Source organism: Excalfactoria chinensis, chromosome 1 (genome assembly GCF_039878825.1).
Source record: "Excalfactoria chinensis isolate bCotChi1 chromosome 1, bCotChi1.hap2, whole genome shotgun sequence".
NCBI classification, from domain to species: Eukaryota; Metazoa; Chordata; class Aves; order Galliformes; family Phasianidae; genus Excalfactoria; species Excalfactoria chinensis.
In genome coordinates, this window is record NC_092825.1 from 170,853,969 (window position 1) to 170,925,520 (window position 71,552).

Genomic DNA, 71,552 nt, shown 5'->3' on the forward strand with positions numbered 1-71,552 from the left:
CAGCTGAAGTAGAAAAAAATGAGTTTATTAGGAGCAGTTGTATATAATAAAACTAGGATGAAAAATCTCCACTAATGAACAGAAGTACAGGAGACGAACAAGTACCAGACAAAACTGTGCTCTTCAACTCAATAGTTACTTCAGGCTTATTTTCAATAGTCTCAAAATACTGTCATCCAGAAATAAAGTCTTTCACTTTTCAGACAATATTCTTTGATTTCACTGACTTTTAATAGCAAACCTATTTCTTTTGTTTCCATGTGGCAAAGGTAGAAACCCCAGTGATTCCTACAACAAAATTCCCCAAACTGTTTTAAAAAGTAAAATAACACAAACCCAACAGGCAAATTAGAAAAGCCAGAGGGTAGAGCACAATGCCCTAGAGTTATTCAGAATATATCCCATTTCTGTAACGCTAATTTACTGAACCTCATTAACAACACAAGCAATTATTCTTTGGGAATATCCAAATGAACATGCAAAGCTCTGTTAAATTTTCTGTTTGTGTACGAACCCCAATCACTTCCTTGCTTTTTTCCAGTTGTTATCTAGCTAACACTGGCTCATATAATGATACAAAGGGCTTTTGTCATTCACTGCTAAGTTATTGCTCCTCAAACCTCAGAACATCGCCTGTGAATTTATCTTCCAGATCTCTTCAAGTGGAAAAAAAGCAGCATCCTGAAAGATGCAATGAAAATCCTTCTTTCACGCTTGAATACATCCAAGATCTTCATAGTCTATCCTGCTTATTTGGCACTAGCTGGGGAGAGTTTAGAAGCACTATGAGGGAGGAAGAGGTGGGAGAGAAGGTATCTACAGTTCCTTCAATAAATTTAAGAGGTGAAATCATAGGATATATATATCTAGTTTCTTTAAGCTTCCTTTGACTTAAGAGCCATTGTTTATACAGTTAATGGCAACTGTTTGTATGAGTACTTTATGTGTGCTTCCACTTCTTTCCACAAGTGAAAACTGCCAAACAAAACTGGCATGACACCTCTGAGTGGAATTTCAGCTGCATAAAAATAAGAAGTGGCAAAATTCCCAGCTAAAATTTTGACAGATCTACTGAAATCCTGGCACTTGGGCTAGCCCTCATAAGATGATGTGAATTATGCTGTCAGAGAACAAGCAGTGGTGGTTCTGTGGTGGCAAATGCTCAGTCCCGCTGCAGTGGTCTTCCTGGGAAAGTACCCACACAAGTCCCTTAATTCAGTGATTAAGGCACACGCTGGTGATAGGGGACGTATGAGTCTGAGAGCAGATGGGGTGAGGGAAGAAATGAACAGTGTTGCTGAATTCATCCTGGATGCTTTGCTGCTGTGTAAGCATCACCACTGTGTGATCTCTAGGGCAATCAGTGGGCAACAGCCACCCCCAGGCTCAACAAGGGAAGCTGCCTCTGAGGGCAGAGGGCAAGATCCGTGACTTGTTGGGTTTTACCTGTAGGTCCAGCGCATGAAAATGCTCTTGTCAAGAATGAAGTACTTCTGGGGTCACAAGAACCCATGCAGGGCAGAAAGCACTACGGGAAGTCATTTCTTCAGATCATCCCATGTAAACTGCAGATGTGCCTTGTTGATGGATCTCCCCCATGTTCACTGGCCGTATGATTGTCAAGCATACTAAAGCTTTGATTAGAGCCAGAAAACAGTTCCTGCTTACATTCTGTGGTACCTAAAGAGCACTCCTTCATTTGACCCCTAAAAGCTACAAAGGTCTTTGCGGCCAGCAGAAAGAAGGCAAGTCCTTTCCTGGATATGCATGCAGGGGAAAAGCAAAGGCTTGCTCACACGCCTCAGTCATGCAGGATGCCTCACTGTGAATTTTCCCCACTTGTGCTGCCAAACGCACTGAGAAGGCAGCAGCCAGCCCTTCCCCAGCACTCAGCTGCCATTCCGTAAGTGTCAGCACAGGCATGGAAACAGCACAACAGGAGGAGCTGTAGCAAATCAACCTATCGGCAGCCCTGCAAAAGTCAGCAAGAAATAAAAGTTTGCTGAATATTAGAGCGGGTTTGCTAAAAGGTTTATCGTCTGGGTTTGTTACATCTAACTGCTTCATCTCAGATCTCTCGGGTGCAGCAAGCAGAAAGTTGACAAAAGATGTAGATGAAATCAAAGAGGATAACTTCCATATGCTAACTGCTGCTGCTAGGTACAAAGAGATACAAACACTGTAATTAAAATGTTCATGCTTCACATCTGAATTTCTTTTCAGAAATACAAACACCACACGCTACAAATGCAGTTTGTATGACAAACAGGCAAATGTTTACCTTGTTGCTGCCAAAAGGAGAGGGCCCAGTATCCCATCTTCATGCCTGGCTGACCCCTGTTCCCATCTGTGCTGTCCCACCCCTCCTTTGTACTGGTGCTCTGCTCATGCCATAAGGGAACCAGAAGAAAACAATTACAGTTCATTTTTGTGGGGTGCATTTCTGTGGCTTCAGCCCTTTGAACCAGATGCCCTGAGGGTTCACTTGATATTAGTGGGCACGGGGAAAGAGCAGGAATGCTGGCCAGGATGGGAAGAGCAGGAGCACGCCTTTACAACAGTGGTGAGCTCTTGGCAGAGCCACCCTCATCCCACTGCAGCCTCAGACAGAAACATTGGTACCTTGGCTCAGTGGTTCAGGACCTGGGCTATGACCAGGTCAGGCACACAGTGCAACCTTCTCTAGCCCAGCAGTTCAGCTCCAGTTGCCTTTGGAAGGAGGCCATGCCCTTTCCCCGGGCCACCTTGCAGACTGCAGAGCTCAGCTGCTGTGGTGCCAGGGTTGTTTTTTGAAGCTTCCAATAAGTTTGCTTTTTCTGGAAAAGTGTTTTTGTTTTTTTTTTTTTTACCTTCTTTTTCTTATGATCAAAACCAAGCTGATTATTTTTAGGTCAGTTTTCTCCTTTTGAACTTACATTTGGGCACTAAGTCAACACATGGGACTTCTGCTTCAAAAGACAGTGAGAAAGAAGTTGTTGTGTGATGGCTGTTCTGCAGCAGCTGTATAAAGTGTAATGCACCATGTTCAGAAAAGGAATTGGCGGGGGGGTAAGGGAGGGAGAGGGGAAGTAGAACTTCCAGCAAATCTAAGAACTTGAAATCTACAACTAAAATCATTGTCATCTTCCACCTAATTTTGGAGATGCATTAATATTTTTTTGGAACACTCCATACCCCCAGGTAGTCTCTAGGGCAATTTCTAACTTCTTTAGCAGTGAAAATACCCTTGTCTGATGTTCTGTGTAGACCCAGATACGATCTGGGCTGCTTTACTGAGACCTTTACATTGTGGTGTGTGGGTTTCGAGGGGTGAATATGGGAGAAAAAGAAGACATAGCCATAAATCTGTGATTCTATGGGAGAGGCAGCAGCACAGGTGATGGTTCTGTTACTGTTCTTGGGTTCTAGGGCTGCTCAAGAGGTGAAAATAAATGGATCATTTGTTTTATGGTCTATATCACCGAAACTATCAGACTGAAGGAAGGAATTCATTCCCAAGGTGCTGAGGTATGGCACAGGTCCCACACTGTGAAAGGCGAAGTCTGTTTTCTGTAGGTCTCCTGCCAGGTGCCCCAAGGAATCATAGACTGGTGTCCCTCACAAAGACCAGGTCCCTTCAGCACCTCTGACAAACGAGGCAACTTTTATCCAGGTGATCAGTTATAGAGTTAGATACCTGCAGGCTTAAAATACTGGTCCAGCTTAGGAATGACGGGGCACAAAGAGTTCTGTCCGGTAATGCGATTGCAAAATCATGGGTTTTCAGGGAAGGTAAACGGTCATGTGTTAGCCTGCTTCTAAAATGAAATTTGTTTTCTGTGTTTCTGTGGGAAATCAGAGGATGTTATTAACTGAGTCATGCAGCTGTTGACTTTAGCAAGCAGGCAACTGGTATAAATAGAGAAGCACCAGTGAGCCTTGGACAGAAGAAGTGGTTGAGAGGTCTTCTTGAGAGGGCTCTGTCCAAGGACAGAGAGGCAGAGATGGAACTGAAGATGCTTGCTTTCCTGGGGTTACTGTGCGTTTCATGCTCGCATGCTTTGCCAGTGGCTCCAGAAACTGATAATGAAGATATCCAATTTGCTCAGGTAAATTCTATAGACAAAACATAGAAAATGATTTACTGAGAAAAAATGAATATAATGATGCTGTGCTAATGATGTGGAATATTTCACTAACAACTCTTTGCCTTTGAAAAGAAATATGTATGTTCTAAACTGTTTCATTTTCTTCCCAACAGAAATATCTGAAAAACTTTTATGATTTTAAGGAAGATAAAAGCTCTCTATTTAAATCAACGAATCTCAACCACATGGCTGACAAAATCCGAGAAATGCAGTCGTTCTTCGGGCTGGAGGTGACCGGGCAGCTGAACCGTAAGACTATGGACATGATGAAGCAGCCCAGATGTGGAATCCCAGACGTCCGCTCATACACCACCTTCCCACAGAACCCTAGGTGGAATAAGGAAGATGTGACATATAGGTAACATACATTAAAGCTTGTTTCCCTGTACATCAGTTTTGTGTCTGTCAGGCAATTCCAACAGGTTCTTTGCTACTGCATTCTTGCAAGAGCCTTGTTCAGGGTGACAGTGCCAAGAACATGGGGAGCATTTGTGGCTTTTGCATTACACTTCCAAATACTGATAAAAGAGACCAGAATAGGAGCCTAAACTGGTTTATTAAGAGCTTACTAAATAATTTAATCAGTGGATAGAAGGGTTGCAACTGAGAGAAAATGTTGGGATTTCTGAAAGGTCTGAAAGAAAACTTTGAAATCTTTCCCTACTACATAAGCAGATAACCAGAAAATAAACAACCCAACATACAAATAATAACAATCAATGCTTAAAATATTTGACCTCGGTACTGTGTGCCCTAGACATAGTTCTGGTTGCTTTTAATTCCTTCTGTCTTGTTTTACAGGATTTTGAATTACACTCCTGACATGCTGCAAGCTGATGTGGACGAAGCGATCGCAAGAGCCTTCCAGCTCTGGAGCAGCGTCACCCCTTTGAGGTTCACCAGGCTCTACAGTGGTGAAGCAGATATAATGATCTCCTTTGCTTCTGGATGTAAGGGACCCCCTTGCTGGGGAATGATAATTAATTATCACTTTTTCTTGCCGAGCTGATGGAAAGTTTCACTTATTTTTACTTTTTTTATCTTAGTTCATCGTGACTTCTATCCCTTCGATGGCCCAGGAGGAACGCTGGCTCACGCCTACCCCCCCAACAGTGGGATAGGAGGAGATGCCCACTTTGATGAAGATGAAAACTGGACCAAGTTTACCACTCAAAGTGGTAAGTTGCCTTAAAAATTGCATTGCTTGTCTTTTATTAGATAGTGTTTGTCTTGAAAACACTGTGAAGTAAAAGGTACTATGGCAGAAATTCCCACATTTGCTGAGATGTGAAATGTCAGTGTAACTTAGTAAAATGATTGTGCGTATTCTGACCTGTGCTGCAGTCATGACAGTTCTCTGAAGTTAATTCATAAACTATAACTGCAGCACCTGTGAATAAAATGAGATTAACATGCAACAGCAATTGGATAATCATGACATTGCAGGGCAGGGAATTTTGGCTATCAGGAATGACCTTAAAATTTGTAATAGTGAGCTCTCAATTAAAATAAATAAATAAATAAATAAATAATCGAATTATTTAAACCTTTAAATTCTGCAAAGAAATAAACGGGCCACGAATTTGTTGCTAAGCATAATTTTGAGATTTTCTGGTGTCCAGCAATGTTCAGGGGTGATATCAGAGCTCACATACTACTGGCCTTCCTGCAGTAGTCACCAACTGAATTCCATGCACTTTACGATACCTAAAATAGGACCAGATTATTAAAACATTCTCATCCAGTTTTCATTCTTCGTTAACATTAGAGTCTTTGATTCTTTGCTGGCAGGAACGTTTCTGCAGCATGAGCAAGCAATGTTCCCCAACTGGCTCCCCTGTGAGCAACAAACATTCGTAATTGGAAACTCATTTCTTTTCCAAGATTTTAGAGAATCTCTTAACTGGACAGTTAAAATGTCCTGTTTTATTAACACCACGAATGAGAAGTTAGAATGTGTATCCCACTGTCATGAAGAAATTTTGTTTAGTGTTTGTTCTCTGTGCTGGATTTTTTTTTTTAGGGTACAATTTATTCCTTGTTGCTGCTCATGAGTTGGGCCACTCACTGGGTCTTGGTCATTCCAATGTCTTTGGTGCCTTGATGTATCCCATATATATGGCCAGGGATACAAGAAACTACAGGCTTCATCAGGATGATATCAGCGGCATTCAGGCCCTCTATGGTAAGCAAGAGGCGTAGTTTTTGTTAGCCAATGGATAAGTGTTTACAATGAATTTCTCTCAACAGCTAAAAAGTATTTATTTCTACTGCAGGAAGGATACTGAGGTTTTCATTTCCTGATTACATTTTGTGCAAATCTCTCAGACTCTTTGTGGCTAAAAGTCAATATTTGCAACATGAAATCTGTGGGACTGTGTCCATGCCAGTAAAACAAAATGTTTAATCTTTCTTTAAAGCTACCAGAGGAAATAATTACAGCCTATAAGTGCAGTGTTAACTCTCTTGACATCCATAAAGGGATGTTCATATGCACAACTGCTACTTGATATTGGTTTTGCTCTACATTAATCCCTGAGCAAATGCAGTTTGAGCTAGCAATAACTTGTCAAAGCAAAACCATGCAAGAGACAGTTACCAACACAGATAGCCAACTTAAGTTGCACAGTTTCCACTGGCATTCGCTTACTAGCTGAGTTATAAACTCAACTGTACATTAGGCTCAGTAGGGTACACTCCGAAGCTCTGCAATGCATAACTCTATTTCACCATCCAATTTCACATTTATCTGTTTCCCCAAGGACACCCAAGGGAATCTCTTCCATTTCCAACAAAAGCATTTCCCCCACAAGAACCAACGGAAATGGCACCTACAGAAGCACCAACTCAAATTTCACCCCGGGAAGAACCAACAGAAATAGCACCCACAAAAAGACCAGAGGACTGTGACCCTCATTTGACTTTTGATGCTATCACTACTCTCCGTGGGGAAATTCTGTTCTTCAAAGGCAGGTAAGTGATTTCATTTCTACCAGCACCTGCTTCTGGGGCTCACAAAGGTAGAACATAATGTTCATTTCAAGGAATTTATCTTCCTTTGGTTACAAGGGAAAATATTTCTTTCTGCAAGCAGTAAGGCAGCTTTGCAAATTTTTACTAGTCCAGCAAGAGCTGGGTGAGTAACATGGTTTACTGACAGGTGAGTAAACTCTTGCAAGCCATCATCCATCATCACTGTTACAGTTGTGCAAGGCTGAATAATCCCAGCATCACTCCTCAGCCTGCAGCTAGTTCATACACAGCACTTTCCTCATCACACCAGTCCAGGTGTGGGTCATGGAGCTGTGGGAAGTGCCGCTGGTGTCTTTTGGCAGCACTCTGACCAAAGGGTGCACAGTGAACTAGAGCCCAGACCTGCTCATAGAGAGACCCTGCCATTAGATGGCCCTGCTTTTTCTGTATGTTGTGACACTGAGCACTGTAACAGGGGGTTGGCAGTGTGCTTCCACTCTGGAGAAAGGGGACAGCATGTCAGGCCTAGAGTTTCGTTCACTTCTTGGGTTGGTGACTGTGTTTCAATTGAATAAACTTCCCTTGATGAAGTGGGCCTGATTCATCTTCTAAAGAATGTGATGAAGAATTGTAACTTAAAAACATAGGGATGGAAAGGAAGGAGGAATTCCTCCTTACTTTGAGTTTTAATATATTTTTCCAAGGATGTTTAGTGAATCTTTGTAACCAAATTGAAATTAAGAACACAGCTGTGCCAGCCCATGTGGTACACAGGGAAGACATTCATCAGATAGTCATCAGCATTAGCACAGGCATCACATGTTGATGGGCAAGCCACCAGAGTCTTGATGGAGTACTCCATAAGGCAAGTATCTCTAAGTGGCACTGCTTGAGCAAAGGTGTTGTGCAAGATCACCTGCAGAGATTCCTTCAATATCAACCATTCTGTGATACCAGAGTAACCAATAATAAAGGGGAAATGTCTGCAAGACAGCAGGGCGAAGTGAAGCACTCCATACCAGAAGGGGTGATGGCTTTGTCCAGTATTGAGAACTGGCTTCAGCATCCAAACAGTAGCATTTTAAGTGTATTTCTGTCCCACTGATCTCATAGTCAAATATGAACACTAAAAAACTGCTGATTTTGTTTCTATCAGCTACGTCTGGCGCAAAAGTCCCTACTTCTCAGAAATTGAGCATGACACCATCTCTACATTCTGGCCATCACTGGCAGCTGGCTTTGACGCTGCTTATGAGATTGACAAGAAGGATCGAGTGATCTTTTTTAAAGGTATTTGTCTTACATTTGCATCTGTGCTTTTTATGAATTAATAAAGCCGTGGTAGAACTACTAGCCTGTATATGTTGTGTACGTTATCTGATAATAATGGAAGGAACATAATAACAACAACATATATTTGTGTGCCTCTGGTGGCGCAGTGGTGTAAGGTGCTGCTTGCAACACCAGAGGCCCAGGGTTCGAATCCCCCCTGTGGCGCAAGTGGCAGAAATGCTGCTCTGCTACACAGATGGGCTCGAATCCCGGGAGTTGGACTCGATGATCTCTAAGGTCCCTTCCAACTCACACGATACTGTGATACTGTGATATTCTTAATATTTAAACCCATTTTTACTTTCAAAATGCTATTAATGTCATTAATTAATGCTGATCCCAGCAGTCTTTTACAATATGATGTTACTCTTGCTGGAGAGAGCGATCAGAACTGAGACAAAACTCATTAAAGGTTCCAAATATGCCTAAAAAGCATGCTGAACTTCAGCCATTGGGTGTTGTAATATCACAATGAGTGTTAAAACTGAAAAATGCAACATCCAATATTTGAATATATCAAAGCTGTGTGTGTTCTAAAGGGACATCTTCTCATCCAGATATATGCTCTACTTAAGGATCTTTACCACACAGAAAGCTTTGATGGAAAGTTCTGGGGCTTTGATAAAAAGTTCAGCCTCTTCAGGGATCCCTACTAATATTTTCTGTTTTTCTTGACAGACAACCAGTACTGGGCTGTCAGCGGCTACAGAATAGAGCCAGGTTTCCCCAAGCCTATTCAGAACCTGGGCTTTCCCAGAAGCGTTAGGAAAATAGATGCTGCTGTTCATGATCACAATACCAAGAAAACCTATATCTTTGTAGGCAACAAGTACTGGAGGTAAGGCTAATTCCTCTCTTGTGCAGCAGATAATCAAGACAGTTGTCTTTTAAAAATCAAGATACATAAGAATTTGTATAGTAAGTTTGTAGCCTCTTGTCAGTCTTTTTAGCCAATAGAATGATAAAATCAAAGGCAATTATTCATACCTTTTATAGCAAAAAGTTTGTAAAAAAAAAAAAAAGTAGACATCAGTTGTCTGTTATCAATCTGCAATTAAGATACACAAGCAAATGAGCATGTTTATCTGTCAAAAAGCATTACTACATGAAATCAGTACAAAATTTAGTACAAAAAGCCGATGTGAGTAGTTTGTCATCATTTCTTGCATTCAGGATCTCTTAAGGGGCAGAGACACTCTCTGAAATTTGTAAGTGAAGGACCTATCAAGAAAGCTATGAAAGGAGATCAAAATATTGAGATTTTAAAGAAACAGTTCAATGAAGCAGTAATATTTACCCTAATAATATAACTGTGAAAATCTTATCCTGTTACACCAAAATTGACATCCAATCATGAAGTCAGTTCTTAGGTTGGATACTGTCAAAGTGAATTAATCAATTTGAATAAAGAGTTAAACTCATTACTAAGCACAAACACTGACCAGCCTTGTTATCAAGCTTAGGGAATAGAGCTGATGCTCTGAAAACAGCCTTGCTCATGACAGTAAAGATAACAATTTTACACAGGATTTATACAGTTCAGTGAGTTCCCTGTACAGATGTGTCTGATTAATTCCCCATCAGAGTAGGCTTATTTAGTAAAAAAATCACCTAGTTTTACCATTAAATATTACACTCTTTCTTCTTTTCATTGATTTCTTTATGCAGTTTTGATGAAAATACCCAATCAATGGAAAGAGGATATCCAAGGAAAATAGCAGCTGACTTCCACGGAATTGGCCACACCGTTGATGCTGCCCTTCAAAACAACGGTAAGTAAATAAAAATGGAAGTGAAAGCAAAATAGAAGACCATAAACTGATGAAAACAATAAAAAAAGTGCATGTATGTTTCAAATATGAAACATTTTTTTTTAATCACCCAGGAAAATAGAAAATGTGGATCAATAAGTAAGCAAAAATTATATACTAATTTGCTATTGCTTTGTCCTTCTAATTCCAGGATATTTCTACTTTTTCCATGGATCAAATCAGTATGAGGTTGACATCAAGAACAAGAAATTTGTCCGTAAAATGAAGAGCAACAGCTGGTTTGATTGCTAGAAATCTCCAACAATAATGGAAGTTTGCATTTGCTCCAGAAATGTTCTTTTTGTGTTCCTCGGCTATAACCAGCATCATTCAAATGTTATTGTCTGCAATTACGGTCTATGAAGAATCTAATTTAAAATTTTAATAATGTAAAACTTAATGTACAGTTTTAATTTATTTTTCCAAGTATTTATTAATCAAACTTGTTTTGAGTAATAAAAGTATTTTGCTGGAGAATAGCAATGCTTGTGAGTTCTGGTTCACTTCTCTAGTGACAGTGCTCCCAGGATAACTGCAGACAAGCCTGAATGGAGCCAGCATCCCATTGCCATTTTCAGAAGTGCTCAGGGAAGTTAAAGAGAATCTGAAGCTGCTGGGCTGTTTTGAGGCACAATGAGAAATGACATGAGGGACAGACTGGGGAAAGGACTGCACTTAGGAAAGTTGTGAGAGGACAGAAGAAGTAGAAACAGATCCTACAGAAGGAGAATTTGAACAGCAGCATAGATAAGGGTTCTGGTAGCTATGTCCTCACCTACCTTGCCCTCATGGCATGAAGGAAGAAGGGTGAGGGCAGGAATGGAGATGGATGTCTACTGGTGAAGGGGAAACATGACAGTGGGTTAAGAGGACACATGGTTTTGTGCCACTTTGGGGTGGACAGAGTTGGGAGATTGGTATGGCAGGATTAAAGTGACTGTAGAGAAGAGCTGAGTAACTCATTAGGGGATAGAGACAGCCTGCAGACAGTTTGAGATGCGATGGAAGCATGGTCACAGGGTAATCGCCTGAGAGCAAGGGGATTATTCCAACTGAGTTCCAACCATGAGCCATGCTCCCAGTGCTGAACAGGAACCACTGCAAGAACCACTTCCCTTAGCAAAAAAGCTGAAGTTATAAGACAAAAAACAGGATTTTCATGTAACCACTGGAGATGACTCCTCTGGAAGAAGAGCAGTAAGGCAATAACAAAAGCACACACACTTCCTCTTCTTGTCTTGTTTGGGCTGCAGCATGAACCTCCTTGTAGTCTCATCCACTATGCAGTCCATCATGTCGTGACATGCATTCCCTTGGCAAATACACTTACACCCATGAGCATGTGCTGTGATCAATTTGCAGTGTATGTACAAGTAAAACAGTCAAAAGTCAGACTGCAATGCTACAGAGTGAGCAGAGTCATAACCCACCCTCTGCTAGTTCAAACTAGCAAGGTGCTGGGCTGTTCAATCAGCCTGCCAGAAGCCAGTGCAGTTACAGCATTTTCCCTCCTTGTCCTGAGTCTGCACTATGTGAAGAGCTATCAGGTCAGCCTGATTCCACTGCATCATTGATTAAGAGCTGTGAAAATCCAGCTTGCTGAAGATGGATGTCCCTGGCACACAGTAAGCCTCAGCAAATTAGCAGAGCCATGCTAAAGGCCTCAGTTATATAACTCTCCTTATATATATAATCTCTGAGCTCCGCTGTTTCAAAGCATACGCATTGCTACTGAGTGATACCTCAGTGGCTAGAATACCTGTTCGACTGTAAGCTTGGCTGATATTCATCTTCCTCTTGAACGGATTTGATCTCATCTCCTATAACACTGATCTGATAGTGTGATTGTGTGAGGAAGTCAACTCTTCTGAACCATTTCTTTTTCTCTGCAAAGGCAGCAGGAGTGGATGGGAATGGCTGATGATGTCAGTAATCCAGTTGCTGCTGTTCAAAATCTCTTATCTGCCATGTTCTGCTCCTGTGTGAGCAATGTGTGATGCTAAGTGATCAGCACTGAAACAGGATGATAAACTGAGCTAGGGGAGAATCTGAGCTGTTAATCTCAGCCTGCTTTAAAAGCCTGTTAGGGACTGACTGGCTCAGCATTGCCACAAAGGCTGTGGTGCACCAGAGTGAAGTCATGAGCTGACAAGTGGGTGAGCTCACCTGGCAGGAGCCCAGGGAGGGCAGAGACACAGTGCAGCTGGTGCTGCCTCAACATCTCCCATTACCTTCCTTAAATGTCTGTGTTGCGTACATAGCCTGTACAGAAGAACTTCTGTCCAAGGACATTAGGTGCCTCCAGGGTGAAGCAGGGCTCTGTGAGTGCTTCTTGTGCATAGAGTGGAGTTAACTCCCTTTCATTTTGAAAGTGCCTACGCACTTTGATATCCTAATGGGACACCTACTTGCATGCCCAGGTTTACCTTCAGAAATCAGGCCTTTAGGCCCTATTTGTTGGCTGAGTATTGAAAATGGTGAAACACATCAGCAATGGAGGCACAGAGCACTGATAAGTGTTGATGACTTGCCACTGATGTTACATATATATAATATATGAAATATATAGAAAATGCTTTTCTTTAAGATAAGAATGGTACTGTTTTTTAGTTATCACTCCCACAAGACAGCTAACTGAAATTAAAATATTGGCCTCACCCCCAGATATTTGTTAGTTAGCTTAAACTGCTTGCATCTGAAAAATGAATGGTAGTAACCTTGCTGTAAATGATAATCCATAAAGTTCTTCGGTTTTTCATGAGATCAGAACCATAAAAGGAAGAAGACAAGGCATAAATTTTACCCTTACCAAGGAGCTGGTGAGTAGTGTTAACCGTGGATTTTCCATCTGCACTGCTGCTTTTTCCATGTCCTAAATTTTGGCCAAAAAAAAATGAATTGAGAAAAGCAAGAAAATTTCTGGTAAATGATATAACAGTAAGTAACTCCAGTTGTTTTGGAAACAGGATTGCCGGAGCTGCTTCTTGGCACTTAGTGAACAAGTGGAAGTTTCTTGTTGCTATGATTTCTTTATAACTCATAAACAGTTGCTAGCATAAAGGGCATTAAATACCAGCATGTGAAATTTGCTCGTGAATATAACTTCAATAAGAATTTCTAAGTGTGTGGACTTTCTCTGGAATCTGAGACCAGGCATGTAAAAGTAGAGATGCATGGAAACATCACCTCTCAAATTCTTGACAGTACAACTGTCATCCCAAACACAACCTACTGCACATCGAAACTCATACAAAAACATCTTAATGACTTCAGTGACAGCTTTATAAGGCTCTTAAAGAATATTAGGTGGATGAGCTAATAACCGTGCATGCTGACACAAAAATGTCACAAGTTGTAAAAGCTACAGCAAAGCAGGCTCCAGATCCAGACATCAGGCAGCGCTCTCACAGGCCCTCAGTCTACAGCTGGAGGATTGGTTTAGTGCTACCGGCGGTAGTCATCATATGTTGCTTTTGGGGAAGGGAAAAGACTGTGTCACACAGAAGTCTTTGGAGATGTTGTGACAAGGATCTTCCCACGGCAGAACTGCACTTCCTCTTCTTGAGGAAGTTTGATTTTCAACAGTGTTGTTGTGGTTGTAGAAGAGATTATGGAAATATCTGTCTAATGCTGTTTTCTGTGGCTAGGATTTAAGATCTTCCTGGGCAGGTTTTCCATATAAAGCAAGTCTCCACGCACAGACAGACAGCACTGCTACAATCATGGAGAAAATGAAGATGAATTAAGCTGTAAGGAGACCCTGACTCAGCACTGGATAGGAAGGGTGACCTGTGTGAAAACTGTCCTTGATAAGAGGAGTCCTGCTGTTGAATCAGCATTACTATGACGGAAACAGGTGACTGTAACATAAAAAAAGAAAAAGCAGCTGTTCTCACATTCATCTTTATCAATAATATTTTATTTTTGAGACATCATAGGGTTTGCAGCAGAACTAGGCAGGAAGTAAGCACTGCTCAACAGCAGCACAGGCTGAGGCTGCTCAGAACCATACTAGGCAGAAAATTGACTCTGAAAGAGGAGAAGTAAGGGCCAGTCTTGAAAGACTGTCCTTTTTGAAGCGCTGAAAGGAAGAGAACATAACTTTCACACTCACTTCTTTAAGCTAGAACACATGATTTTCTTTATATTTTGTACTACTTCTGGATGAAGTCTCCTCAAAAGACAACTTCAAAGGAGAGTGGTGTGGATTTTTCTTCATAAGACCTATTCTAGATAATTGAAAGATGTTCAGTTTGGTGATTGATCTCTTGTGGGCAATGGTGAACAGTGGGAAAGTGTTGTCAGAGTAGCAACAGGATGTATTTAAGAAGGACACCAATCACAAGATCACATAAATTTCACCAACATCCCTCTAGATCATCTCAACCTCCTCTAGTGGCCATCCCACTAGATAGAAAGAATAGTGAGGAGCATTTGGAATATTTGTGTACCAGGTTTTACAGGTCAGGAAGTAACTTCTGTGCACTAGAACCATGGAGACACCGTACACATAGAGACACACTGAACACTTGGTGAGAAGTTGCGTCGTGTGTGGGAAGTGAAAAAAGTTGTAATGCCTCAGTGGGTTAGTTTGCAAGTACTAGAAGCTATTTCTACAAGTGATATTGTGGGTGTGTAAGCTGCATGGGGAGAACATCACACTCAATTTATAGATTCATCTCACCCACCCAGTGTGACACACCTAGCAGAATATGAGCAGAGTTATCAAAAGCTGCCTGTATGAGCTCTCTTGTGGTTCTCTTCCTGAATGCAGTTCAGTTATCCCAGTTCAGCATCATTCCCTGAGTATGTCCATCTCCTCCCAGGACTGAGGAGGAAGTTTTTGCCCCTAATGTAAATGTTTCAGTTAGGTGTTTGCTCTCAGAGGATGAATTCAGCCCTTGGCAACCAGCCTCCCCTGCTGAGCTCCACCAACTAGTCCAGGACCTGTCTGCATTCCATCTGAAGACCTTGCACTCTGTTCTTCAAAATGCTTTTCACAATGACCTGCAGGAAGAGATGAGTTCAGTAAATGCCGGAAACATATAGGTTGCTCTGAAAATAATGCCTCATTTTTTTATTTTTTTTTTCATGGAAATGGCAACATGTACAAAGAATGTAATAACACTATTTGATAGAGCAAATTCTTGGCTACAAAACAATGCTTTTCAACACAGTCACCACCATTAGCCATGCATTTTCACCAGCAATGAAGAAGAGCCCGCATGCCACACTCATTAATATCTGCATAGCTGTCCAGAATGTGGCTTGTCTTTCACATCACTGCTGCTGAAACATGCCACCCCCACCCCACTGTGCTCACATCTACTTTTTGGTCTCCATTAGCATATGGCAACTGTTGATGACTGTTAGTAGGTGCCACTTTTTCCACATGGAGGAAAGGGACACATTTGAGTCTCAGCCTTTCTTACCAGCAGTAGGATGCACAGAGAACTAAGCAATTCCTCCTCTGAAGGGCAAAAAACATCAGAGAGCTTACACTAGAAAACGTCAATGCTTTTTAAGACTGAAAATCAGTGGACAGCTAAGAGATTATGAAATAGGAAGTCACCTGGCAACGTTCTGATGCTGAACACTCCTGAAAAAACAGCAGCATACAGATGTCAGCCCAATTTTTTATCTTGACTATGCTGAAAAAGGTATTTTCATTTCCTTGTGGGGGTTTCAAGTTTTCCTGCAGACAAACAGAAGTTCAATCCAGGTGAGAACTGTGTCAAAGAAAAACTGCACAAAGCACTGCTTCTGCAAACAGTGCATTTCAGCACTGAGCTTCTAATTCTGAAAGTCTTTCCAAGGAAGAAATGACGGCACTACAGTAAACTCTAAAATTACATTCTCCTGTACAGACAACATGAAAAATTTATAAATAAATAAAATTAAACAAATAATTTGCTGCTTACAGTTGTGTAACGTTGTGTTTGTCTTTTCTTTGTTTAAGTGCTTCAGCAACTCAGTTGGAACTTTCCAATGAGAACTGCAGATGGAAAATGTAGAAGTGACATGCGTTAAGTTTTTGGAAAGAAAGGCCACAGTTTATAACCTAAAAGATTAATGATCTTGTTATAAAGATCTACATGTCTATTATTGCCTCATTAATAATATTTCCATGTTGCGAAACCTCCAAGAGGGTGGAACCAGATGGAAGACAGTGCCAACCTTTTATGTTAAAACTATTGTTTTGCATATATTCTGTTGCGAACTGAAGGTTGTGAGAAGCAGTGAGTCAGAGACTGGAAGCTTCATAAAGCAAATGAGAACTATATAATGGTGAAGCAGATGTGCAACAAGCTCCAAAGAAAACTTTCACAGGGAAAAGTGAAAAAGACAATGAAGAACCTTCAATTTCTCCTGCTATTATATGCAGCACTTTCTCATGCTTTTCCTGCACACACAAGGCAAAAGAAAGAAGAAAGCATGCAGCTTATCCAGGTGAGGATGGTAGACCTCTGGGGCTGAGGTCTCTAGAAACTGTCAAGCATCCATTATAGTATCTGGAATAATGCTAGTATATAGCAACTGGGGAGCTACTATACAATGCTATACGTACTGCAAATTCCATTGGAATGAATAACAAGTTATTTCTCAGAGTGGACCTTCATTAAGTACTGTGACGGCAAAAGCTTCTTTAATCTTGACTCATCTTTATTTTTTGCAGAGGTAAATAGATGATGCATTCACTACATCAGTGATGAATCGATTCTACAGATAATGAAACATCTGAGTCAGTGTACGCTTGATTTGTAGTCAGGTGGAAATGTAGCTATTTCTGTGACTTTTGGTATTATGAGATGCAGCTCTTCATAAAATGTGGATTTCATTTTTTTCCAAATTATGATTACTCTAATAAACATGTGTGTATTGGATACCGCTGCTTAAATTTTGTAGTTGGCCATATGTTTCAGTTTTTTCACTGCTGGCTTTAAAGGACTGTAGGTAACCCTGGAGCACAGGGGAGGTAGAGGGAACACTGCCAGAAAAGATGCAATTTATTAGACAAATAACAAATCAGAACGTATTCTGAGTAAAACACAAAGCATTTCTAAAAAGAACTCATGAAGAGAAAGACATCCATACAGTCTTTAACAAGCTTTGTTATCCATGTTCTCAAGGAGCATAAAATATCAAATAAAGTATCAAACAGGTCTGAAGGTAAACATATTTGACTGTCCTAAAATATTTTGTTTCCATTAGAAATACTTGGAAAATTACTATGGCTTTAACAAAGATGGAGAATCTCTCATTTGGAAAAGTAACAGTGCAATGGCCAAAAAAATAAAAGAAATGCAGGAATTCTTTGGGCTGGAGGTGACGGGGAGACCAGATTCCAGCATTTTGGACCTAGTGCAGAAACATCGCTGTGGATTCCCTGATGTAGCTGGGTTCTCCACCTTTGCAGGAGAGCCAAAATGGGCAAAACAAGTTCTGACATACAGGTAATTATAATGGAATCCTTAATGTAAATACAGCGTGTTTTGTAGCTAAGTTGAATGCAGTTGTTTTTTTTTATTTTGTATTTTAAAGGATACTAAACTACACACCAGACTTACGCCCAGCAGATGTCAATGCAGCCATCAAGAAAGCATTCAGCATTTGGAGCAGTGTGACCCCACTGAAATTCATCAAGAAGAACAGAGGTGATGCAGACATAATGATCTCCTTTGCAACCGGAGGTAAAAGTCTATGCAACCATAATGAGTTACTCCCAACTACTGCCAGTGTGAAGAAGTTCACCTGAAATAATTCTAATTTATTCTCATGCAGTGCACAAAAAAACAGACTTTGCCCAAATTGTTATAGTGATGATTCTTAAAGATGTCTGGGGGAGATTCAGAGGGAGATGAAAAGGAGGGAGAAAGTAAATGTAGTGAGTTACCGTAGTTCACTGAAACTATACCTAGCATTTGATGCCAATGCATGCATGAACCACAGGAGGCTCAGGACTTGTGGAGTATAACCACACTCAGAGCACCATGGCATGGGTAGCTCTAGTACACTGCCAGGATTAGTCATGGGCTTTATGTGAGCTAAGTAAGTTCTAGACATACTCAAGGCTTGTATTTTTGGCACTGCCCTCCGGGAAGATTTACCTCCTCTCCTTTCATGAACAGCTGTGCACACGTGCTTCCTAGTCAGCTCCTCTCTTTCCACCCAAATGTACCTATTCATACATCTAGGCACTGCATATAACCATTAAGTCTATGCTCATAAGTCCTGCTCTGGAGTTGACCTTCAAGGGCTCTCCAGAGTAGGGATTACAGTCTCCCCACAACCTTCTTTCTGTCATCAGCACTTCAGTTACCGCTTAGGTCAGGGTCAGGTGGCAACCATCTGAGGGCTGCTGGCACAGAGCTTGAGAAAATTTTAATTTACGAGCAAATAAGAGAATTATTTCAAGAAAAACCATGTCCCCCTCCTCTTCCCTTGTGGAGTAATTACATAAATGTCCACCCATCTCTTGAGGAGGCCAAGATTTCATTCCTGAGACATCCGTTTTCCCTTTGGAAAATTGACCTTTAGGTAAGTTGTAGAAAGGAATCTTGAAAGTTTATGAAATCAGCAAACTAGAAAGCTCTGTGCATAACTGAAGCCTGTTACCTCACCTGCTGTAGCCTTCAGTCAGCTGTCTGTGGGACTCACTCCTCAGGTCACAACGATTTCATCCCTTTTGACGGCCCAGGAGGGTCTGTTGCTCATGCCTATGCACCTGGCAAGGGCTTTGGTGGAGATGCACACTTTGATGAGGATGAAACCTGGACCAAAAGCACAGAAGGTGAGAAATTCAGTTCTCATAGCCCAAACAGAAGGAGGATGTACATGAAATTGAGAACACAAAGTCTGTCTCTCCACTCCGCTCAAGTGCTTTAAAATGGGGCTGATTTGAAGGTGATGATTGAGCAGCTGCTTTCTGTCCCTCAGCTCAGTCCCTGAGCTTTCCAATTTAAAAAGTTATGGCATCAGTACAACTTTTGCCCTGGGCTGGGTGGAGATTTACTTGGGAGGGAACTCAGAGAACTTCTCCCCAACCCTCCACTCCCTCCATACACATTTATGTCACATGTACAGTTCTTCCATGCTAACTTCTGCAGTACTTCTTCCTTGGGTTCTACTTTCATTATGTTTCTTTCTGACATGAATTTTGTCTCCAACTGCATTTTCCAGCTTTCACAGACAAGCAGTTCTGACAGCAGTTCTTAAAGCCTGCATGTCCTTTTATACTTTTTGTTGTTTTCAGGTGCAAACTTGTTCTATGTGGCTGCCCATGAGTTTGGACATTCACTTGGACTTTTCCATTCCAAAGACTCCAATGCTCTAATGTACCCAATTTATAGGAAATTTGACCCTTCAGTGTTCCCTCTTAATCAAGATGATATTGATGGCATTCAGTCCCTCTATGGTAATTCCCAATTATTTATCAGCTACTGTATTTAAAAGTATTTATCAGCTTGCAATTTCAAACCCTTTGGAATACCTTTCAGTAACTTTGCATACTGGATTTATTTGAACGAATTTGCATTTTAATATCTTCCATTAACTGATTCCTTTAGGACCTTCTAACACCTCGAATTACCAAAGAGATTCTGCTGAGATAAAGGATCCAACTGATTCAAAAGAACCTGTACTGCCAAACTCCTGTGGCCCTGATGTAACTTTTGATGCTGTCACCACTTTCCGTGGAGAGATAATATTCTTTAAAGACAAGTAAGTCAGCTTTCAGAAACCAAAATAGCCATGTATCGTTTATAAATTATGCCCTACAGCACAGAAGAAACAACTTTATCCAGAACATTCCTATGCTAGGATTTCTTACTGTGACTTGAAAGGAGTTAAGGTAAAATTGATATCTAACCTTCCAGGTAAACGGCTAATTTGAGAACTGTTGCACGAACCACAGCTTGTGCTACCTCAGTGATGCTGACCATGGTCTTGTCAGTACTTAACCATTTGGGCAATACCATACAGCTGAAGAGAAGTGCCTAGATCTCACAAGGGATATTTATGGATTATAAACATTTACTATTTGCAGAGAAATCCACCTGAGTGGCTGCAAGCTTCAGTTCGCAGTCCAAAGAGCGGGAGGCATTGATTCTGGCTGTTGAAATTGAAACATGCACAATATTCTTACTTACTACAGAAGGTTGTATTAACTGCTAACTTTAAGTCTTACTTTACCATCTGCTGGTAATTCTTTCATTTCTTCAATAATCTTTAATTGTAGAATCTATGATAAAAAGCTAGAATTTGTGGATCTTATTTGGGTTTTCTGGTGTTTCAAGATTACTCATTGATTTAAGCAACCAAAGAATTATCCTCAAGAATTAGAAACCTCTCCCACATCAAAATATTAAAATTCTAGTGAAGAACAAGAATTCTGAGTAAGAGACTGGAGGCAAAAAGGAAGAAAGCGGAACAAAGAGAGAAGGAAGATGAAACAGGATGAACAGGATGGGCAAAAATGTCTATTATGAAACTACGGCAGCTTTTATTTTAAGCTGGAGTGAGTCTTGGATGAGTAGTTGGCATCCAATTCATTCAGTATCAGAAAAAGGCACCGCCAGCTCTGATACTGTCAGCAACTTCATTCTATCCTTGCACTGAAATATCTGAGGTTCTACCAGTCCTGACATTACACCTCTTTGTAGGGCCCCTGCACTGGTGACTTAGTACAGTAATAAAAGGCAAAGGCAATAAATTCAGTGCTAAGGTCAGATAAGTTGCCCATCTGCAAAGGCACATCAGCTCAAAAAGTTGAGAGAAGGGGTATAAGAGGTCATAGAATCATAGAGTCACAAGGTTGGAAAGGACCTACAAGATTATCTAGTCCAACCGTCCTCCCATTATCACTGCTACCACAAGCAAGGTAATTCCTTTCCTTTACAAGAGGTAGGGCTGTGCTTCCCCTGCTTCAGGATCCCCTCAAAGTTAGCATTAAAGGGAGATTTAACTTCAAGGATTTGAGCTCACAAACCAAGAAACTGTGTTATTTTGCGGAAGATATTTGCACATCCCAATCATTTCTCTAAGCTGGTGAGATGTATTCCCAGAACTGTACTCCAAACTGCCTTTTAGACATGAACTGGGTCCCTCTAGGTCATCTTCTCCATGATGGGAAAATAATGTCTGTTTTAGAGGAACGGTTAATCTGACCTCTTTTGGATGTCTGCATCAAGAAGAAAGGAATCCTCACCATGGAAATGACATTCTTTCCACCGCTGTTAGAAGGAGTTTAGGGTGACTAACACAGGAGACACAACTGCATTTAGTCAGATAAATCCTGTCCTGATTGCTATGATGTGGTTTCATTAGTGTGCATAAATGTTTGATTGTATCTAAAGCCTGTGCTATATTTACATCAGGCATTTTTGGCGCAAGCATCCTGCAGTCAGAGAAGTTTATTTTGATTTGATATCTTTACTCTGGCCACGGCTGCCATCTGGTGTTGAAGCTGCATATGAAATTCCTGAGGAAGACAAAATTCTCCTCTTTAAAGGTAAAATGTCTTCTACATTCCAATGCTGTCTCTCCTAGTAGCTTAAGAGATCACGTCTGGATTGAAAAACACGCTCTGTCTGTAGGACTCCATGAATTTAATTTAGTCCAATGAATTGTTGTAATTCAGTCACACAGATAACAAGAATCAAGATAAGTTACATGTTTTTTTCATTTTCTTTTTTTCTTTTTTCTTTTTTCTTTTTTTTTTTTTTCTTTTTTTTAAATTCCTAGAGATATATCTATTGAATTTTAAAATGATACCATGTCTTCTTCCAGCTCATGAAAAACTAACATGAATAGAGAGGGAGACTGGAGTTTTTGTTTCTGTAAAATATGGTGCACTTTACAATCCTTGAATTTTTTGGACTTCAGAACAATATGTAAAATATTTTCAAGTCATCGGTATTATCTCTCTGTGTTGGTTATTTTTCTTTTTCATTAAAAGATGAGCTTTCATGAAAAGGTTTACATAATTCCTAGAAGATCCTGATAACATGTTTTCATCGACTTTTCTTAATAGGGAATGAATTCTGGGTTGTGAGAGGAGAAACTGTATCACCTGGATACCCACAAAAACTCCACGTCCTCGGATTTTCAAAGGATGTTGTCAAAATTGATGCTGCTTTTTATGACAGAAATAAGGGGAAAGCATACTACTTCACAAAGAACAAATTTTGGAGGTGATACTATCTATTACTTTCCTAAAATGGATCAGACATAATCTCGTGATTAATATTCTGTCACGACTTAGGATGCATTAGTCACACAGTTTTGGTCTCCTCTTTCACAGTCACGAGACTCTATAGGAAAAAGAAATATTTGCAAGAGAAATGGTTTTAGCTTTCCTTTTAAGTACTTTAGCTATTTAATCATGTTATGTATTCATTTATTTATATAAATTTACTTACCTTGGAAAAAAAGCCATCTTACAGCTCCAGAAACCATGTCATGAAATCTGACCGAACAGTAATGACACTTATATTGTCTTATTATCAAAGTCACTCCTGTAGGTTAAGAAGGTGAATTCCCCCCTCTTGCCAGTTACCAACAGAAAGCTCATGAAGCTGCAGACTAATGGTCTTCAGCTGCTCAGATCTGTGTTGCAGCCCTATATTTCTAACAGCTGAAGGAGATGCTCCTATATCAGAAGCAGCAGGTAACCTCAGCTTCTGTAGGTGAATGACACAACATCTATCTTCCATGTACATGTACATCATATATACAGAGTGCATCCCAGAGTGAGTAACCAGATACCAACTACTGATTTGAGCAGGAAGTTACACCTCCATGTTTTCACTAAAAATCTCAGCCGGAATAGCTTCATTTGAGTCGTTTCCCTGATATTGTTTGATGTATCTGCTCCTGCTGAACAAACAAATCAGAAATAAAATGCTTTCAGCCCTGTTATTAAGTATGCTGTAGTATTCCAGCATTGACAGATAAGTTGAACTTCACTTAAAATTCAAAGCCTGCTTTAGGTAGTTTAGGTAAAATAACTTAAAATATCTTATAGCTTAAGAAAAAATCAGATTTTTTCTAATAAAAGTTTCTTACAGAGAAGGAACACGAAAACAATCTCTTAATAATCTTACAAACATAACTTATGTTTGAAATCAGATTTTCCATCTAGCTCTTATCTACAGTTTCTTAACAATAAAACAATTTTTAAAAAGGGCAGATTTGTGACAATGGATTAAATATTAAGTGTTCTTAGTCACATCTTGAGATGATGTAAACAGAAGTAATTCTTCCTGTGTGGCCATAGAGTAAATAATGGTTTATGAACCTCAGATCTGTCTCAAGGTTGTCTGAATACTGCTGAAAGTCCTCAGTGAACTTGGCTCCCTGGGTAGGAAGTACTGACGTGGGCTGAAGTAATCATGAATTGTTTGCACTTTTAATTGACATCAGGTTGTTTTTTGTTTTTCTCAGCTATGATAAAAGAAATCGGTCCATGGACAGGAAGCCAAGACTGATAAAAGATGCATTTCCGGGAATTAATGCGAAAGTTGATGCTGTTTTTCAACATGAAAGTGAGTCTCTGTTCTCAAGTGAACCTGAATTAAAGGACCCAGGGATTCTTGGGTTCATAGGACTTAAAGTGCTTGGACAGACAGAGGCTCCTCTGCAGGCAACTCATAGCCCTGAGGCTGACCCCTGAGACCCCAAAACAGTCATTTAGCTCTTGCATGCTTCACTTTTCCCCCCTGAAAAATAACATTTGATGTAGGGTTGAAAATTGTTTCACAGTTGAAACACCCATCCCTAACAGACAGACTGAAATGTCTACGTTCATGTTGATGTGTACCTCATGTCACAAGGAGTACCAGTTAAGACACTGAGGTCTCAGCAGCATGACGTCTACCTGCTGTGAGCAAGGCTATCACATTCTGACATGTCATTACCTTGAGAATAATAATTAGCACTAGCTTCTCCTGCATGACAGAGAATGTGATTTCAATAGAGAGATGCTGGGACTGACTGAAGAGTAGTGATCCCAAGCTGCAGTGCACCACTTTGCAAACATTATCCCTGGGAGCAAATACTGTTGGCAGTGTGAGTGTATGCAAAATACACAAAGTTTTTGGTACTCTTTCCAGCTGTTGTTAAAGTGTATTAAGCTTTACAGCTACAATAATTTAATTAACCTGCCTTCCTTTTTGTTGTTTCTTTTCTTTTTTCCTAGACTGCCTTTATTTCTTTCAAGGAAGAAAGCAATTTGAATTTGACCCTGATAAGAAGAGAGTAACACGCCTGCTAACGACAGACTCCTGGTTTCCTTGTTAAGAAAAGGAAATCTACAGTGGTGTAGGAAAGAATGCAGTGTTATTTCACTGTAAACACTATTTCTTTTATAAATATATGAAACATATAGGTGCTTCAGACTCTGTCATCATACGTCATACCCTGCATATTCATTCTGTGCTTCTGTAAATAACTGAAGAACAGTATTTAGCATACTGATACGTATATATATGTACATAATTAACATCAGAATTGCTCACGTATTTTTAAAGCCTCTAATAGCAGGGTCACTGTTCAAATGGAACAAAGGGAATTTAGACTATGAGCAAATTTAATCTGCATTTCATCTAAGTTCAAAATACAGTAGGACACACTCAGTCTTGCAGGAGAAAAGAACTGCCATTTGTTCCTGCAGCAAACAGTGCAAATGATGCTGCCATACCTGCATTTGAGATACATCAGCTCCAAAAATAAGAAATGGATAGGTCTAATTGGTGTCTGACATTGCCAGAGTCAGCGAAACAGGTTCAAAACTTCTAAATTTAATGTTAGAATTGAAATGAATAAGAAACCTTTCAGTTATGTCAGCTTGTTCCTTGTTGTTTGACTCATGCTGTTCTTCTTAATTCTTTTTTTTCTTCATGTTTCTGGTGCAGTTTTCTGTGCGGTCCTATAACCACAAGATATTTTAATCTCTTAATCAGTTCATGGTCTCAGCTACAATAGTAAAAGCCAAAAATATGCATGGATGGCTTGGCTCACATTTTATACGTTTTTATTCTCTGCCTCTGGATTTCAGTGATTTCCTTCAGCTCTCCCTACCACTTTCTTCCTACCTGTGCACTCCATACCACTGCCACTGGGGCTAACTGCACTAGGTCATGTTACTTCAACTGTGATAATCGCTTCTGACTCTGATCTTTTAGATGTTTTTGAAATATTCTCTTTCATGTGAGATTGTAATTCTTAAAGCAATGCAGGCCTGTCATAGAACTGTCATGACTGTTCTGACTCTTAAATACTTCCTGTTTCTTTATTTTTGATTATTTATGGGGCTTCCTTATTTCACCTATTTCATGCACAGAGGATCATGCAAATTACTGCTTAGGAAATTGATATGTAGCAGAAGTAGAGTTTCACTGACTCTACTATTATCTGTCTTTAAATAATTTCAGTGTTTCAGTGTTTACCTCAGTTTCTTGTGTATTTATATGTATGCCAGATTTCCAGCCTGTTTGCATCAAGACTGGACGAAGATGAAATTATCTTCCCAAGGAACAAAACTATCATGTTATTCTTTCTCCTACAGAATTCATTTTCTTTAATAGTGTATTTTTCTCCAAATATTTCATTTGTTTTTGTTGTCACTGTCTTATTCTGGAAGATATTTTTTTTCTATATTTGAATGCATCTGTTTTCTATTCACCAAGGACTCCATAGTATTTTGATCAAACATAATCCAGGATGCCCAACCTGGAAGGCCCAACAGTATGTGCTCCAAGAAAAACAGTTTGTTCAGGGTGCTATTTTTCATACCTTGTATTGATTTTCTTTGTTTCACACAGTCATCCTCATTGGTAGGCACAAATCTCCTTTGATACTGTTCTTGATATGATTACGTATTATCAAAATAGCTAAGGTGTGGTAGTGAACAAAACCTCACTGTGTAATGACTTGGAAATTCAGAACTAGAAGACCCCAAAGTACCACATAAGTAAAATAGACAAAGATGATAAAAATTGTGCTGACTGAAAAAAATCCCTTGTTCCCGGGCAGCATAACAACTGACTTTGCATGTTTACTAGCAGTAGCTCACAGTGAGATGCTTTAACATTAGCACCATGCCTCCAGACAGGAGTCTGTGAGCCTGTAGCAATTCCAGTACATCCCAAATGAAGCAGAGCCACTGGGTATATGCAGATTGAATATTCAGATTAGCGCAGGGAAATTTATCTCTTATTTTTGTCTCTTTCAGGCTAGCTTCCACAACTTTACATCTTCTATGACATTTGCAATGTTTAGAGGTGAAGGATTTCAAGCTGGTGAGGTCAGTTCTGAAGGCATCCCAAGACCTGCCTGCCAGCAGGGAAATCCTGCCCAGGACAGGACAGAACAGTTTCCCAGCCCAGGCAGCATTTCCTGCAGGGTGGAAGAATCTGATTAGATTTCGAATGTGTTCAGGAAACAGGTACTTGGCACGAAAAGTGGCACTCCTTCCCTTCTACTTGAGGTGCTACTGATTTCAATGATGATGCCCTGTCTGAGAGTTGTGCAAGTCACTGAGGTGTAACTCAGGCACTACCCCAGTCTGTGAGCCATCACATTGCATTGCTCTTCTACAATAGCATAATTAGAGCTGATTCAGGACCTAATATCCTGAGCCCTATCTCAGTGGCCTTTGGACTTCGGTGCGGTCTGAACTATACACTTGTGCTCCTGCCACTGACTAGCCCAACATCCTGGTTCACAAATGGCATGACTGATCACACTCTTGGAGCATGTACAATATTGGCTGGTTGTAAATCACAAGATTGTGCAAACTTCAAAACAACTGAGTTGGAGGGTTGCCTTCAGCTTTTTCATATCAGTATTAAAATGTGCATGGCTCACTAAGAGAAAACTCCTAATTAATTTGCTAACTTGAGGAAAATATCTGGCAACCAGCTGTACTGCGCTACACAGTGATGTGATTTATATCCCTGATATTTCAGTCTTCCTAGAAAAAGTGACATCCTCCAAGGACAAGAACTTGTTTCAGAATAACATTCGGGTGGTGTGAAAAGATTTTGATTTTGTTCCCTCGAAATATATTGGAAACGTGGAGAGATTAGGATATGCATAATAGCGCAGAAAGGACAGAAAAGTACTTCCTGGAAGAATGACGACTGTACTTTTTAGTGCCACCTGTTAATGGGAAAAAAATGGCAAGTATAAATGTGACAAATTATGTTAACAAACAATTCTTTGAACTGTGAGCTATGAATTATTTCCTTTTTGCAGTGTTCAAAATATGGAACTATCAATCAAAGTTCCCTTTTCTACAGTAATTCTGTTGTGAGGGACTTTGATTTAGGGAAACCCCACTATGACTCACACTCTGAGTTTATTTTTTCATTGTTTAGTCAGTGGTGAACATTGTTTCACCTTAGCAAGACAAGAATTAAAGCCATTAGAGGTAAAATGTTTCATATATAAATGGGGAAAGAGGACACTATCCTGAGGAATCATATACAAGCTATAGGTAAGTTGTACACAAGGTCAGTGGAAATCACTGGGACAGAAAACTGTTGGAGGCTTAAAAACAATTCTGGGAAAATGCTTATCCTTTTATCCTTCTGCCTAAAGATCGTTTACAGTCAGTGCTGAAAAGTGGATAAACCTGGAAGATTAATGTGCTAGATAGGCCTGTGTAATGCTTGTGCTTCTATGTAGAATTAATGAGTAGAGTGAGTGAGTAGGGTGCCTAGAAAAGGGATACTTAGAGGTCTCTTGACTCATGACAAGCAAAAAAGATGCTGTTTTGTCAAGAAAGAAGTGCATGAATATTAAGTACGGTTATTGCTAATACAAAGAGTCATAAGGCTGTACTGCCTGGGGGAAGAATGGAAACCCCTCCAGAAAACAATGGCCCTTTATTCACAACAGCATCACTCCTCCCTTTCTTAGACATCACATTTGGGTTTATCTGTGCTGAGCAGATGGGTCCAGCACCTGGTGGGTGATTCAAGATAAACTGAGTATAGTATGGATACTTCTTGTCTGGGCAAGGGCCGTCTCTCAGTTAGAGTTAGGTAAGTGCCAGATTCCTCTCTCTCCATTGGTTATATAAAGACATCAGGCACACTTCAGGCAGACTCAGTGAGTTAGGAGATCCCAAATCCAGTACCTTGACAGAGGTGAGGCTAGTGCAGCACCATCCCCCATGTCCAGTCAGTAGAGGTGCTCAGTGCATGTTCCCAGAAGGTGCATGCATACATACATACATACATGTACACACACAGATGTGGATGCACCAGTAAGCTAGACTCAGACACTCCAACCACGGACACACAGATCTGCAGCCTCTGGTCCCACCCTAAGAGTTGTCACTGAGACCTCACTTACCCATGCATGTAAGACAGAGACCCTTGTTCATGAAACCATGCAAGTGCATCCAAGGAAGGGATACAAAGATGGTGAAGGATCTAGAGGGGAAGACATATGAGAAGCAGCTGAGGTCATTGGATTTGTTTGGCCCAGAGCAGGGCAGGCTGAGGGGAGGCCTGATGGCGGCTGCAGCTCCTCACAGGTAGCGGAGGGGCAGCGCTGAGCTCTGCTCTGTGTGACAGAGACAGGGACCGAGGGAACGGCATGGAGCTGTCAGGGGAGGGCAGCTGGGGGTGAGGGAAAGGGGCTGCACCAGAAGGCGGTGGGCAGGGAACAGCCTGCACAGGGCTGTGGGCACGGCCCCAAGTGCCAGAGCTCACTACATGTTCAGACAGCACTCTCAGATACTGGGTTTGTTTATTGGGTGTCCCTGTGTGGAGGCAGGAGTTGGACTCTATGATCCTCATGGGTCCCTTTCCAACATGGGATATCCAATGATCCACGAGCCTTTAGTCACTCAATCAAGGTTCAGTCACAAACAGGTCCACAAGCAATTTGAGGGACTGCGTAGACACCAGTTTGCACTCAGTAAATTCATTTTGACACTTTCAAGTTTCCTTGAAAGGGATAGTATGGCAAGATGCTAACTGCTGTGGGATGGGAAGAGCAGATGACTGAGAGCTGTCCTGAAGGGGATGTGCCATAGGACACGCAGTGGGACACCAATGCAGATGGTGAAATGGAGCATGACTTTGTGGCCCAACATGATGGAAATTCCCAAGACAGAGGGAAGACACTGCTTCCTCTTCCTGATGTTAAGATTTTCATTCAATGACTATGTGAGCACATAAGTAGCTCCCACACTGGAATCCAGGACTCCCTAATTCTGTCACTGGCTGTCCTAAAAAATAAGTTATTTAAAGTTTCCAGGAAGATAACCAGATGTCCCCTCCCACCCTCTGCCTGACTCAGTATCCTCTGGTCACGTTAAAATTTGGCAGAAGACCTTTTGCAGAAATGTGCATGGCAGCAGAACCTTCCAGTACAATCTGTAACTTGTGATTTCCTAATGTTCCCATTGCAGCCCCTGGATCCTTCCAATTAATTTGCATGCCTTCCTTGCCTACATGTGTTTAAACATGCCTCTTATGCCTTCAGAAAAGAAAAGAAAAAAAAAAAAAAAAAGAAAGAACAGAGAAATAAGGAGTGATCTAAAGAACAGAGAAATAAGGAGTGATCTACTCATTAGGAAAAAAAAAAAAAAAGAAATGGGGATATTAAATCAAGACCTAAATTTGAATAAGTCTACAGAAATACATGAGGAAAAATATATTTACAGGGAGAAACACTAATTTAGAGAGAATTAGAGAAGTTAAGGAGCATTTCACTAATCCCAGGATTATTTGAGTTGCTCAGACTTTGCAGGTGTGTCCAACATCAACAGTGAAGTTTAATTGGACAGTGAACCGTGAGATTGAATCTCTTTAAGTCTGTAAAAGCTGTTTTCCAGAATCATCTTCCTAGTTATTTCAATGACCAACACTGTGTTACTGCTTTGAAATGTTTGGTATTATTTTTATTCAATAACTCCACACAAGAAATATGACTAACATTAAAAAGTATAAAGAAATGTACTTATCCAGGAGTAGTATTTGCTCTGCTAAATACTGCAACATAGTGATAGTAGAATTATATAGTAGATATATTGACTTGATACTTGAGAAACTACTTTGAATACTTCCTGAAATGTATTTCCAACTTCTTTGAGGTTGAACTCAGTGATATCCTTGTGAGTCTCTTCCAGTTTGGGATATTCTGTAATTCAATGATTCTAGAACAATAAAAGTTTCACTCTCCATTATATCTCTTCAGATCAAACCCTCCCAAGGTATCAGAAATGAAGGAGAGTGGTATGTATTTGCCTTTTCCCATCTCACCCTAGTCTTTATTTTTCCATTTTATGACATTGAATCACACACAGAAAACTGTACTGGGAGAAACGTACAGAGGTTTCTGCAGTGTCTCTGGCACAAAGAGCAACACCAAATTCAGCCTTACAACTCCCAGAGTTAGCAAGCTTGCAGCCCCTTCAGGCAATCTACTCTGGTACTTAATTGTCCTTGCAGTTAGAAATGCTTTCCTGAAACTGGTGGTCTAACACTATAGGTGCCCACATACCCCACATAAGTAAAATCCTCTTACCTCAACAAAAACTTAGCCAATACAGTCAGCTTCTGTTGATCTTAAAATCTGTACCATGTGGTCAGTAGAATCACTCCCTAGAATTTATTTTTAAAAAGGGAGGTAATTCTACATTACATATATACATATATCTGTGCATGAAAACGAAGTTCATTCTACATCAGGGGATCATTCATTTGGCCATACCTGAGACACACACCTGAGGTTTATTGCCACAACTTGGGAAATATGGAGACCTACGTCCTTGCAGGGTAGCTGGAGGTCAGGTGGGATTTCCTAGAAGATCTGAAATTGCGCAAATACTCAGTTAGCTAAATCCCAAACCCTGTGTTTACATATAATTGCTCTTGTTTAAGACCACTGTAGAGTCTTGGTAAACATTAATAGCCTGTCTTTCAGGAGAAGTTCTTCATTTATTTAACAATGCTTATCTCCCCTTAATTAAACAGGGAACACTGTTACAGAATAGTTTTCAGTCTTTATTTTCAAGATACACAAATGATGCTTTTGGGTTTCATGCAGTCTTCCTAATCAAAGCTCATCTCTGTGCATGGGTCCAAACACCCCACTGCATTACTTTTGGCAAGAGCATAAACATTATTCTATTCATCATACATAGGGAAACATACCTGATGTGTCCTGGTAACTTGATTTTTTTAATATCAGTCAAAAACTGTTGAACCATTTTAGCTCTCAGTTTTAGGAACAGCACAGGATTGTTTCAGACAGAACTGCTAATTATCTCATGGCAACTCTCCTGGATTTATGATGCTAATTATTCCCAGATCAGTTCTTTGCAATTTCTTTTATATGTTACTATACTTTGACTATATGTATTTTAAGAAAACATACATTGTTACTGATTATAGAACAGTGCAATATTATGTTATTGTTATTTCATATTATTGCTCCAGTATATCAATAACTTGATCCACAAATTTCATATATACATTTCATATATATTCTATGCTTATGAAATGTAATTCCACCTTTTATCTGAAAAGTATCCCCTTATTTATTAAAAACACGATGAAATTGCCCAAAACAGAAGGCACAGGAAATGAAAGAAAGAAAGAAAGAAAGAAAGAAAGAAAGAAAGAAAGAAAGAAAGAAAGAAAGAAAGAAAGAAAGAAAGAAAGAAAGAAAGAAAGAAAGAAAGAAAGAAAGAAAGAAAGAAAGAAAGAAAGAAAGAAAGAAAGATGTTAACATTAGTTAAACTCATTTCATCACTCCCTAATTATGAAACAGTTATGCATCATTTTTACTAATCAGAGGATATTATGCAGCATGAGTCAGACTGTCACTGATTTACAATTTAGCTATATAAACAGAGCTGAGAAACATGTTCAGTAGGTCAAGACTTCGCAGTGTAGCTGAAGCAGAGAAGCTTTGACAAGAATGAAGATCCTTTCTCTTCTCCTGTTGCTGTATGTGGGGATCTCCTCTGCTTTCCCTGTGGCTCCTGAAAAAGAAGATGAAGGAAAAAATATAAATCTCGTGGAGGTAAATATTTTCTACTCCATTTCTCAATGAAAAAGAAATTAGTCTGAGAGATAACCAGAATTATTTTGAACAAATATTACTTGAAAATAAAGGTGTTTCATTTTGCAGGGGCTTCAAGAGAAAGCTTTTCCTATTAATCTGAACTTTTTGAGAGAATTTTCATGAAATTGCTTACCTATCTAAAACTGCATAACTTAACTCTGATGTTGTCAGTAAGATGTTAAAAATAATACAGAAACATAAGTTCTAGTCACAAGGCTGTGCAGAATTAGTCAAAATCAGGAACAAGCTATATTTCAGAACGTGCTCTGAAAACTGTGACATGATCAGCCTTGGTAACATAGGGAAAGAAATTCATTTGAATCATGTATGTATTTCAATATTTGGTTGAATTGATCTTTTATGGGATGCTTTGTTTGTGTTTGTTTGTTTTTTTTTTTTAAGTCTTCAAGAAATGCAACAATTATGTAGATATTTGACCATTGGAGAAAAAAGTTGATGAAATTTAGTAGGAATATCTGGTTTTGTCAAGTCACATTTCATAGCTAAAAATAAATGGCATGATTTGCCAAGTGCTGGCTCTAGCTTTTTTCACTGACTTTGTCAGGAGTCCTGTGTCTGGAGCTTCACTGCCAATTTCTATTTCCTTGAATGAGACATGTGAAGTTATAAGCTTCCTTAAAAGGTCTGCTACTAAAATAACAGGTTTTAACAATTAAATAGGGAATAAATTATTAATAGCAAACATTCGATTTCTAATACATGCTCTCCATATAGTCCATCAGTGAAAAAAGAAATCTAGGTAACTGTGAAAGCTGTAAGTCATATCTACTTTTTCACACAGATTCTTGGAAAAAATAGGTGGCTCTAGCTCTTGGTAGACACAAGGCTTCATGATAGAACAGTTCAAGATAACAGGAAATATAACTGTGACTGAAGACAATACTGATACATCAGAATACTCTTCTTTTTAAAAATTCTGGTTCAGACTTATCTACGGAATTTCTACAATCTTCAAGAAGATCATCGGCCTCATCTAAGGCAGGGAGGTAAAAATCATCTTGCTGAAAAGCTCAAGGAAATGCAGGAATTCTTTGGACTACAAGTGACTGGGAAACCTGATCATGACACTTTGGAGATGATGAATAAACCCAGGTGTGGTGTTCCTGATGTAGAGCAATACGTCTTCACAACAGGGAATCCAAAATGGAAGAAAAATAATCTGACATACAGGTAACATTTCCTAATCTGCTTCATGTAGATGTAAATCTAGCATTTCAGTTTTGGGGTCCTGAGGTAGATTATGACCTATGCAGAATAACATGCAGAATGATTAACTGATTTCTAGAAATAAACAAGCACTCCGGAAGGCATTACCTAAAGTTAAGTCATTATTGATTTGTACTTATGAAAGATATACTTAATAGATATTACTTTTGTACAAATGAATATTTTTCAATTGAAGCTCTGTATTTTTAGCATTATGTAATGTTCATTTTCATTTGAAGGATTGTGAATTACACCAGAAAGATGAGACAAACTGATGTAGATGAAGCAATCCAAAAAGCTCTGAATGTCTGGAGCAGTGTGACACCATTAACATTTCAAAAGACTGAGGACAAAATAGCAGACATAATGATCTCGTTCGAATATAGAGGTAAAATTGATATATTTACACATTGAGTAGACAGCTGAAATCATAGAAATAACTTGGGATTCTAAGTGATTTTTTACTCTTCATTTTAGATCACAAAGACAACTCTCCTTTTGATGGCCCTGATGGACTGCTGGCTCATGCTTTTCAACCAGGAGAAGGTCTTGGTGGAGACGTGCATCTCGATGAGGAGGAAACCTGGACAAAAGATGGAAGAGGTAAAGGCTGAGACTGAATCAGTTTACACAGTTTTACCTTGTACGATTTTTTCTCATGTGGTAATTAGCTCATAGGACTAATTGCAGATAAAATGTGAGTAAGAGTGGCACAGCTTGTCGTTTTAATTTCTTTTTTATTTTTTGCCAGTGATTCATTGGTAGAAATCTTTCTTCATTTAGCACTTCAGTGTTTCAAACTAGTGAATTCAAATGCCATCAAAACTCATGTTGTTGTGAAACAGTATTCTGTTGAATCACTGAACTTTCAAAATCATTTGAATGATTTTTGATCCTGAGCAGTTTATGCAATATCAGAAGAAATAGGGATTGTGTTTAAGATACAACAATACTGGAGAAAGGATAAAGAGATCATAATTAGAATGTCCAATGTTCGTCAAACACTCATATAGATCTTCTGCTACAACATTTTTTGAGTTATAATGTGGGTAGAATTACTTACAGCCTGTCTTATAGCTGTAACACGTTGTGATAAATTGCATAAAACTCTTTTCCATTATAAATAATGTAGTAAATTTTGTAGTAAATACCAAAACAAACTTTATCTATTTCCTATTTATTGCACAGGCTACAACTTGTTCATTGTTGTTGCCCATGAGCTTGGACATTCACTGGGTCTGTCCCATTCAAATGATCCTGGAGCACTGATGTATCCAAATTATGCCTACACAGACCCCAAAGAATTCCGTCTTCCTCAGGATGACATTGATGGCATTCAAGCCATTTATGGTAAGAAATAAATATTTTTTTGTTTAATATTTCTATTTGAAGGCTGGCTAACAGTGAAAAGAATATATTTAAAATATGTTTATTTCACCTACATGAAAAGTCTAAGTGTTCTAAATAATGGATAACAGAATAAGGAAAAACCTGGAGGCTGCCTTCAGCTAAAGACCTGCTCTGGAAAAAATCTTGGAAAAGATGAACTCAACTCCCTTAACGATGTTAAAAGTTTGGGGTTTTATGACAGACATTTAATTTAGAATGATATGCTCTTTCATTTTCTTTAAAGAAGATCCTCGACAACTACGGACACCTTCTGAACACTGCCTTTATTGTGTATTTCCCTAAATACAAACTGAAAGATTTTTATTTGATTTTTCTTTGTTTAGGACAGTCTAATGATGCTGTGCAGCCTACAGGGCCCACAACCCCACAAGCTTGTGACCCTAACTTGACATTTGATGCCATTACATCTTTGCGTGGAGAAATGATGTTCTTTAAGGGCAGGTAATACCAATAAACACATATATAATCTCTTAGAAGTATCCATTAGCTTTAAAAAAAAACAGTAATCCATGAAGGAAAATTATCATTTTGAAATGCAGTATGAAGAGAAAGGGTATAAAACCACTATGTACCTATTTATCCAAGAGAGTGTTCTTAACTCATTAATATCAAGAGTCATAATTGACAAGAGAAGGAGATCAAGAATGGTAGTCTTTTTTCTTACTATTATGCCATTGTGGTCATCGCTGTGCTAGAATTGGCTCTGAACTAGATTCAACTAATAGCAAAGCAACAGTATTCATATATTCCTTGACTGTGTGCTCATGTGTCCCACAGTGTAAGCCTTCTGCTGCACACCCGTACAAGAGCAAAGCCACGACTGACCGTACTAGTACATAGAAAGGCATACTAGGTGCTCAATGACGCCAATGATCAGCCTTTCTGCCCTACAGAGAAATAGAAGGACTTATATTTATCTTGCCTGATTTTTGGTACAGAGGTACTGAAGCTCAGATTTCAACCACTCTAGACTTCCTTTACATTGACTGGAGAGGGATACATACCCAGAAGGTGATTTTGACATTAGACAGAATACATCACTAAGTGTAGGTACTCGTCTCTCTCCTGTCATACTCCAGGAGCTAAAATCATTGCCTGACATCTGTGAAGAGTGAAACTATTTTAATCTATAAATTTTGTTCAAACCAGATACATGCTGCGCAAACATCCTGAGAGGTCGGAGACAGAGCTCAACTTTATCTCACTGTTCTGGCCTAATTTGCCATCAGGAATTCAAGCTGCTTATGAGAACATTGAAAGAGATGAAATTTTACTTTTTAAAGGTAATAGCATCTGAAATTCTTTACTTTTTCTGATCAGTTCCTCCCACAACCTTTGCAAATTATGCAATTTCAGAGGCTAAATGTGGTTCTTGAACTCAGGTCTGTGAAACAGGGTCTCTTACAAAGCTGTGAAGCATTGAACCTGTATCTGACAGAGCTATAATTCTGGAAGAGATCTCCAGAGATCATAATCCTAAAAAACCTTCCTGCTCTGCTTTATTTAGTGCTTTGAAAAAGAAGACATGAAAATAGCTTCCCTTCTTCAGATCTAGTTCTCCTAAACAGCATTTCACTTATGCAGAAGAATTTTTGCTAAGTTCTAACAAGTAATTCAGCTGGTAGATAGAGGAATTTGCACATCACTGTTACTCTTCCCACTGTTAGCTTGGCATATATTGTTACAAGATGGTCTAATAGGACTCCTAACCAAAAAAGTCTGAAGTCTAGTTTAAAACAGAGCAAGAGAATTATTTATTAGACTAGGAAAAGAAAAAATCTGGATAGATATTTCAAAATGTATTTTTTAGAAATTATATCATGAATGCCAATTTAAGTGCTTCCCATCTAAAATGCAATTAAATGAAACTTGCTTATATTTTTCAGAGGATAAATACTGGGTTGTCAGAGGATATGACATCGCATATGGCTATCCCAAATCAATCTATCGTTTGGGATTCCCAAAGACTGTTAAAAGAGTTAATGCAGCTTACAATGATGAGACCACAGGAAAAACATATTTCTTTGTAGCTGACAGATACTGGAGGTAAGATTTAATATTAATCAGAAAGAATATCTTGACTTGTCTCTGAAAATTGATATAATAAATAAAAAATAAGCTACGATGTTCAAGTATACTCTGGAAATTCAAGCAGGTTTGTCTGAAAGTTTAAAGAACTAAAGCATTTGCTATGAAATGTCAATACTTCTAAAGCTTTGATTGTCATTCATTACATTCCTGTAGTGGCAACACAATTACTTGTTACCAGATGAAGTATCTGTCCATTGAAACAGCTATTTTAGAGCAAAATTACTCACTTTTTAATCGCAGTAGCATTGCTTTTCTGTGTAATGTAAAGGCTTTAGTTTATCCTTATGAGACTTCAGTCTAAGAGAAGAGTTGCATACATGTAGGAATTTGCTTTGAAGTTTTAAAATACTATCTGCTTCACTACAAGTGGTAATTATGGCTTTCTTGTGTGCTCAGATATGACGAAAACAAAAAATCCATGGATCGTGGTTATCCCAGGAAAATAATCCAGGACTTTGGAAAAATTGGCAGAGTTGATGCTGTTTTCCAGAAAGACGGTATGTAAAAAATATCTTTAAGCTGAGTTTATTTGAATATCTGGCCTTCTATAGACAGAATCATTTATTTTCAAAAACATGTTATTAGCCCTGAAACAAAGCAGGTGAGATGGAAATGAAAAATAGCAAGTAAGCATGGAGTGGTTTTGCTGATTTTTTACCCCAGAATGCTAAAAAGAAGTAATCTATGAAATATAATTGGATTTAATTTTGTTTCCAGGCTATGTCTACTTCTTCCATGGAACAACTCAGTTCCAGTTTGATCCTCGTGCCAAACGGATTGTCAATCAAATGAAGAGCATTAGCTGGTTTAACTGTTAAATACAATGATTGTTTTTCTTTTCCACGTGCACACTGCATATTTTTATGTGCATATTTTATATGTATATTTTTTACGTGCTGAATTTTTTTAGCATTTCTTGACTAATAGGTCAGAATGGATTTCTGCCTAGATTCCACAGAAGTATATTTTTAATAATTATTAACTGTAATAAAAATGTGTTTATATAGCTTATTACACTTTACCTGCTGCATTAAATATTCCTAATAAATTGCATTTGTCATACCTTTTGTCCTTGCTTCCTTATTTGCACTAATATTCAAGAGCAAACTCTAGTTTCAACACTAAAAATTGTACTCTGGCATGAAAAGGCAAATCTTCTTCCCAAGCCAGGCAGAGGAGCAACTAGCAGGCTCTGAGCTCCATTGCTCCACACAAGCTCTGGTGAAAATATTATGGGTAATTAGGACAGCTAGGACTCATGAACTTCTGTCCATAAATCCCACTTCCCCTTTTTGCTCTCTCTCTTCTTCCTTGCCTTCCAATATGAGCATTCCTCCAGAGCACAGGTCTTTGCAAACACAGGCATTTTTTCCCCTCACGACTTTAGATTTAAAAGCTAAATTTAAAACTGAAAACTGTAATATTGCACAAGAGATTGCTGAAACCTCTACCCTGATCTGATAGGTCACATTATACAAAGGGTAGATAAGAAGCCTCCTCATTCGTGGCTCTGTCAATTGCTTACCATTTCAGTAGCTAATAAATCCTTCCTAATTTCACTGGAATAAAGGATGAAGCTCACTTTAGAAACTACAATCCTTGGCCAAACAAGAAATTCACTAAAAATCAGCTTTCCACAGTTTTCTTCAAATATCCTCAATTAAAATGGTCTTTGATGGGTTATTCACTTTATTTGTGTAGCTCAGATGATAACTTTAGAAGCCGCATGGAGATAACAAAGCTAATTTTCTCATACTTCATCTGCATTGTGCAATACAGTAACCAAAAACCTTCAGAGGAAGATTCTGGGTTACTGCAATAGAAATAATAGGATTCTGAGAAAAGATCATATAACATCATAATTTTTTTTATTACTTATCTCTCTGTACTGGAAGTCTGTTAAATTACATCCTTTGTAAATAAAGAACAGGCTTAGTAATTCTCACCTCCATTAAATTTGAGAGTAAAAATTAGTCTAAATCTTGTTAAAATATAAGAAATTGTATGACTTAAAAATGGAGATTAGGTTTTATAAGGAATATCATACATAAAAAAGAATACTAATTAAATTATAGTAAATTTAAAAAATTAATTAAGTTCATTTATATGAATCTTGTTCTCTCAGAGTCATTCAGGTACCAGTTGGTTAATTCAAAACATCAGTGGTAATCCTTTTTAATTTTTTTTCTTGCATAAGCTAGAACTATTGGATAATTAATCCAACAATTGTTTCAAAAGTACATAAATCTAAATTGATTGTGTTGCCTTAATGGAGAATGTCTCCAGGCGTATCAGCAAAAGATTAGAAGAATACTTCTTTCTAGACCAAGATTAAATTAAAAAATAGAAAATTGGGTTATATATTCCCTTCAGATGTGAACAGATCCTCAAAGTTACAGCAGAATCACCGAATCACAGAATCACCAACGTTGGAAAAGACCCACAAGATCACCCAGTCCAACCATCCACCCATCAACAATAGTTCTCACTAAACCATGTCCCTCAACACAACATCAAAACGTTCCTGAACACCTCCAAGGTCGGTGACTCCACCACCTCCCTGGGCAGCCCATTCCACTGCCTGACCACACTGTTAGAGTAGTATTTCCAAATGTTCAGCCTGAACCTCCCCTGGTGCAGCTTGAAGCCATTTCCTCTAGTCCTATCACCAGTTACACGAGAGAAGAGGCTGACCAGCTCACAACAACCTCCCTTCGGGTAGTTATAGAGAGCAATAATGTCTTCCCTGAGCCTCCTCAGAACTGAACAATCCCAGCTCCTTCAGTCACTCCTCATAAGGCCTGTGCTCCAGACCCCTCACCAGCTTCACTGCCCTTCTTTGAACACACTCCAGGGCCTCAATGTCTTTCTTGCAGTGGGGGGCCCAAAACTGGACACAGTTCTTGAGGTGCGGCCTCATTGGAGCTGAGTACAGGGGGACAATCACCTCTCTGCTCCTGCTGGCAACACTGTTTTTGATGCAAGCCAGGATGCTGTTGGCCTTCTTGGCCACCTAGGCACACTGCTGGCTCATGTTCAGCCAAGTATCAATCAATACCCCCAGGTCCATTTCCTCTACACAGTATTCCAGCCACTGTGCCCCAAGCCTATAGTGCTGCCAGGGATTATTGTGGCCAAAGTCCAGGACCCAGCATTTGGTCTTGTTTAACCTCATCCCATCGGCTTCAGCCCAGCTATCCAGCCTGTCCAGATCCCTCTGTAGGGCTACCCCCAGGAAGATCCACACTTCCAGCCAACTTGGTGTTATCTGCAGACTCAATGAGGGTGCACTCAATGCCCTCATCCAGGTCACCAATAAAGATATTGAGGAGGACAGGTCCCAGTACCAACACCACTTGTGACTGGTTGCCAGTTGGATTTATCTCCATTCATCACCACTCTCTGGGCCTTGCCCTCCAGCCATTTCCTAACCCATCCAAGGGTATGCCTGTCCAAGCCTCGGGCTGTCAGCTTCTGCAGGACAATACTGTGAGAGACAGTATTCATTCAAAGCTTTGCTGAAGCCTAGGTAGACTACATCAACAACGTTTCCTTTGTCCACCAATCAGGTCACTAGATCATAGAAGAAGATCAGGCTGGTCAAGCAGGACCTGCCCTTCACGAACCCATGCTGGCTGGATCTGATACCCCCATTGTCCCCCACTTGCCACATGATGTCCCTCAAGACAATCTGCTCTATAACCTTCCCTGGCACCAAGGTCAGGCTGACAGGCCTGTAGATCCCCAGGACCTCCTTACAACCCTTCTTATAAATGTGAGTCACACTGACAAGCCTCCAGTCTTCTGGGACCTCACCAGTCAACAAGGAGTGCTGATAGATGACGGAAAGTGGCTCGGCTATCACCTTCACTAATTCCCTCAGCACTCTCGGGCGAATCTCATCTGGTCCCATGGACTTGTGGCAGTCCAGTTGGAGCAGTAGGTCTCTGACTGTTTCCTCCTGCATCATCAGGGGTTTTGTCTGCTCCCCAGCTGAGACTACCAGGTCAGAGAGTGGAGTACCCTGAGGATAACTGGTCTGATCTTTAAAGACAGACATAAAGAAGACATTCAGAACCTCTGCCTTTTCCTTATCCTCAGTGATCACATTCCCAGCCTCACCCAGTAAAGACTGGGGACTCCCCTTTGTCCTCCTCTTACTGTTCATGGATTTGTAAAAGAGTTTATTCCCTTTTACCTTAGCAGCCTGGTTGACTTCAAGCTGGGCTTTTGCCTTTCTGATTTTCTCTCTACACATCTTAACAACTTCTTTGTACTCATTCTGAGCCACCTGTCCCTTCTATCACAGGAAATAGATTCTCTTTTTCTCCCAGAGCCTCAAAAATATCTCCCTATTCATCCATACTGGTCTTCTTCCCCAGCAGCTCATTTTGCAGCTCAGGGGGACTGCCTGCTCCTGTGCCTTTAAGACTTTGTTCTTGAAGAGCAACCAGTCATCTTGGACCCCTTTACTCTCTAGGACTGAACACCAGGGGACTCCCCCTACCAGTCTTCTGAACAATTCAAAGTCCGCCCTCCGAAATCCAAGGTAGTGGCTTTGCTGCTCCACCTTCTGGCTCCCCCAAGAATTGAGAACTTTACCGTTTCATGGTCACTCTGTCTAAGACAGCCCTCGACCTGCACATCTCCCACCAGACCTTCTCTGTTTGTGAACAGCAGGTCTAGCGGGGCATCTCCTCTTGTAGGTTCTCTCAGCTTCATCAGAAAATTATCTTCCATACACTTCAGAAACCAACTAGACTGCTGCTTCTGAGCTGTGCTATACTCCCAGCATGTGTCAGGGAAGTTGGAATCCCCCAAGAGGACAATGGCTGATGATCACTCAGCTTCCAACAGCTGCTCTTAGAACGCCTCATCTGTATCTTCATCCTTGTTCAGCGGTCTATAGAAAATGCTCACCATGATGTCTGCCTTGTCAGCCCTTCCCCTGATTTTTACCTAAAAGGAGTCAACCTTATCATCCCCAGCCACAACCTTATCATCCCCAGCCACAAGCTCAGTAACATTAAAGCACTCTCTAACACAGAGAGCCACAACGCCACCCTTCCTTCCTTGCCTATCTTTCCTGAAGAGTTTGCAGCACTCCAGTCATGGGAGTGGTCCCAACCACTAATACCCCTCTAGAAATAAGAATTAAAAAATAAATGGAGCAGAGAAAATGTTTAATGGGAGACAAAGGGTAAGGAGGTGCTGCTCTGAACAGCTTTTCTTGTATTCCCACAAGGAGGTAGATATGTATTAAAGGAAAGAAAGAGAGAAAAGATAATTTATGACCCTATTTAGGTAGCTGAATTGCAGCAAAAGTGTTTTCATGTGATCTCAGCCATATGCTCTCATGGTAGTCAAAGGTTTTGGTCAAGACATTTGGTGAGCTCCTGGGAGCTGCACAGATCATCCTAAGTTTACATTCTACATGTGGTCAGAATAAATGCCATTTAACCATACTGTTTAGATTTCTGTTGATATCACACAAACCTAGACAGTTAAATCACATATAGACACCAATAGAGTGAACAGTTTGGAGAGCTGAATCCCTGATGGTATCATGCTAAGATGACCATGCTGCAGAAGCACTGAAGATTGCTATAGCTCTTTGTGGTGTCACTTGGCACTGCTGATGTGGTGAGGAAGGACTGTGACTTCTGAGTTAAAACTTGGGTCACTTTACAGCAATTCGGATAAAACCTATTTTAAAGCTACAAAGGAAGTCATGAGGTAGATCAGCATCCTTTAACTCTAACCAATGCTAAAGATAAGAAGGAAACTGCAACCAGCAGCTGCCCTACAGCTACTCCTTTTCTCAGGCCTCAAGGCTCACTACAGATGCATTTGTGAAACACTGTCTGTGAGAAACTCCACTTGGACCTCCTTCCCATGAGCAGTGAGAACTGGCTGCTGTGTTGTGCAAGCGGTCAAGAAGCAAAAACCTTACGCCAGCTTTGAGTAATGTAGGACTCCACCAGCTGGCATACAAGTCTCTTCTAAGCAAAAAGGAATATAGCTTGAGCTGTTAGCTGAAACTAGAGATACATTCTAAATCAGTTGTTTAATCCCTACTCTCACTAAAGGCAAAAAGAGGGTACCTATCAAGACAGTTCATCCTATCCTAAGATAGCTGGTTGAGTTATTTTCCAGAGAGACATACTTCTCCATTTTCTACACACAGATGCTCAACTAACATATGTATAAAGTTAGGTGCAACTAGTCTTAACCTAGCTGCTTCCGTTGTCTTTGTCCTTTCACTGCTATGGAGCAAACAACAGAAGGAATAAAGGATACCAAACCTCCTCACAGTATTGCCTTGATTTTTTACTAAATTATATTCAAATCAGACAAAACTCTTTTGAAAAGGATCCTCGCATATCATCAAGAATTGTGCATGGTGCAAAAGCCACTGAACTGGAGTTTGTATTTTGTAGCCTATGCTATGTATGTAATCAGAGGGCAACGCCTTCTAGTTTTAAAGTTACTGAGACTACCAAACATTTCTGTTTTAAAATGTAAATCAGAGCTCAAAAAAGACATTCTCTGTTTCTGGATAAAAGCACATGTCATTTCTTGTATCGGTTCAGTCATACTACCCATCTCAGAAAATTTGTTGCCCTAGTTTGTACCTCAGTAAGAGAACTGAATGGTATACCGGTCCTTTGAGTCTTTTAACTTATCACAAGAAAATGACTGTAATGACAAATTAAGAGGTTTTTGTTATTATAACTGAGAAATGTTATTAAAAACAAAGCTTAACAAAAAAGGATGTATTGTGAAATTTGGGATAGAAAGTTTGTCATTAATGCCTCCAGTTGGAGAAAAGTTGGCTACAAGTGACAGCAATAAACCAACATCATGGAAACAAAGATTTCCTTTGAAAGCCACAGTCCAACATTTTTTACAGCTCTTTCATAAATTTTGAGCACATACTGTCCGAGCTCCTTGGAGGTGCTGAACACCTTCAACTCCCATTCCTGTTGGTGAAAGAGGAAGGTGCTTGGCCAGCACAGTATGAAATCCTATAATTTGTCACAGTTTGTGTGACTTCAAACTTTACTCTGAATTACTTAAGACGGGAAATAATCGTATCCCCTGCGGTTTTTGTGGTTAAACTGAAGTAGCCTTTCTTGATGAAAAGGAAGATAGATAAATAGATGGATAAATAGATAAGTAGATGACTAATGCATGGATAGAAAGATAAACAGATGGTTGACGGATGAATAGGAAGGAAGGAACAAAGGAAGGAAGGAAAGAAGGAAGAAAAGTGTAAGATCATTCACATTCTATGGTCTGGATTTATGGGGAAAGAAATTTTGCATACATACATCCTGGAGTTGAACTTTTCCTCCAGTTTCCAAAACAGCCATTCTCATATACACCAAAAAGCAAATTCTGTACCTCTGCATTTATCCCAAAATTTTAATTTTTAGGATGGGATTCATATTCGGTATATGACTCCTGTTCTCCAGACTGAGAGTGGACATGAGTCCCTCTACATTTGTAAGCCTCATTTCACACAGCTGGGCTGAGACAACTGTTGTCCACCATTGTATCATCATGAAATTGCTCGTCTTCTCTAAAATTCAGTGTAAAATATCTAAAATTAAGTGTCAGGTTTGAAATGGCAGCCAGGCTACTTAGAAGTATTCAAACACTAACTGAGTTCAGATGTCTGTGACATCGGATGGCTTTAATAAGCTGTTACTGTGTCAGCCAGCAGAGCATTATAGGATGTCTGGATGTAATCAGGGCATGGCAAATTCTGAGTCAGTTTGCAGCTGATTCTACAATTTCACTCTGTAACCATACAACTGCAATCTGAGAAACGATGCACACTAGGCAGAAAGCAGGCTGCTCTCGTATGAGGATGGAAAGGAGTGTAAGAATGAAGAGTAATTTGCTGCTTCTCTTAACATATGCAGCTGTTTCTAATGCTCTTCCTGTCCACCCCAAGAAAGACAACAAAGAAGATACAAAGCTTGTGGAGGTAACTTTATTGTCTGTATCTGAGTCTATAGCCTCTCCTCTTAGATTTAATCTGCATGTTCCTGCTGCGCAGCGGTTTGTTGTCTTTCTGAGACAATGCTGTTTTACAGGACTCTGTGGTCCAAACTTTATTTAAGTATTATAATCAGTAAAAACTTGAAATGTCAAGTAAATAAGAATCCTGTTTCTGTTTAGCTATGTTTCTCAGGAAAACATCTGCTTTTCTCTGAAATCAAAGGCAGATGATTCTGCTAACACAATACACAAACAATGTCAGTCCTAAGGTATTTATTTAAGAAACGGATCAAAACATGAAAAGTGTTCGCTTTGTTTTTTCATTAGGATTACTTAAGTAAATTCTATACCATTGAGACAGACTCGAATCAGCGTGGATGGAAAACAAATGTTGAATCTACAGATGAGAAACTCCAGAAAATGCAAAGATTTTTTGGTTTGAAAGTGACAGGAAAACCAGACACCGAGACATTAGAAATGATGAAGAAACCTAGGTGTGGTGTTCCTGATGTAGGTCTCTATGGTGTTACTCTGCCTGGATGGAAAAAAAACAATCTGACATACAGGTAGTATTTCCATAATTAATTTTCTGTGCTTAAATTGTGGTTTTGTGGGTATCCACTTTTGGTATATTTAAATATAACTTCCATAGCAACAGTTTCCATCTGGGAAGACAAAACTATTTTTCTTTCTCCAGCTGTTAGCTGAGCGTATCCCTGAGAGCAATCTCAGAGTCAAGCTGGGTATTTTACATTTTATGAGTCAGCTACAGAATTTTGCCTGTTATGTATCATCCCTAATATGTATGCTGTGAGCCAAACAGAAATATCAGTTGTACCCAACACAAACCCCCCCTATCTTCAAAATTTGCTGTGACCGACAGCATAGTCACAAGGAAACAATTTTCTTTATGCTCAAGAGACCAATCCCTGGATAAAGTCCATTTTGAGAAAAACTGTTACCATGTACACAATTACTTTTCTGAAAAAGACATATTGGACAGTCATCACATCCCTTAAACTCATTCAGTTCCAGATGAGTCTGGGGAGCTATGGGGTTACAGTGTAAACTGCTTCTTATGTATCTCTGTTTATCATCTTAACAGTATCAGAGAAATTCTTTATGCAAGCACTAAGTATTTATTGCTTGAACCCTCGTAACTGTAGAACTGTGAACTACACACCAGATATGAGCAAAGAAGATGTGGACAAAGCAATCCAGAAGGCATTTAAAGTGTGGAGTACTGTCACCCCACTGATTTTTACTCGCATCCAAGAGGGAATAGCAGATATAATGGTTGCTTTTGTGACAAAAGGTAATACAATGACTAAAAATCGATGGTAAGACTAATCTAAAGATTTTCCCAAAGTCATGACATAAACTCAAAGTTATTTCAGTATCATATTATAGAACAGTATCAAAGAACAAGAGGTAATGGCCTTAAGTTTCATCAGGAGAGGTTCAGGTTGTTTATTAGGATAAATATCTTATCAGAAACAGTGGTGAGGCACTGGAATGGGCTGTCCGGGGTGGAGTCACTGTCCCTGGCGGTGACCAAGAAAAGTGGAGATATGGCACTGGGCAACATGGTTTAGTGGGTATGGTGGGGGTGCGCTGATGCTTGGACTGAATGATCTTAGAGGTCTTTTCCAACCTTAATGATTCCACCATTCTATGTCTCTACTTAGCTCATGGACATTGCCCTCGCTATTTTGATGGCCCCCTTGGTGTCCTTGCTCATGCCTTTCCACCTGGCAGTGGTTTTGGAGGTGATGTTCACTTTGATGAGGATGAAGATTGGACCATGGGCTCAGATGGTGGGTAATGAAAGGTTTCTGAAATGCTATGCGAATGGTAAATTGCTTTCTGATTTTATTAGGCAAAGGATAAAGTGAGACAAAACAGAGAACTAGCAGTTGGAGGGTGTTACATGCTGCTGATGTGAAAACCAGCCTGATCTCCTCTAGACCGTATTACCACAATCCATGCTGAAAGCTGGCTCTGTCTCATCTCCCAGTGCACATACTGGCTCCAAGCCCACGTTACCACACACTGCCAGTCCTCAGCAGTAACACTAAATAAGTCCCTCAGTAGTTTGTTGTAGCTTTACTTTGTATTCAGTCTAGGATGGGCCGATGTGTGTAAGTGTTCTCCCAGCAATTTCAGCTTCCTGCCACAGCTGGGGATCAGAACACAATGTTTGGACCACCCATGGGATGAGGTACAGAGTGGGGAAATGACTGCTAATGTATGCCACCAGGCTTGAAAAAAGAGGAACACCAGGTGTTCAACCTTCCTCTTGGGTCCTGCCTGTTCTGTGCCCAGCAGGCCATACAGCACCTGCTGCCTCTGACAGACCTGTCAGTGTATGGGCACACTGCTCTCTTTTATTTTGCATCCTTTTCTCATCTTATTTTGGGGATGGGAAACAGCAAAGGAGAACTGCAATAGACTTGAGGTCATGTTGCAGGAAATACAAGGAACTAACAAACAGGAAGGTGTTGCAAGAGCACTGCACGAGGAGAGATGGGGGCTCACTACATCATTGCTCCAGTATTGATGTGCTCCAGAACTTGTTGGCCATCTCAGAAAGCTCATGAGAAGGAAGTACAGGAAATATTTGTATGTGGAAACTTGAGGCTCTGCTTGTCTTTTTGAGAAATGGAAATATTGGCTTCAGCCTGCCTGTCTTGGGCAATCGATGACCAGCCCTCTGCTCTGCCACAGGCTTGTGATCTTCACTGTTATGTTGCTGGCTCTCACGCAGCAGGTCAGATGATTGTTCTTCCCAAATTCAGAAAGGCATATTACTTGGAGGAATGCAAGTAATTAAATGCACGTTGAAAGAAGTCCCATTCTTACCTGCTTACTGTGTTAATATTTCACTGGTAATAAGCATGTATATGCATAATTTTTTGAAGATATTTTATTTGGCAAGGCTATAAAGAAGCTGTATGCTTAAAACTCTTAGATAAAAAGGTAAATCATTCAGATAAAACTGAATGTTTTTATTTGTCTGTTCCTGACATCAGCTTTGTTTCCACATGGAGGAGAGCGGCACACAATGACACTTTGATGTCTCAGCTGAGCACCCTCCTCATTCCCTGGAGTGCAGTCAGTTTGACCTGACTCATGATCTAATCTGCTCAGGCTCAGCTGGGAAACCCTGCCAGGACACTCCTCAGGGCTGCACCCACACTCATCTCCAGAAGTCCATTCATGCAACACACATACTTTCAGCAGCTACTAGAAAGAACAGACAGAAAGAGAGCCAAGAGTTTCTCCCTCTGAATGGTGGGAGAGTGAAACCTACCTGCATAAAAAATGTATGCACACATATAGAATATATGCACACATATATGTATAGGTATGTGTACTTGTATATGCATACCCTAGTGAATTTTAATGTGAAAATCTTAGCAGTAGCTGTGTTGTGTTCAGAATGCATTAGTGATTTGTAGTTCAAAATTAGACCAATCTCTCTATCCATTTCTTAAGGATTCAATTTGTTCCTGGTTGCTGCTCATGAGGTTGGCCATGCTCTGGGTCTCTCCCACTCTAACGACCAGAGGGCCTTGATGTTCCCTAATTACGCCTATATCAGCCCCAGTGAATTTCCTCTCTCTCCAGATGACATAAGTGGCATTCAGTCTATTTATGGTAAGTAAAATCCACTTCCTAAACAACAAAAACAAAAATAAAAACAAAACTAAGCAGCAGGGAAATAATTTCTTTCACAACTTTTCAACATAAAATTCTCCTTCTATTCACATAATATCAAAATTTGTTTATATATGGAAATCTCAATGTTTCTACAGATTTTGTGTTTCCTAAAACATCTCTCTAGGTTCTGCAACAAAAACCCCAGGTAACAGGCCAGCCACCCCTATACCACCTAACACCTGTGGTGCCCAGATGTCTTTCGATGCCGTAACTACTCTCCGACGAGAAGTCATATTTCTAAAGGGAAGGTAAAAATTGATGTGGCTTTTGTCTCTGCAGAGTTTATGTTCTCATGTTTGTTTTCTAGACAGACTGAGTGCCTAGGTGGATAGCATGACTATGCTTATGGGATTTATAATGAAACAAATGGGTAGAATTCAGAAATAACAGTATATTGAAACGAAGACTGTAGTAGATAGATAGGAATTACGACAATCTTTTTTCAGGATCCCCTGACAAAGTAGCCCACTTGTTTGTTTCAGAAAACATCTTGATCCTAATAGATTTCCTCCCAAATGTACAGACAGTTACACCAAGCAGTGAAAGGAATAATTTCTGCAACCATTTCTTAAGGGATAAGTACATTCTACAGTATAGTTGGACCACTATCTCTTCTAGCTACCTAAACAAGCTTTGTATCTGGGCACACAGAAAAAAGCCAGCTCATCTGGGACCCAATGCCTCTCACATTATACAATACATCAACCTTCATTTGTCAGCTTCTTATAGATGATATCATAAATCAACCAATACCAATGAAAAGGGTAATTCCAGAAATAAATCAGAATAAAAAAAAAAACTCGTATCCCAAACAAGGGAATTTTCCTTTCTGACACACCAAGCCAGGTAGTGCTGCTGACATGAAGGAACTTGTAAGTAACAATGTTGTTCACATTCTTGTGCATGTATAGAAACATCTGTGGTTTATTATTTACTACTAAACCTGTTTCATATTTAAATCAGACGCTTATGGCGAGTCTATCCTGATAACTCAGAAGTTGAACTTGAATTAATTTCTGCCTTCTGGCCATCTCTGCCATCTGGAATTCAAGCTGCATATGAGAACATGAAAGATCAGATCTTGTTTTTCAAAGGTGAAGTATGAGAGTTTCTTTAAATTTTTCTTACCTTTAATTTTGAGGGAAAATATGAGGGACAGTGGTAGCTATACTTGAATTTGAAAACCTTATTAGCATAAAAATGGGAGGTTGGGGGGGGTTTCATCGGGTTTTCCTACAATGTACACTGAGGAATTCTATTTTTTACTTTTTTTTTTTTTTTTCATTTAATTTCTCAAAATCTAGAGTAGAAGTGTAGAATTATTTCTTTCAATAGGTAATAACTTCTGGGTTGTCAGTGGATATAAGGTGCTGCTTGGTTATCCAAAGAACATCAACACACTAGGCTTCCCTAAAGGTGTAAAGAAAATCGACGCGGCTGTTTGTAACAAAAATACAGGGAAGACAGACTTCTTCGTAGGTGACAAGTACTGGAGGTAAGAAAAATAGACAAATACTTTCTTATGATTGATTTCAAGACAATTACACCATTAAAATCATCTGTATGATGAAAGAGAACTTAGACTTGTAGATAACTTCCTCCTGCAGGGAAAAGAATAAATTCCCACTTTTGAGAGCTTAACAGTGTGCTGAAACAGGCACCCAGGATCATAGAATCATTTTGATGTGTTATATTTGGAAGTTGAAAAAAAATAAAATAAAATAAAAATAATAATTAAAAAAAATCCAACATGTGGACTGTATTTACAAATAAAGTAGACAAAATTATCACTGGAAAATAAAGAATCAAGAGGTAACCTACTTCAGTGGAAGGCTGCCTAGGAGGGCCTGCGCAGAATTCCTCTGATTTTGGTTCTCAAAAATCCTAGATTACTTTACCTCTTTTAGAAAGATACAAATGACAGCTCATTTCCCCTTGTTTGAATGGTTAGCATTAGATTTACAGCACACTTCTTTTACATCTAGTACCAGATGTGGAGGTTGGTGTCCCTGCCTGTGGTTGGGGAGGTTTGAAATTTATTATCCTTGAGGTTCCTTCCAACCTGAGCCATTCTGTGATTCAGTAAAATCCTAATCACTCCCTGTATGCATGATTGCCAATTCTTGACCACCAGGCAAATAGAAATAAAATCAGCTTTGAGAAGCTATCAGATTCCTGCTTCGTGCAAGGGCAACTGCTGCAAAGGCTTCTTCAGGCAACTAGGAGCATACATGGGTCAAATTTACTTTGTTATGACTAACTGTGGGGCTCCTTGGTGAGACATACTTTATCAGCTGGATTTTTGGCTGCATGTGGTTTCCTGTCCTTTGTTTTGGATAGTTTTGGAAAGAATGTTTACAATATCTTGCGCTGCTATTTTACTGCCTTGGTCACAAGATAAGAAAATAAGAAAACCACAATAGAAAAGATATCTTACCTAGTAACACTCATTCTCTGAGTCTCAAGACCCTGTGACAATTATTACTTGTATCCAAGGAGAAGAAAAACAAAGGGCTGCTTGCTTAGATTATTTTTTCCTTCAAATTCCTCAAAGTTGTTTCCTCAAATCTTCAGGAATCTTCGTTCCTCCTTTCAGCTCTCCAATTCAGTCTTATCTTATAAAAATTGCCCTGGCTTGATTAGGAACAACTTCATTTTCCTGTCTTTATTTCAGTCTAGATAGATACTGATAAAGCAGTAAAATATTATGTCAGAGTCCAAGAGCAATTTAAAATTCATGTAATTTGTGCAGCTAACTCTATATAGACAGTGAATAGCACACAAGGGCTGCTTCATCCTTTACAGAACTGATGTCTAAATTCTGTAAAATTCCATGTCTCTGTTTATATGATGTAGGTATGATGAGAACACCCAGTCCATGGAGAAGGGTTACCCTAGGAGGACAGTCAATGACTTTCCAGGAATTAGCCAGAGGATTGATGCTGTTTTCCAACATAAAGGTACAGGAAGTTTGGGTACCTGTTTTAGCAGGGGGGTTGGACTCAACGATTTCTTGAGGTCCCTTCTAACACCTCTGGTTCTGTGATTCTGTGAAATGAGCTTTTAATTTAGATCAGTTTACTTCTCAGGAGTATAAGGTCAGGAGTTATTGCAGATGCCATACTTCTGAATTTTGTGAAAGACAGAACTGAACAGATGCTCTCCTGTGTGCACAAAGATGGTGTTCCCCAGTTTGTTATAATGAAGCTACTTCTGGTTTGGATAATGTAACAATTTATTTTTCATTCCTAGGATTATTCTACTTCTTCCATGGATCAAGGCAGTTGAAGTTTGACCCTACTGCTAAAAGAGTTATCAGTGAAACAAAGAGTAGCAGCTGGTTTAACTGCTAATACCATCAGTCTTTCTTATACACACCAAATGAAAAAGAAAAAAAAAAAAAAAAACACTCTAGATTTCTCTACACTTGTTCATTTACGCACTGTTATATGGAAGAAGTTCATTCTAGATTTCTCTACACTTGTTCATTTACGCACTGTTATATGGAAGAAGTAGCTGGACTAGTTTTCATGTGTGTCTACTATTTAAATGAACCAGCATGCCAGCTCTAATTGTATCTCTGATGGTCAGAAAAAGGGAAGAAAAAAAAAAAAAAAAAAAAAAAAAGGCATTTTTTCCCCTGATTAGGTGCAAAATGTCCAACATAATTTATCATTTTATGATATGGGATGGAGGGGTCACATAGTTTGGCATTAAATCATTTTAAGTTTGATGTATTTTCGTCTCCATAAGTTGAAGGTATTTTGTCTTTCTAAGAAGTGAAATACTTCATATTAACATGACTATTAAAGTTGTAAAATATTCTTCCTACATGGAATATTTGTATTTTCCTTCTTTTCTCCCCAGACATCTTCAAGAACCAGCCTTTTTGTTACTCACTTATTCTGCTGCCTCATCTCCTGCCATATTGTCCTGTACCTCTTTGACTATAGCAACTTCGCACCTTTCACACCAACTCAGTATCGTTGCCACCAAAGCCATCTCCCTGCCACAGTGTCCAAATACATTTACTCACCCCAATCTGTCTTTCTGGCATAACAGTTATTTCATCAGCAGCCACTTAGGATCAATTCACAAACCTTTGTAAGCCTACAAAAGATGTCCTGAACAAATCCTATTTAAGAAATACATTCTTCTATCATTCTTTGCTCTGATAGTACAAAATCTGTGCTCCACGTAGAAATACACTTGACATTTACTGTGTGCTTCCACTGCACTCGGGGCAGATCCCTCACAAAACCAAGCAAAATCTATAAAATGACAGCTGTAACTTCTTCAAGCATTTCCTTTACATTTAATTCTGGAAAGAGGCCCGGAGCACACTGCCAAATGGCTGTCATATCATGTGCACAGCTGGGAATATCTGAGAACCAGGTGTCACTGATATTGACTTGCCCTGCTCCCTAGTTCTCTTATGTCTGGCCATTTTAAACGCTTGTTGCATGTTTAAGTTAAAAGTTTATTTTTGCTAAGTGCTTCTACCATGCTAGATGCAACAATGTAATGGTTCCAGCCCAGACCTTAAGTGCTTGTTTTGGTCTAAAGGACGTTGTCCTTATGTTGCTGCCATTGCTTTGAAACCTTCTGTCTTGGTTCCCAATGGGAAAACATAATGGAGGATCAGATATGCTATCTCACTGATCTACAGAAGTAATCACGGTGAACAGCAGCACACACTAGAACCCTAACAAAATTTACACTGGAATGGACCAACAGACATTTGAGAGAGATTCATCTGACAACTTTAGCTTTCTGTCTCTCTGTATTCATAGTCTACATGAGTTAGGGAAGATCAAAAGAAGAGGGAAGTTCTCCACAGTGTTACTCATCTCATCCAAAGACTGTTAGGACAAATCAGTACCTCCACCTCCTGGAGGAAACATCTATTTTCAGAGGCAAGCCAGTCAACTAACCTAGAGTAACTAGTTTTCAGACAGCTGAAGTTTGTTGAAATGTACATTGTCATTGCTGAGCATTTTTTTTTTTTTTTACTTTTTATGGAACCCCAAACAGAAGGGCTTACAATTTTGATCTTTTATGATGCTCACTTGGTGAGACACACCACTTGTTTTATCACTGAAAGTCAATGATAAAGCTGAAGGCACATACTTGGACCAACACTACCAGTGGAGTGGCCTCGAAGGAGGTACTGAGCCAGTTACACCCAAATATTTATACCCAGAGGCAAGTTTATTCTTTCATACACTCTGCTTGGTGTGTAACACAATCGTAATCTTAGCTGCAAGAAAAGTTTAATCACTGAGTCATTAAGGTTAGTCAGTGTTTCATAATACATGGCCAAGTTCCCCTACTTCAAATACATAAACATCATAGCTGTTCTGTACTCCCTTGTTTTGTCATGTGTTTCATTGTTTCACAACTTAAATAACTCTTGTCTTCAGGAAAGTTAATTTTTAACATTAAAATGCTGTTAAGGTTTTCTGACTGGCAGCTTAGGTATTGTGTTAAACCAGTGTAGGGTGCATGTTCATAGGTCATCTGCAAAAATAAATAAAGCAATGAGTACTGCTTTTTCCTGCATTCACAAAGAAGGTCTGAAAAGTCACACCCAACACAAAAGGGCTGGACTTTTGCTTTGTGATAATGGCATGATTGCTCTGATTATCTTCTTCATGTATTGCTTCTGTGGTGGAATTGGAATTGGAACAGGAACATCACAGTAGAAATCCAGTGAGATTGTCCTTCTCCCCCAGTCTCTGTCAGGAGCTTGGCTAACATGGGATTATATATTGTACCTCATGGTGCCTTCCCACAGCCCTTGTGAGCTGCCAACATCATTATCTTACGCCACGTATAACTCCTTATAATATGTACAATTCCTTATCACATCCCCATCCCACATGTAGGTTACCAGGCTCATAATGCTGTGTGGTTACCCATGAGCTGATTGGCCAGCTGGCCCTACAAGGAATCAGTTATCATCCTTTCCTCACCTAGTAAAAGAGTTTTTCTCCTCTAACCAGATGCCATTTTCCACAAAGCCCCCAGGAACTTCAACGACTCAATCCATTTGTCTGAAGCTGGCCAGCACACTCAACAGTTACTGTGGGAGCAGCTGGGCACACACAGGACAGGATCCCATGTGGTCAGCTGGAATAATTCAGTCAGTGTTTTCACTGAACATCCTTCTTGCTTTCCGTGGCACATTTCCATTTGGTTTTGTAACATTATATTCCTCCTACTGTTGACCAGAGGATTTTGGAAGAGCAAACAAGGCAAGCAAAAATCTAGTGGTCTGGTGATCTGCCCCCCATGGCAGGGGGTTGAAGCTTGGTGATTTTTAACGTCTCTTTCAACATAAGCCATTCTATGATTCCATGAGACAGGATTAGGAAGTGAGAAATATATGTATCCTAATGCAATGTGTTCCTGAAACACACAAAAAATACTACCTGTGGTGGGTTACCATGAAGAGCTCCTGTTCATTCCTCTTACTGTGAGGATGTGGATTCCTAGTATTCATTATAAAGTGCTTTAGCTACCAGAGCAGGGTGAGGGCTATGTGCAATTGAATACTGACTAGATCAGAGCTTACAAATCCATTTCTTCCTCTTCCCTTTTGAGATGAGCAGCCATCTGCAGCACTTCTGGGCGACGGATACCCCTGTTTTCCAAAAGCCTTGAGAAAACTGACACTGTGGGATCTTAAAAACAGAAAAAGCCATATGCATTGGAACTAGTCTATGAAGAAAAATATTGCTACCTGGATGTGCATTCAGTGGTAATTTCACTCCTCTTGCTGTTAGTTGCTCAAACTCTTATAACAGAACAGGAGGGTGCATGGCCAGTATTTAAGCACTGGGAACCAATATACAGTTGGAACAGTTTAATTACATTAACCCTTCTGAACTCTGAACCTTTATTGTATCAGAACTACATTCAAGGCACAGCACTGGTGCTCAGTGCTGCCATTGCAGGTACCAAGATAAGAGATCAGCAGGAAACAAAGATGGGTTGCACCATGTTCAGGTGCATAAAACAGGGCTAAACACATCCCTGAGGGTTACAAACAGGGGCAGAGACCTTTGCAGAAGGACCGCTCTTAACAACAGCCATCTCAGTGGTACAGCCAAATGTGCCTGGTATTCCTACTTCATAAACAGGACCTGAAGGTTTGTGATGTGGATTCTGTGGTTCTGGCTGTGAGAATTTTCCCTGGTCTGCTTACCTCCTTTAATTAAAGCAGTTTGTGAGGGACGGTGGTAGGAGACCACACAGAGCTGTGGGCCCTCACCAGCGCGGAGGTCCCTCATGGGCTGGGACAGGAGGTGCACAGCTGCCACCCAGTGGTGACAGATCTTCTGGCATCTGCTCTGGGCTGGAAAGGTTACACTGATTCAGATGAAAAGTCAGTCCTGGAAAATGAAGGTGCCTGGGGAAAATAATAATGATGATAATAATAATCTTACAGACATGTGGTAAACACTGTTATTACACTGAAGAATTTGGTAATAAAGATGAAAAATACATAGCTCACAAGAAGTACGCAAGAATGTTTTTCAAACATAAGTTAGGTATACATAGCTCAAGTACTCCTTGTATCTCACTGTGCTTCAGACTATTTTCATTACCTTTATAAGTGTTGCTCTTGTTTTGTTCTCAGGAGAAGGAGGCTAAACTGCTACAGGTATGTTCTGGAGCAAAATGCTGTGAGTTAACAAATGCAGTGTTTGTTTACAGATGTACAGAAACATCACCTGGATGTGTGCTTTAACCAGCTTAGAATATAGAAACAGAATGGTTATAATTAAAGAAATCCTTATCATTTCCAGGAGTTATAAACTCTACCTTCCTTTCCAGGATCACAGTGTGGCAAGAAAATAGGCTTTAATTAGAGAAAATTCATATCAAAATTCAAAGATATATATAAGCAACACTACTTTGAAAACCTTTGCTCTGTCAGAGTCCTTGTGTTCACAAGTCATTACACCCAAACAGGTTATTTTGCCAGGTTAGACAAGCATCAAAATACGTTACATGTTATGTTCCAAATGAAGTTAACAAATTCTGCAGAGGCCTTCATATAAAGAAAATAAGTTCAATTCAAGGCTAAACGTGGGGGTAAATTTCTACCAGAAAGGTGAATGAAAGCAGCTGGAAAACAAATACCAAATGGACTCATGGGACTGAATTAACTCACAGAAGCATGTGGAAAATAAATAAAATCCCACAATTTAATAGCGTTGATTATTCAGTTGTGCATGAAACAAATGAAGCAAGACTGGATCTCACCATTCTCATTTCCTGTGTAGTCCCCTCAGTTCTCATCAATGTAGCTAAACCCCACACCACGCTGACCTTTCTATCTCTGCCTATGGTTTTGCACAAGTGATCCTCATATGCAGATTATTGTAAGTCACAATTTTGAGAACTATTGCTATTGAAGGGAAAAAGGCTAAATAAAATGCTAATTGTAGAACAGAAAACACAGCAGACATTATTTTATTTATATTTATTATGTTTTATTGAGGGAGGTGATTGTCCCCCTCTACTCAGCTCTTGTGAGGCCCCATCTGCAGTACTGCATCCAGGCCTGGGATCCCAGTACAGGAAGGACATGGAGCTCTTGGAGTGGGTCCAGAGGAGGGCCACTAAGATGATCAGAGAGCTGGAGAACCTCTCCTAGGAGGAAAGGTTGGGGGAACTGGGATTGTTTAGCTTGCAAAGAGAAGGCTCTGGGGAGACCTTATTGTGGCCTTCCAATATTTGAAATATTTGTTTACGAGGGCTGATAGTGAAAGGACAAGGGGGAATCATTTTAAACTAAGGCAGGGGAGGTCTAGGTTAGATATTAGGATGAAGTTTTTCACACAGAGGGTGGTGACACACTGAAACAGGTTGCCCAAAGAGGCTGTGGATGCCCCATCCCTGAAGGCATTCAAGGCCAGGCTGGATGTGGCTCTGGGCAGCCTGGTCTGGTGGTTGGTGACCCTGCACACAGCAGGGGGGTTGAAACTACATGATCATTGTGGTCCTTTTCAACCCAGGCCATTCTATCATTCTATATGATTTATGGATATTTGTGACCACCGGAAGCAGTTGTGTGTTGTGCAGGTGACATAATACGTTTGCTTTAAAAGAAATGACACACTCATGACACACTCACTCTGAACATTAACTGAGAACTGTGATTAACTGACTAAGGACAAAAAGAAGGATTCTACCTCTTACAGCATCTACTAGGGACAGGAGAGCAGGGACTTGAATAAACTAGGACAACTAGGATTCAGACAAGAAAGGCTGAATCTGCATTAGCATTTTGTTTCAGAGTAGCAGTGCAGTTCTGAAGTCAGTCTCTTCCTCATCCTCACTTGCCATGCATAGTTTCAGTTTTCAGAACAGTTTGGGGCCACAGAAATCAGACTGCTGGTGGAGGACAGTCTGTCACAGCTGCCCACTTACTGAAAGAGATCAGGGTTCAAACAAAAGGATGGTCCTTTGGGTACTATCTAATCATGTGGCCAGAGGAAAGAGTTTCAGCACCAGAAATCAGTTCCCAAGTCTACTGAATGCTTTGCCTGTGGGTAGCTAACAGCAGGGAGCTATAAAATAGGCGAATTGAGCCATCTGGTAATGTTTCTATCAGCAACACTTATAGAACTGCAATTATGCATGACTGGGATTGTGCTGGAATACGTTTGTGGTGTTCAAGGCAAGCAGATGAGTACATGGTCTGGGCATGTCTCCCCGACAATACTGTGTTTATATTTGCTGGTGGTAACCACAATCACCTACACTGGCATCCTGTATAAGCCTCCATTTAATAATTTTTGCTTAGAAATTGCAAAATCATTCCATTCTTCAGAAACGTAAAGTCTACGGCAGGAGTAAATAACTAGAGTAACACAGGTGCTAAACAGATGAAACAAAATTGTGCAGGGAGAAGTCAGTGGAACTGATGGCTGAGTGCAGTCAGAGATGTAGCTGTTGGTGCAGAGTTGGCCTGCAGCTATCCAAAATCTTACAGCTTCATTTCAGGGCTTCACTTTGAAAGGTCATGTCAGAAATTAAAGCCCTACGAACAATGCAGAGCACCCTGTCTATATCCAAGTGTTACAATGTGAGCTGAATTCAACAATCCTGCTGGAAAAAAACAAAGGATTGAGTTTAGTTTTACACAGAAAGGAACGGAGCTAAAGAGCAGTGATGAGCCAGAACCTGCATTCAAAACCTATCTGATTTTCCATATATCCCTTCCATGTTCCCTGGCTGTTAGCTGCTCCCCATGACAAGACAGCTAGAGACATGTAGGCATGCTTAGTGTCTAGGGGCAGTGGAAACCAGCCCACATCACTGTGACCATGCACCAGAGACCACGACATGATGTTCCTGACAGCAAACTACCAGCTTTTTTTTCCTAGAAGCTCTGAGTTCTGGATTTTCAGGCATTGGAAATGAGCAGGCATTATTTGGAGGATAAAAATCTCTTACCTTCATTCTGAACTTATCCCAAAAAACCCATAGTGCGGGTTTGCTGTAAGGTACCAGTAGTTGAAATTACAAAAAGGCTCTATTATAAAAAAAAGTCAGAGTGTAAATTCAGATTTTTCATCTGTTTTAGTGAGAAACACACGCTTGCTACTGTACCACCAAGTACACTGCAATATACTATGAACATTTTAGAAAACATTGAAAAACATAGGTTGGGTGTCACTAAATGAAATGCTGTTACTACATGCTTATCAGTAACATTTTCACCCGCTATCTCATAGCTATTACATAACACCACCGCTAGATGTCACATTATAAAACACTTCATATTCATCCCCACAAATGCATGAATGTAGTTAACAGCTGAAGTGAAGTATTGCGCATCTAACCATTGACTTTTAACTTTCAGCAGTAGAAAACTATTAGTTTTCCCTGAAGACTCCACTGTAGCAGCATAAGACTGTAGGAAAGGCCATGAAACCACCTCGTTCCTTTGGGCTTTTACAATGTTTTTTAAAGCATCTTTCAAAATGGATCCTGATTCATGACAGGAGCTCTTAGGATTTACCACATGGGAAAGTGTTTGTAGAGCTCTTTTTGCTCACAGTGCTCCAGTCTGTTAGCAATAAATTAGTCTCTCTGTGCTGTTTTGCCTGTGACAGAAAGTGGCTCATGGTAACCCCATCAATCCACGAGTCTTTTTTTCCCCATATTTTCTTCCCCCATTCTTTTGAGGACAAGGAATAAGAGTATGGTATGGTGGAGTTTAGCAACCCCTCAGTGTGAAACCACCAGACAGATCAGCTCTGAAGCATTTATTTACTTGTAGTGTTAGAGGAAAAGCATCCAGAAATATGTGCGGATAGTAGTAGTCCCTTATCTATTCTTGAGTAAATTAAGCAGCATCACAGAATCATTCATCTATGCCATTACATTATTGCCTTGGTTCCTGGCACTGTTTTGCCCTGGACAAACTGAAGTCTGGACGTGATTCAGGAGTCAGTACAGCTTATCGACATTTCAGGCTCTTCCAAATCTGGTCTTTTTCCCAATCTGTTCCAGAGTCCCAGCTTTCATCTGCCTGATTCCAGCATCATACAGATTGTCTCATCTGAAGGATTTAGGAGCCCAACCTCACCTCATTTCTCCAGTCCTTCAGTTTACTAGGCAGCCCCACTCTCAGATCATTGGCCCAGGTGAAAGCATCCCCAGGGACAAAGCAAATTTCAAGTATCTCTTCTGAGTTTCTGGGTATGATCACTAATTTTGTTTTTTTCCGAGATATTTTAGCATTTGGGAAATGTTTAACTTTTCTATAAGTCTATGTAAACTCAGAATCGTGAACTCCAGCTGTCAAGTGGTAAGAAATAGAACTGTTTGCATGTGATGGAAGAACATGTGGGTATTTTTTTGTTGTGGTAGTTTTGTTGTTGGTTTTATTTTTGTTTGTCTTTTTGTTTTTATAATTATTTAAGATTTAATATTTTTCACTGTTGCTACTCATGAATTTGGACACACTCCAGGCCTTGACCATTCCACTGACCCCTCTGCTTTGATGCACCCTATTTACAAACAGCAGTCTCCATTTGAACTTTTCCAGAGGACAATATGAAAGGCATCCAAGCATAATATACTGTGTCCGATAACATATGGTGTTGTATGTATGCGTACCTCTTAATAAACAATCTGCTCAATATGAAATGAAGAGAACTGCAGGAAGTTTCTGCCATTTTCTCTTATATTTCTCTTATATTGCGGGAGGGTGGGGGAGGAGGGAATCTCCTCAGGGGTTGGTAAGGTGGGTAAAGTTGACACCCTTTATGTCATACAGTGTGTGATTACTGAATCAAATAAATACTTCCAGAGGATTCATGAAGTTTCCTTTGTTTGCTTTTGTTTGTTTGTTTTGTACAGTTTCTCAGTGCTTTGTATAATTTCATTTTGGAATAGCTGAAACCACAGTTTCTTTTCTTGCTATAAGCTTTTGGAAGATATGAAAACTGTATGTTTCATTAAGAATTTTTTGTCCCGTCATGATAAAGGAGATGGATGTTTTTAGTCCTTCAGGCAGTTTTAATGCAGGCCTGAATGAAAGTCAATCAAAAATGCATTCAGACCTGAGGGGAGTCTCTGTCTTCCAAGGATTTCAATAGTGTGACACCAATAATAATAATAATAATAACTATTCTGAGATGATGGGATCCGAGCTGTGGGACAGGTGAGCCTTCCTGATTTCACAGAGTTCTTTGGAAACATGTAGATCTACTTAGTCTTGGTACCTCCAGAGCAGACATTGCAGAGGTTGCAGAGGGTGAAAGAAGATGGATGTCCTTTCTGCGAGAGAACTGACCGAATTATCACTTTGAAAAGGGCTGCTAATGGTTGCTTGGATCCACTTAAGCCTTAGTGTGCAGCAGAAATATTTCAGAAAATATAGAACACTTTCTGAAAAGTAGTTTAGTTTCATTTTTAATTTCTTCTTCTCGTCAGAAAACTGAAAAAGGCCTGAGATCTCAAAACTGGTTGCTGTGTCTTTTGTGGCCTCTGAGTCATTGCCTAGATCTTAAGAAGGGAGAATTTAAAGAAGTAACAGCTTTTACTATCATCTGGTCTCTCGTTCTGAGTCTCATAGAGGAGGTATTGCCTGTGAAGACACCTGACAGACCAGAAGCATCATGCTTGTTGCCAGATCAATGCATTAGTCAGTGCTGGGGAGTGATCTTCAGCTACAGATGTAACCGATATGATCAAATCAAAATGAAATCATAGGACTGATATGATGAGCTACAAAACTGAAGTACATGAGACAGCTTTTCAGATGGAGACTGAAACCTAAGGCTACCTCTGTAGCAGGAAATGAAATATGCTTTGGACATGGAGGCCAACATGTTTAAAATTGCTCATGCCTTTACTGTTTAACTTGCTCACTTGTAGGTTGGATACATCCAAAACAGTTGCTGAGAATACTCCTTGGGTCATGACATATCCTGAATAGTTCCTGGGAGTCATTCAGAAGGGTGAGATAAAATGGAACCACCCAGAAGACACTCCAGCAACCAAGCAGAACAGACTTTGTGCCTGGGAATGGTTTATATACTATAAATACTTAAATATTCCGTAAAACATGTTAAAATATCATCCATAGCCTGAACACCCACCAGTCTCTCTGAAACTTCTGCTAACATCAAGCTCACAGATTGTAGTGTAGCATCTTCCAGTAAGGCCAAAACAATTTCCTTTTAATTTTATGAGCATTTAATTAGTACCCATTTAATTTCATTCTTGGTAGTCTGAGAATTTAGATTACTTCAACAAGAACTTTAATCAGAGTGGCAGCTGCTGCAATCATTTCACAAGAGACAACATAAGAGTGTCTCATAGGAAGCCACAAGACCACAACAGAGAAGGAAAGATAAAGCAGGATATGCTTTGGAGATTGCTACTACTCATTCAAAACAGATGTGAAATACATTGGTCTATTGGAAGGATGAGCAGATACAAGATTACCTTAGAAAGCTGGCCCACTAAACTTACATAGAATATTTTTAGGCATGCATACATTCGCACACAGATGAACATAAGCATATATATGTATGTATGTATATATGTATGTATGCATTTAAGAGCAGAGGCTTATCTATGAATGCATATATAGATATGTAGGTACATATAGGTATGCAAGCAAGTGTTGGACAGAAACATTTGAGGACTCAGCCAACATACTTCTGAAGTGCTGCATGGGTATGTAGTGGCTGCAAATGTCTCAGTAGACATGCAGTGCTTTGACTGTCTTCTGCTATTGGTCCTGTTACATACAGCCTGCAGTCTGATAGCTGTGGGCTTACTATGAGCAAGGCAGAGGTCATGGTTGCAGTAAATAAAGTGCAGATTTCCTATGGGCTTCTCTCAATGGATTCTCCATAGAGTAAAACTGTTTTTCTACTTGCTGGATGAAAGACCTACAAAATTAGCCTTTTACTTATATTCCTCTTATATTACATGTTCAGATAGAAATATGGAAGAAGACACTTTCTCAGCCATAGCTCCTTTCTGCCCCAGGCTCTCTGTAGTGAATAATCTTGAGCTAAGAGAAACAAGTATTTTTGTGGAGTGAGATGTTTCATTCTGAAGTCAGGAGGGATGAATCCATGCTTGATATCCAAACCTGCTTCTGACAGTATGGCAAATACTCATGCATGACCTACTTTAAGTGTCCTTCTTGCTTGTCCTATGGTACTGGTACAACTCTGGCAGATTTCCTGAAACTCTTCATTTCAAGGGAACATAAGGTAGTATCTGGCAAGGAAGTCACTGCTGTGATGAGCCACTCAGCAAAGCAGAGCCATCTACAACACATCAGGGAGCACTGAGCAGTCCTTCTCAGAGATAGAGTTTTCATCTGTTTCCCAGAAATGTTCTTTTGAAGGATACTGACTCAGATGACCACAAAGGTACAGCCAGTTAACATCAGGGGTTCCTCTCCTGAACTCCTATCATATGCATAATCTATATGGAACTTACAACATTAGTTTTGGTCACTGGAGTGCAGACACAGCACTGAGGATGAGAATCTCTGAAGTTAGCTGTCACAGAATCAAAGAATCACAGAATGGCCCGTGTTGGAAGACTGTCAACTTATATAGATTAGGTAGCTGGAAATAGAGAAACGTCTACAAGATGAGGTTAAATTTGGTAATCACAGCAGCAAATTAAACCAAATTCTACCTACTCCTAAGCTACCTTTTAGCCACATAGTCTGGAATTTGCTAATTCAAGGCAATATGCTAGTTTCCTGAGGGTCACTGGAATAATTCTATATGAGTTAAACCTTCTATATGAGCTAAAACAAAAGTTTTGTACATAAGTTCTAACTCTGTATGGAGAAGTTGTTTCTGCAGAGAACACTTACTGAGTGTTAACTGAGCACTACTGAACACTAAGTGGAAGTAAATATACCAATATTTCTTAAGAAATTTTGAGCTGTTTATTAGCATATCTGCATTTAGAAGATGCTATTCCATCATTTCTTTTCACCTCTTGCAACTCAGAGACTACTAACATCTCCAGTAGTTCTTATTTTCCATTCAAAAGGCCTTATAGTTGAGTAACTTTTTTAACAAGTGGGTCCAGACTTTCATGAAATACACCAAGTGATGAAGAATTTCCAAACATTAAATGAGGTGTTTTAGTATTTGAACTATTTTCTGTTAATGTGGGTGGAAAGGTACGGCATCTTTAATAAAATCCAAGGACTTATGGCTTTAGATACCATCAGTCAGATCCCAAAGCTATGCAGAAAAATCAGTGCAGACTCTGCACTGGTGGCACTTATATCCCAAAGAAATACATCATCAGTTGCATCATATAGCGCTCTTTTTTTCACTTGTGCTGAACTATAGCAGTGTCATCTTTTTCCCTTAAATTCATATTCCAGGACAGTATCTGCAACAGCAGTGCAAAGAAGCCAACAGTTTTGGTATAACAGCTTTCCTTTCCTTACCATGAACACCTCTTCTGCCTTGGTCACTCTTTGTCTTTTCTCCAGGAAGATGTTCTGGAGGAATACGCACAATCCTTACATCCATCCAATCAAACCTGCATTTAAAATAGAATCAATCATCCTTCAAATTTTCTGGTTTTCTTTGAATAGAAGTGCAATTTGAAATAACTACCATGGCTAAGGAAACAAAGAATAAAAATATCTTAAAATTGCTGAATGAAAGGAAAAAAAAAGGGGCGGGGGGTCTTATGTATTTGTCTGCCTAACGAATATTGATTATTTTTTTTCCCCTGTCCAATATATTTTTTTTTTCTGATTTGTGTAAATAATTCCGTTTTTTGTTTTGTTTTGTTTTGTTTTGTTTTGCTTTTCCAAAGGAAAGGAGAAAAAGAAACAGTGTTGAAAGCTGCTGAAAGATGCAATTACTCCAAAAGAAAATTTAAAAAAAAAAAAAATCCACAACTTTTCCAAGAAAAACTTTCTGGGAAATTCTAACCTCTGTATCTTACAATCAGCTCACACTTACTGAGCTTATAAAATAAGGATGCCGAATGAATGCAATATTATTACAGCTGTTCAAATCACTGAGCAAACACATTGATTCATTCTAAAGAAACCACATGTGGAAAAACTGTAAGGTCTTTAGAGGTATTAAATTAATTTGACTTGGTGAATACAGAGCATGTGTATGTTCTGGTACAGGCAAGGGTAATAAAATAAGGAAGGATGAAACAAAACCAGATGTCTGTGCTACTGTAGTTGGTACTTAGGAAACTTGTTCCGCCAATGGACTCTGGGTTTTGATGAAGTCTAACATTCACAGAATCACAGAATGGCCGAGGTTGGAAGGGACCTTTGGAGATCATCCAGCCCAACCTCCCTGCTGAAGCAGGTTTCTTTAAAGGATATTATCCAGGACTGTGTTCAGGTAACTTTTAAATAACTTCAGGGAAGGAGGCTGCACAACCAGTCTGTGCAATCTGTGCCAATGCTCAGTCACACTCACAGTAGTTTTTCCTCTTGTTCATATGGAACGTCTTGTGTTTCAACATGTAACTGTTGCCTTGTCTTATCACTGGATACCACTGAGAAGAGACTGGCCCCATCTTTTTACAGTGTCCTGTCAGATACTTATATTCATTGATCACATCCCCCAAGTCTTCTCTTCTCCAGGTTGAACAAGCACAGCTCCTTAGAAGGAATGCTTCAGTTCCTCAGTCATTTAAGTAGCCCTTCAAGTTCTACACTTTTGAGCCACTATAAGTCAGCAGCTGTACTGTCTTTACTGAATGCTCTAATCACAATAATGCAACCATACTCAGTGTCAAGTTTCCTGCAGAGTTTCACAGGGCTTGGGTCATTAGGAATAGCCACCCAGAATTCACTCATGGAGTTACATTATCTTTGGCCATGAATTAAGACAGGCAGCACTAAAGGTTTCAATCTGATCTTCCATATCATAGAGTTGACACTTAGTACAGTAACTGTAGACAAAGAGACATGGAGTTGATTTCCAATAGTCTTTTCTACCAGTCCTAGAAAACTTCCATTATCCTGTGTTTATTGGTTGTTACTAAGAGTCAAGGTCCCTCTGAATGGCATCCCTTCCTTCCACCGTATCAACCGCACCACTCAGCTTGGTGTCCTCTCCAGAAAGAGGCTGAAGAAACTGGACCCAAACCCAGATCTTTACAAGACTACCTTTTAGATGAATTCCTACCTTAGGGTTCTTCATATTTTGATTCTTACTAGTATTTTGTAACTTAAAGATGAAGCATAGTAATATTCACAGTTCAGCTCTCCTTATTATCAGTACTACTTTATAACATCCTGTTTTAAGGGCACAGTTGGAAATTTCCCTTCTGAAATAGGCCTTAAGCCTTCCTAAACCTTAATATGTGCAATCTGAACTCAAAGTGGCTTTAAAATGTTGATTAGTTAAAACTACAGAACTGAGTTGTGAAAGTCATTCTTGTTCACTGAGTGCAGAGCTGTTAAGCACACACATTGCATGGCCCCCTTCACAAATTTACAAATCCCTTTCCTTAAATCTACTTTAATTATTGCTCTTCTCACTGGAGAGTTATTACAGAGGTTCATTCGTGGGGTGATTAGAAACTGGTTTATTATTTCTCTTTTATTTTCTCCCTGTAAATTTCCATGTCCTTTCAATTCATTTATCTCAGCTCTTGTTTAATCTCAGGGATGTGCTCAAAGAGAGCAATTATGTCTCATCTTCATTTCAACAAAATAAATCATTATTGCCAACTAAAGGTGGTTGGACTTTGCTTGTGAGATTGGTAGATATTCTCCAGTATTGATCTCATTCATTACAGTTAAAGAGAAGTGCTCCAGAGTAGAAAGCAAAGATTTCATAATATTCCATTTCTTCAGCTATGAATGTCTTGGGTGTTAGCCTTGAAGTGGTCAAGCAGTTGGACTAGATTATCTTTAAAGATCTCCTTCAACAGAGCTATTCTATTTTCTCACAGATATTTCTCCCACACATTACAAGAGTACAGAGGCACAGTGGCACAGTGAAAAGAAAGGCAATTTAATGGTATTTAAGAGGAAGGCATACTTCTGTCCTTGCTCTGCTGTTTTACTGTGTTTTACTTCCTACACATGTATTACAGATAACTCAGTGTAGGATCACTCTGCTAATTCAACAGCAAAATTAATGCATAGAAAAAAGTGTGTTTTTATAAATGCCTTTGTAGATTATGGAGACTTCCACACTTTTGAAAATCAGCATTTGCGGTTCTGTAGCAGTTCAACAAAAAATATTTTATCTGTGATATACCTGGAACTTCCTCAAACACTTGCAAGATAAAACTATTGCTGTAATAACAGACTAACAACTAAAGTTTTAGTCAGAGAAGGCAGCCCTGTGGAGATAGGACTACACTGTTGTAGACAAAACTCCCCTTTTGAAGGGGATAATACAGTTGTAGACTGTGGGCATGTTGATTGCAGACCTCGCCAATGGAGCAGGCATAAAAGAATGTCTCAGAGAAGCTCAGATGGAACTCAGGGACTTCGTAATACCATTACTAGTCCCGAACTCTCTCACAAGCTAAGGACAGCTGTTGTCTGGACCAATGCTGGAATCCAGATTGGTGATCTCTGTCTCTCTCCTGTCCCCTTCTCTTTCTCTTCTTTCTTTTTTTACTCTTAAAATAAAGTACAATGAGGCTTATTTCAGTTGTATATTTTGTCCACACAGCTTAGATAGGTATTATTCGGAGTGTTGGTACTTTTAAGACAATTGTATTACAGAGATTTTTGTTTAAACTGATGATTGTATTTGGACCTTGAGTGTCATTTCAGCTTAATTTGGAAATCTAGTCACCTTCCCCCTGCCTTCACTGGCAGGATGTGACAGGTTGGGCCTGGACTACAAGTAGAGGTACATTATGATCAGAATGAAAAACAAAGTCTTCTGGTGTGCAGTGTGGAAACCGAAAGAAAGCAAAATATGAGGAAGATCTCGTCTTCAGTGATTGAGTACGATTAGAGCAGGCCACGACCACTTTTTGTTCTGATCTGTCCTGTAGCAAATCAGAAATTCCCCAGCTGTTGTTTCATGTTTCTTCCTGACTGAAGTTATATACCACTCCCCTGTGACACACCATCGCTTCAGCTTTTGGAACAGCTATTTCTCCTCTACATTAACTTTTCCACCTGTTAGACTGCAATTAGTTTGTCTACTCAGTCTGACTCTCTAAAAACAAACATCTCTGATGCACCCACACACAAAAACAGCGGTTTTGGGCTAACACAATTTCTTGGGGATGTGCATATGTTGCTAACACTCAATGACATGAGCTACATTTTACAGTTTTGTAATCAGTGCATCGAAGCTCATTTTATGTCACCCAGCAGGGCTCAATGCCAACAGCGTCATTTTGTTTAACAGCAAAACACAAAGATGGGCAATGTGGTAGAGGGAACAGTAACAAAAAGCTAATGTTTGTGAACTCAAGGATGTAAAGCTGAAAGTAAACATTGTGTGAAGAGGAAACCATGAAGGGTGCCAAACTCATCAAATCTCTCCTGATACACAACTCTTTATGCCCACATTCTCAAGTAAAGGAGTGTCCTTTCTCAGACCCAGTTCTGGAAACACTGGAACCTGGGGAAAACTTTCCTCAGAGCAGGCTTGTTGATTTCCCAGAAAATGCATACGTGATTAAAGTCAAGTACATACAAAGGACTGAAGAATCAGAATCTTCTCTTAAAAAACTGTCCTGAATTTTCCTTTGCTTCTGGTGCTGTTAATCTAATGCAGTGCTGCTGAAAATGAAATAAAACTGCTAGAAGTGGCAAGGAGAATAAATCTCAACTAAGGAAAGATAAATTTCAGTGGACACAAATCTGGAATATAACCACTGTGGTTGTTTCTTCTCAAGACTATGGATCATCTTGCACTGCATCTCAGGCTGTAAACACATCATATCTTATTTGACATGAGAGATAACCTCCACCTATACTGACTGCTATGTGAAGTTAACAGAAATTGTTCATTAATAAAATATTTTCAACTTATTAATCTTATATATCTATCTTATTTAAAAGATTTCATAAGGATAAAAACCATCTTTGGCTGAAACCCTGTCAAAGCTGCCACTGACTTTAAGAAAACGTGGTAATTCCTTGCAGGCTGAGATTCAAGATTCCATGACAGTCGATGGCAGATGCTTGGGAAAAAAAAAAAAAAAAAAAAAAAAAAAAAAAAGAACAAGACAGAACATGTGAACCATAGTCCTTGTCCTGGAAAATAACTTCAGTGTTTGACCAAGTACATGCATTCATTTCATTCATTTTACATTCCCTGGGAACAATCAATCCAAATTCTCAAGTGAAACTAACCTAACATTTGTTCTTGTTGGTAGTTTAAGGGAAAACTGTTACATTTTTTTCAGAAATAGGTACAGCAAACTTTGTACCATATAAATTCTGTGAAAAAGGGAGATGTTTGGGGGGTTTTTAATCACTCTTTTCAGCAGTGAATTGTCATTAGTGTCTAAAAACATTTTTTCTCATAGACCAAATGATATCTCTGAATGTCATAGTCCAAGTAACAAAAACACAGACTGTGGCCAAAACACCAGCTGAGAGGGAGCCCAAAGAGAGCTAATCAGCATTTAAACTTCATTTCCTCCAAGCTCAGGACCAGTGCATCTCTAAGAGTAGGAAATGAGGGAAGGCTGACAGGAGACCTGCAACAATGGGCAAGGAGCTCATAGATAAATTCAAAGGGTAGAAAAAAGTCCATGAGATGTGGAAAAAGGTCCAGTCCACTTGTGAATAATATAAGAATGATGTCAGGGCTTGCAGAGCTTCAAGGAGGAAGGTGAAGGCCCACTTGGAATTAAATCTGGAAAAAGAGTTCAAGGATAACAGGAAAGGCTTTCTGAAGTATGTCAGTAGCAAAGGGAGGACTAGGGAAAATGTGGATCCACTACTCTGAGCTTTGCAGCTCTGGTGACAGGAAATGCCTTCCAATGCAAAGGTAGAGATGCTGAACGTCTCTGTTTCAGTCATTACTACAGATAATGTGCCCTAGGAATCCTCGACCCTGGAGAAAAAGAGTCTGGAGAATGGAAGACTTCCCCTTGGTCAAGGTGAATCTGATCAGAGAGCATCTCGCCAAAATCAACACACACAAATCCACTTGTTCTGATGCAATGCACTCGTGCTGAGAGAATTGGCAGAAGTGATTGCTGAACCACTCATCTTTGAAAGGTCTTGGAGAATGGGAGAGGTGCTAGAAGACTGGAGGATAGCCAGTGTCATTTCAGCCTTCAAAAAGGTCAAGGACAATCCAGGAAACTACAGGCCAGCCAGCCTCACCTCCATGCCTGGAAAGGTGATGGAACAACTTGTTCTGGATGCCATCTCAAGAAATTGGAAGAGAATGAGGAGTAGTCAGCATGGATTCAACAAAAGGAAATCATGCTTGACCAACCTGGTAGCTTCCTACAATGTCATAACTATCTGAGTAGATGGGGTGAGAGCAGTTGATGTTGTATACCTTTACTTCAGCTAGGTGTTTGATGCTGTCTTCCACAGCATCCTTTCAATGAAGTTTAGAAAGAGCAGGACAGATGAGTGGATGGTGTGGCAGGTTGAGAACTGGATGACTGGCAGAGCTCAGAATGTTGTGATGAGCAGTGCAGTGTCTAATTGGTGGCCTCTAATTAGCAGTGTTCCCCAGAGGTAACTGCTGGGCCCAGTCTTGTTTGACATCTTCATCAGTGACCTGGATGATGGGATAGAATCCACCCTCAGAAAGTTTGTCAATGATATGAAGCTGGGAGGAGTGGCTGACACACTAGAAAGCTGTGCTGCTATTCAGTGAGGCCTGGAGAGACTGGAGAGTTGGATGGAGAGAAACCTGATGAGGTTCAACAAGAACAAGTGTAGAGTCCTGCAACTGGAGAGGAATAACCATATGCACCAGTACAGGTTGGGGGATGACCTGCTGGAGAGGAGCTCTGCAGAGAAGGACCTGGTGGTCCTGATGGACAGCAGGTTGGACGTGAACCAGCAGTGTGCCCTTGTGGCCAAGAAGGCCAATGGCATTCTGGGGTGCATTAAAAAGAGCGTGGCCAGCAGGTTAAGGGAGGTGGTCCTCCCTCTCTGCTCTGCCCTGGTGAAGCCACATCTGGAGTACTGTGTCCAGTTCTGGGCTTCTCAAGTTTAAGAAAGATGGGGAACTTATATAGAAAGTCCAGTGAAGGGCCACAAAGATTATTAGGGTCCTGGAGTATCTCCCATTGA

At 39.8% G+C, this 71,552-nt stretch overlaps 4 protein-coding genes across 4 annotated transcripts; all 4 read left to right on the plus strand.

Moving 5' to 3' along the window:
• The first annotated feature begins 3,940 nt into the window (after positions 1-3,940).
• On the plus strand, positions 3,941-10,715 carry LOC140252221 (interstitial collagenase-like). Its single transcript, XM_072336600.1, has 10 exons — positions 3,941-4,088; positions 4,241-4,485; positions 4,929-5,077; positions 5,174-5,305; positions 6,151-6,312; positions 6,890-7,100; positions 8,257-8,390; positions 9,111-9,270; positions 10,101-10,204; positions 10,395-10,715. Exons 1-10 carry the CDS (start codon positions 3,984-3,986, stop codon positions 10,493-10,495), a joined length of 1,503 nt encoding a protein of 500 aa, XP_072192701.1. The 5' UTR covers positions 3,941-3,983; the 3' UTR covers positions 10,496-10,715.
• Positions 10,716-16,663: 5,948 nt separating this feature from the next.
• Positions 16,664-24,541, plus strand: LOC140253376 (stromelysin-1-like). The gene is made up of 10 exons (XM_072338898.1): positions 16,664-16,693; positions 17,456-17,697; positions 17,786-17,934; positions 18,909-19,034; positions 19,497-19,658; positions 19,810-19,963; positions 21,619-21,752; positions 22,275-22,434; positions 23,687-23,787; positions 24,441-24,541. The coding sequence occupies exons 1-10, from the start codon at positions 16,679-16,681 to the stop codon at positions 24,539-24,541; spliced, it is 1,344 nt and encodes a 447-aa protein (XP_072194999.1). The 5' UTR covers positions 16,664-16,678.
• A 7,597-nt stretch (positions 24,542-32,138) lies between these two features.
• LOC140252310 (interstitial collagenase-like) lies at positions 32,139-38,121 on the plus strand. The gene is made up of 10 exons (XM_072336846.1): positions 32,139-32,290; positions 33,279-33,523; positions 33,799-33,947; positions 34,037-34,162; positions 34,748-34,909; positions 35,293-35,410; positions 36,119-36,252; positions 36,856-37,015; positions 37,457-37,557; positions 37,778-38,121. The coding sequence occupies exons 1-10, from the start codon at positions 32,186-32,188 to the stop codon at positions 37,876-37,878; spliced, it is 1,401 nt and encodes a 466-aa protein (XP_072192947.1). The 5' UTR covers positions 32,139-32,185; the 3' UTR covers positions 37,879-38,121.
• A 6,733-nt stretch (positions 38,122-44,854) lies between these two features.
• LOC140252320 (matrix metalloproteinase-27-like) lies at positions 44,855-52,274 on the plus strand. Its single transcript, XM_072336856.1, has 10 exons — positions 44,855-45,056; positions 45,398-45,636; positions 46,237-46,385; positions 46,759-46,887; positions 48,569-48,730; positions 48,918-49,041; positions 49,757-49,887; positions 50,129-50,288; positions 51,650-51,753; positions 52,046-52,274. The coding sequence occupies exons 1-10, from the start codon at positions 44,898-44,900 to the stop codon at positions 52,144-52,146; spliced, it is 1,458 nt and encodes a 485-aa protein (XP_072192957.1). The 5' UTR covers positions 44,855-44,897; the 3' UTR covers positions 52,147-52,274.
• The last annotated feature ends 19,278 nt before the right edge of the window (positions 52,275-71,552 follow it).

Bases quoted from the DNA above. Each gene is read 5' to 3' on its own strand.
- LOC140252310 (XM_072336846.1), top strand. From the start codon at position 32,186: ATGAAGATCCTTTCTCTTCTCCTGTTGCTGTATGTGGGGATCTCCTCT. The intron at 32,291-33,278 runs GTAAATATTTTC...ATTCTGGTTCAG, and splicing joins AAAATATAAATCTCGTGGAG to ACTTATCTACGGAATTTCTA. The intron at 33,948-34,036 runs GTAAAATTGATA...TCTTCATTTTAG, and splicing joins GATCTCGTTCGAATATAGAG to ATCACAAAGACAACTCTCCT.
- LOC140252320 (XM_072336856.1), top strand. From the start codon at position 44,898: ATGCACACTAGGCAGAAAGCAGGCTGCTCTCGTATGAGGATGGAAAGG. The intron at 45,057-45,397 runs GTAACTTTATTG...TTTTTTCATTAG, and splicing joins AAGATACAAAGCTTGTGGAG to GATTACTTAAGTAAATTCTA. The intron at 46,888-48,568 runs GTGGGTAATGAA...CCATTTCTTAAG, and splicing joins TTGGACCATGGGCTCAGATG to GATTCAATTTGTTCCTGGTT.
- LOC140252221 (XM_072336600.1), top strand. From the start codon at position 3,984: ATGGAACTGAAGATGCTTGCTTTCCTGGGGTTACTGTGCGTTTCATGC. The intron at 5,306-6,150 runs GTAAGTTGCCTT...TTTTTTTTTTAG, and splicing joins CAAGTTTACCACTCAAAGTG to GGTACAATTTATTCCTTGTT. The intron at 6,313-6,889 runs GTAAGCAAGAGG...TGTTTCCCCAAG, and splicing joins CGGCATTCAGGCCCTCTATG to GACACCCAAGGGAATCTCTT.
- LOC140253376 (XM_072338898.1), top strand. The intron at 19,035-19,496 runs GTGAGAAATTCA...TGTTGTTTTCAG, and splicing joins CTGGACCAAAAGCACAGAAG to GTGCAAACTTGTTCTATGTG. The intron at 19,659-19,809 runs GTAATTCCCAAT...TGATTCCTTTAG, and splicing joins TGGCATTCAGTCCCTCTATG to GACCTTCTAACACCTCGAAT.